Source organism: Physcomitrium patens, chromosome 15 (assembly GCF_059467195.1).
Source record: "Physcomitrium patens ecotype Gransden chromosome 15, ASM5946719v1, whole genome shotgun sequence".
Classification (NCBI taxonomy): Eukaryota; Viridiplantae; Streptophyta; class Bryopsida; order Funariales; family Funariaceae; genus Physcomitrium; species Physcomitrium patens.
Genome location: NC_143424.1, coordinates 11,128,570 through 11,200,658, shown reverse-complemented (window position 1 = coordinate 11,200,658; position 72,089 = coordinate 11,128,570). Strand labels below are relative to the sequence as shown.

Below are 72,089 nucleotides of genomic sequence, written 5' to 3'. Positions count from 1 at the left end.
TGAGTTTATTTGGACGTTCGGATTAGGAGATATAAGGTGTGGAAGTTCGAAAAAATCTCTACATAAGAATTTACAAGGATTTAGAAGATTTTATCATATTTTCTATGTTGTTGGTTACTTGAGGCTTGTGTATTTGGTGTAATTAATTAAAAAGGGAAAAAAATTATATACAAACTTAGGGCTTCTTTTATTTTCAAGCTTGATTGAATAATTAGTGACAGCTAGAAGCCCAGCGTTTTCTTGAGGCGAACTCTCTCTACCCCGACAATGGGCTTGGTGACGATTCAAAACACATATTGACATAAAATATTCAAGGTTCTTGTGATCCATATATACTGTGACTGTGCTAGAAGCACCTTCTAGTTTATGGCACCATTCTTGAAATGAATCCATGATTAGAAGAAGTTCTTTGTCGTGGATTTCGTAGTTGATCTCGGCTGCTAAAAATTTTTTAGAATGAAAAGCTATTGGATGAAGTTTATCATCTATTCCCATTTGTGGTAATACGGCATCCAAAGTAAAGTTGAATGCATCTGTTTCCATAAAAAATGGCTTAGAAAAATCAACACGATATAAGATTGGTGCAGAAACAAAGGCTGACTTCAAAGCTTCAATTGCTACTTTTGCTTCTTAATTCTATTGAAGTTTGTCTTTACAAGTCAAATGTTTAAGTGGAGCTACAACTTGAGAGAAGTCTTCGATGAAGATCCGACAATATTTGGCAAATTCCAAAAAGCATTGGACATCTCTTACCGTTTTTGGGATCTTCCAATCCATAATAGTTTGAACTTTCTTAGGATCCATCATAAGTCCATCATTTGAAATGATGTATCTTAAGAAGTTGATTTGAGTAGTGTAAAATACATACTTTTCTATCTTGGCATAGACTTCGGCATCTCTTAATTTTTGTAATACATGACAAATATGAAGTTCATGTTCTTCTATGTTCTTAGAATAGATTAAGATGTTGTCTAGGTAACAGACAATAAAATCATCTAAAAACTCCCGAAAGGCATCATTCATTAGATGTTGGAATACTGCTGGTACATTTGTAAGTCCAAAAGGCATGACGTTATATTCAAAATGTCCATACCTTGTTTGAAATGCAGTCTTCCATTTATCTCCTTCTTTGATGCATACCAGATTTTATGCTCTTCCTTAATCTATTTTTGTATAGATCTTAGCTTGATTCAATTGATTAAGGAGTCCAAATATCAAAGGTAGCAGGTACTTCTTTTTTATAGTGATTTTTTTGAGTCCTCGATAATCGATATACATCCGCAATGATCTATCTTTTTTCTTCACAAATAAAATTGGAGCTCGTGCTAGAGATTTGGAATGGCATATGAAGTTCTTGGCCAAATTTTCTTCAATATACTCCTTGAGTTCAGCAAATTCATTTTGAGATAAATTATACATTGGTCCAAATGGCAGTTGTGCTCCTTCTAAAAGATCAATTGAATAGTCATAGGAACGATGTTCTGAGAGAGTAGGTGCATTCTTCTTCTCAAATACATCTTAAAAATCTTGATATTTGCTTGAAATTCCATCTTGAAGTCTTTCCACCAGTAGAAACAAGTGTGACATAAATGACACAATGTAATCCTTCTTTCGTAGTATGCAAAAAAGTTCTTGCACCTACAAATATAGGTTTAATTATACTAGACTTATGACTTTTTGTTATGAATTTAGAATACTAATTGAAAATCTAATTAAGAAACTCAAGAAGAATCAGCAAGAATTAGATTAATCAGATGAGTATAAGAATAATACTAGAGAGGTGAACTAGAGCTCCAAAAGGTGTGTTGTCAAGACTGAGGATCCCCTTAACCTCGGCTCTTATATATACTACAAGCTAAGAAGCTTCTCAAATAGCTTCCACAAACTAAGAAGCTTCTCAAATAGCTTCCACAAACTAAGAAGCTTCTCAATCAGCTTCTATGAGTTAGTAAGCTTCTCAAAGAGCTTCCACAATCTAGGAAGCTTTTCAAGACGCTTCCACGAACTATAAAGCTTCTCGAGTAGCTTCCACGAGCTAGGAAGCTTCTTAAGCAGCTTCTATGAGCTTGAAAACTTTTCAAGTAGCTTCTATAAATTACAAAGCTTCTCTAGAACCTTCTAGAATCTTCTACAACTTCCTAGTGTATGTCCTTGACATGACCCCTCTCCTCTTTTAGCTTCGAGGTCTCCGAGAAGTACTCCTATTGCAAGTCAGTACCACCATAAGAAGTTGAAAATTTGTCACATAGTGTTTGCAATATACTCCAATTATTGTTTGCATGACAAGTAGTTCATTGGTCCTTGTAACTAACAATACTGTCCTACACCTTCGATTTCTCACCAAGCACGAACTTCCATGTCTTCATTGTGAAAATGCCCTGCAAACACTCCTTCAAGAAGATCACCATAGGTAGGTTCTACCTCAAATACAATCACTAGCATCCTATTACTAGGTATCATCCGTCCTCTTCATGGTACAAGCCGTTCTTCATCTCGGGATCGTCTTTGTGAGATACTCGGTTGAGAAGACATGACGGATATGGTATCTATCTCTTGGCTATCCATATAAGACTAAAAAAATAAGCATTAAACATGGAAGAATGGACTCAGGTTACAGATTTATAGTCTCTAACTATGTCTTTAAGAAATTCCTTCTCTCCCTTCTTTGTAAGGCTGAGGATTAAGAGGCTTCAAAGAGAAGGGACTTCACTGAGAAACTTTCATCGAAAGGGCTTAGATTTCTAAGGATAGAGTCAATGAAACTCCTATACCTTTTGCGATGCATTGTTAAGATTTTCTGCTGGTTTTCATATGTGCTCATTGATATCATAGCCGCTCTAATACACTAGTTACTCCAATTTCTCCCACTTATGCCACAAATCTAACACCTTTTCCACCTCATATTCTTTATGGTTCTCAATTTCAATACTAGGTGGCAAGCATTGCACTCTTCCAAGAAAAGACGACTCCTAATAAGGTTCCAACAAAGAAACGTGAAAGATTAGGTGTACCTTTATAGTAGCCGGTAACTGCAGATAGTACGCCACTAGATTGATTTGTTTCTGGATGATAAATGGTCTCAATCTCTGGTAGTCCAACTTATCACATGCCCTCTTGGTTTTGATATTCCATCAAAACAGCCATATTTTATCTCTAATTTTGAAAGTAGGTACCTGATTTAGAAATTTATCTATGGACGCCTTGTAAGTTTCTTGGGCAATTTATAATTGAAGCTTCAATGTAGTTTGAAGCTCCGATAGTTGTTTCACAAATCCTTCAACTATCAGTTGTTATTGGTTGACGGACTCAACAAATCAAGCTTCGGATGATATCCATAGTTGGAAAAGAATGGTGTTTGTTGAGTCGATGCATGAAGGATGTTGTTACATACAAACTCAGCTAACAATAGATATGTACTCTAATCATCTTACTGATAGTTGATGTTGCATCGTAAATATTACTCCAAAATTAGATTCATCCGTTCCATTTGGCCATCAATTTGAGGATAGAAAGCCAAAGAAAGCTTGATATCCACCTTCAATATCTCAAAGAGAGATCTCTAGAACTTTGATACGAATTAGGTTCTTCGATTTGACACAATATCATCTAGTAAACCATGATATTAATACACACTATCAAAGAAGAGCCTTGGTGTGTCTTTGTTTGACGATGTTTTTTTATAAGGGACAAAGTGTGCCATCTTTGTAAGCCGATCTACCTCAACAAAGATGTTGTCAAATGAATTTGATGGCGGCAGGTCCGTAATGAAGTCCATGGAAACTGAAGACCATGGCCGACGTGCAATAGGCAATGGCTGAAAAAGACCATAAGGATGATGTTGAGGGTTCTTGGATCTTGAACAAATGTCACAGGAAAGAACAAAATCCTTGACATCCTTTCACATTTGAGGCCACCAAAATACCGAGAAATAAGTTCCAAAGTCTTATTGAATCTAAAATATCCCGCATTTAGAAAGTAGTGTCGAGATTGGAGAACTTGGAGTCGTGCTAGTCCCTTTGGAATATACAAGCGCTCTTCAAAATATAAAAGATCTCCTTCCACCTTAAACTTGTCATTATTGACACATTGCATGATATCGAAGGCTATAGAATCTCCCATAGTCGCAGTATGTACCTGGTTGAGGAAGATAGCATCAATTGGCACCATAGCAGAGCTAAGCCTGAATTGTTCCGACTTCAATAATGTTGTACATTATTCATCAAACAACGCTTCTTCAGCCTTTGGCGCTAAATATGATCTCTTTAATAATACATCGGATAGTCTTTGTTGCTTCCCAAGTCAATAAGTAATAACAAAGTCAAACCTAGATAACAACATATTCCATCGAGCTTGACGATGATTCAGAACCCAAGTCGACATGAAGTACTTCAAATTCTTGTGATCCGTGTATATGATCACTGGATGTGTAGCTTTTTTGAGAAAGTGACGCCAGTCTTGAAAAGAATCTACTATTGCAAGAAGTTCTTCATCATAGATCTTATAGTTGATTTCGATAGTAGAATACTTTCGAGAGTAGAACGCAACCAGATAAAGCTTCTCGTCTGCACGTATCTACAAAAGTACAACTCCTATAGCAAAATCTGAAGCATCGGTCTCCAAATAGAAGGCCTTTACAAAGTCCGGATGTACCAAGATTGGAGCCATAGTAAATGTCGTCTTAAGATCTTAGAAAGCTTTTTCCACTAGAAGTTTCCATTCGAGCTTGTCTTTACGTGTTAATCGAGTGAGCGAAGTAGCAACTTGAGAATAATTCTTGATAAAGATCCGATAGAAGTTAGCAAAGTCAAGAAAGCATTGTACATCTCTAATCATCTTTGGAACTTCTCATGATACGATTGCTTCTACCTTCTTTCGGTCCATCTTCAAGGCTTCCGTAGTTGCAATGAATCCTAAAAATTCCATCTTAGTTTGATTAAACAAGTACTTCTACAACGTGGCGTAAAGTCCTCGCTTGCGGAGTTTTTCAAGGACCAGACAAACGTATTTCTTATGCTTTTCTACATTCTTGGAAAATATCAAAATATCATCTAGATAGATGACAATAAAATTTTCAAAGTGCTCTCAAAAGATGTCATTCATCATGTATTGAAAGACCGCTAGAGCATTGGTAAGACCGAAAGGCATGACATTATATTCAAAATAGCCATACCTTGTACGGAAAATTGCCTTCCATTCGTCTCTTTCCTTAATTTGCACAAGATTGTAAGCTCACCTTAGATCAATCTTTGTAAAGATCTTTGCATGCCTAAGTTACTCTAGAAGTCCTGATATCAAGGATAATGGGTAACGATTCTTCTTTGTCACCTTGTTGAGACCTCGATAATCCACGCACATCCGCAGTGAGCCATCTTTTCTCTTCACAAATAAGATTGGTGCCCCAATTGGCAACTTCGAATCACAAATGAAGTTCTTGGTTAGATTCTCGTCAATGTACTTCTACAACTCCACTAACTTTGTCTCCAAAAAATTGTAGATTGGGCCAAAAGGTGGTTGTGCTCCTTCCTACAAGTCTATGGTACAATCGTATGGTCGATGTTCCAGTAGTATGTCGACATTTTTTTTTGAAACGCGTCTTTAAAATCCTTATATTGCTCTGGTATATTTACTGTCAAAATCTTCTCTCTACTAGTTGGAATCGGATAAATGACAAATGGTGTGCCTTCCTTGGATGATGATACAATACTCTTCCTCCAATAAATAAGGATTTTTTGATTCAGAATCTTCTAATAGGCTTATTCTTAGAATTTTCTATAGAAAATATCATCCTTCGTAACCTCCAATCTATGGATGGATTATGCATTTCTAACCAAGAAAGATCAAGAATAATAGGGTTTGAAGGAATTCTAATAATATTGAAAATAATATAACTACTATGGTCTTTAAACGTCACCTCTATAGGTTCTAATTCATGGATGACACTACCAGACAATAAAGGTTGTCCATCTATTACTTCTACATGAATAGGTTTAGGTTTTTGTACTAGAGGAATCTTGTGACGCTTAGCAAATTCTTTGTCTAAAAAATAAGCAGATGCTCTTGAATCTAATAACATCTTGAGGCTCTTGAATCTAGCAAGGTAGAGGCTTTGTGATGTTTAGGTCCTAGAATAATATTTATCGTAAAACATGGAGAGGGTTCTGAGGAGAAGATAGGACCTTCATTAGACATTTTACAAGGTTCCAACTGCACAATCCCTATTATAGCTAGACAAATTCATTTTTTGACATACAATCTTCTTTGTTAGCGATACTTCTTATTTTATAGTTACGTCGCTTCTTTGGGCAATGTTGAGCAGTGTGCTTAGGTTCTCCATAATTTAAGCACAATCCATCCTGATGACGACTAGTCTTTTTTTGTCGAATAAGAGGTTTGAAACGTATTACATTAATTTACATATCCTCTACTTTTGAATGTATGTGTTAAAGAGATGTTGGTGTTGCCATAGAATTATAGTAATAATGAGGTCTACTTATACGGTTCTCAGATCAGAATTTAAAAAGATGATTGTCACACTTTATAGCAAAGTCAATTATTTGACTCAATGTTTGAGGATTAGATAAGTTGAGCCTTAATGTTTTTACGTCATATTATAATCCATAGAAAAATTGGTTAATAAGTACGGTATCATTCCACTTAATATCAATTATAAGTTGTCAAAATTATAAAACATACAACGTTACTAATCGATTACCTTGTTGCAAAATATAGATCTTATTAGATGCAATACGAATTACATCATGTTCTACATACATAGATCAAAACTTTACTAAAAAAGCTTCTAGATTATCTAATATTAGATCTCGACGTTCAAGAAAAGATAAAAACCATGATATTGCTAAACTTGAAAGAAGTATATCAATGAATCTAACTTCCCATCCTGAAGTTTGATAGCTTTGGAGTTGAAATTCAATCACAAGTTGTACTTGATTGATAAATCCTCTAAACTTTGATCTAGTGCCATCAAACTTCTCGGGTAGGATAATTCTTGGTTCTCCAACATTGGGCGTTCTACCATAGGAGAAGATACATGATTTGGTGCATTTGTAGCTCCAATCATTTCTATATCTTCACTTCTTGCCAATTTGGTTACTCTTTGTGGTGGTAAATTGAATTGATGCATCGCAAGCATTAACTCAGTCAATTGCTCTTACATTTGTACCATTGCACTCTTCATTTCAATACGTTCTGCCATGATAATACTTAGAAAAGAAAAGATGTCTAACATCACTCAAGACAAATAGAAGAGAGGACTTGAGAATAAAGAAAATATTAAGGATAATATTAGTTTAGAAGATGGTAATCCGCAACTTCTAATATGCTTATGTCTTATCAAGAAAAAAGGGTAATCCACTCTTAATCAAGATAAGACAAAGCTCTGATATTGTAAGTGTACTCTTGTTAATCTGTCAAGGACAAGAACATGATAAAAACAAATAAATAAGTGAGACTACTTTCAAAGAAAGATGAAAAAATAGAAATAACTTGATATGTATATTAAGAAAGAAACTACAATGGCTATTGCCAAAAGCCAAGAAAATTAGAGACCCTTGAAACTAGACTGGAAGCAAAAAAAGAGTTGACAAGATTGAAGAAGGCTTCACTCTTGTTTCTATATATACTATCTAACTAGGGACTACATGGCCATGTTCTATAGGACCTCCAATATTTGTTGACTTTGTAAGACACATGCTTTGACTTACAAGGCAAGTTTTTCTACGTGTGGGCTATATAGTTAGCTTGATCTTCAAGTTAACAATATGTGTGGCACATGGCCAACTTCTTGACCACGTTTCTAATCTAAAAAGTCAATTAAAGATACCTATAAAGTCAAAGTAGCATCTATGGAGCTTCTAAGAAGCTTTCATAGCAAATATTATAGAATTAACTTACTTTTATTTACTTTTACTTATTTTTAATTATTTATACATGTAATTACTAGCTTACATGCATATGTCCGAGATACATCTATGAGAATGTTAGGGACATAGTCCTTAGAACCTTCTAGAGATAAGTTTCTAAAACCTTCTAGAAGCAAGTCTCTGGAACCTTCTAGAAGCTTCTTAGTTGGTAGAAGTTGCTTTAGAAGCTTCTTAAATAGGAGTATATATTGGAATCGAGGCTGAAGAGTTCTTCAGTCTCGACAATACATCTCTTGGAGCTCTAGTTCACGTCTCTGGTGTTGTTCTTGTATTCATCTGATTAATCTAGTTCTTGCCAATTCTTCTTGAACTTCTTGTTAGATCTCGAGCCTGTATTTTTGTGTCCATGACAGTTTGTCGAGACTTCACCCATCTCAGATATCAGAGCTAGTTTCTTCTTGGTTAGAGTGCAGATTATCCCTCTGTTTGGAAGTGTACTAGTATTTTAGAAGTTGCGAATTACCCTCCTCTAAACTGATATTTCTTTTGTTACAATATTGGAGTCTTATTCTTCTTGGAGAGAGTGGATTATCTCTTTTCTTGAAGCTCTTAAGGCAATTTAGAGGTTGCGGAGTACCGTCCTCTAAACCAATATTGTCTTCTTGTAGAGTCATTTCTGTCCTTCTCTTAGAATGGCCGGAGGCCAAGACATTAGTATGACAGAAAGTTCGGAGTCCAAGTTGGATGCTATCATGAATGCCCTCGCTACGTTATCGCAAAGAATTGTAGAGATAGAGAGAGTCGTGGCAAGGCTTCATAATGATAAAGCATCTGGGATGGCACAATTTAGGTTGCACCAGCCTCAAACTTCTACACTTGGAGAAGCAACTTTGCCTCAAGTTCGACAAGCACCGTTGGTTCTACAACATAAGGAGCCCCGAGTTAGCCTTCCGGACAAGTTCGATGGTACACATTCCAAGTTTCGAGGATTTGTCAACCAAATTAGGTTGATAATAGTTTTACAGCCCGAACGCTATCCAATGGAGGAGTCACGTGTTGGGCTTGTTGGAACCTTACTTACAGGGCAAGCTCTATCATGGTTTGCTCCTTTGTTTCAAAAATGATCGTCCATACAAAACAACTTTGAAACCTTTTTGGAGGCGTTTGCGGAAGCAATTAGTGAACACGACAAGGTTTGATGGGCTACAACAAAGATCCGGTCACTACGACAAGAGATGCACTCTACATCAGTCTATGCATCGGACTTCAGGCAATTAGCATGCGACATCAATTGGGACAAAGAAGCGTTGATGAGAAAATTCTATTGGGATTTAGAGACGATATGAAAGATTAGTTGTTAACTCTTCCTGATCCACAAAAGCTCAATGAAGCTATTAGCCAAGCTGTGAAGTGCGATAACCGCCTATTCCAACACCACCAAGATCAACGTTCAAGACAACAAACAGTTTGCAATACCCCAACTATGTCGGCAAGCAACATGAATTCACATTCAGAGGTAGAAGACATGCAAATTGATGCAATACGTGTCAAATGCCTTACTCTAGAAGAAAAAAAGCGATGCATGGAGGAAGGTCTATGCTTGTATTGCGGTGAAGAAGGCCACAAAGTTGGAAATTGCCTCAAGAAGCAAAATCGACGTATTGTCAAGACTAGGGGTGCGTTTGTTCAGGAAAATGAGGATGTCTAGCCACAATAGGAACCGTGCAGCTGGACAATGAAATATCCCAACAACAACTAGGTTCCTTTCTTTCTGCTCAACCTGCCCTTTGTTTTACAATCCCTTTGCTTATTGGCCCTCAGAAACTGAGAACTTTAGCATTATTAGATTCAGGAGCATCTGCTTATTTCTTAGACGAAGAATTTGCGAAGCCTCATAAGATCCTTTTAGTACAAAAATCCAAACTTGTTCACGTTGAGGTCATAGATGGGCGACCTTTATTGTCTGGTAGTATCACCCATGAATCAGAACCTATAGAAGTGACGTTTAAGGACCATAGTAGTCATATTATTTTCAATATTATTAGAACCCCATCAAATCCTGTTATTCTTGGTCTTTCCTGGTTGAAAAAGCATAATCCATTGATAGATTGGAGGTTGCGGAAGATGACCTTTCTCACAAAACCATCCAAGAGCAAGCCTAGTAGAAAACCCCGAATAAAGAAATCCTTATTCATTCGAGCAAGAGCATTTATAAGATCGTCCAAGGAAGGCACACTGTTTGTCATTTATGCGGCTCCAATTATCAGAGAGAAGATCTCGACAACAAGTATACCTAAGCAATATAAGGATTTTAAAGACGTGTTTCAAAAGAAGAATGCCGACATGCTACCGGAACACCGACCATATGATTGTGCCATAGACTTGCAGGAAGGAGCACAACCGCCTTTTGGCCTAATCTACAATCTATCGCAGACAAAATTGGCAGAGTTGCGAAAGTACATCAACGAGAATCTAGCCAAGGACTTCATCCGTCATTCAAAATCGTCAACTCGAGCACCCATCTTATTTGTGAAGAAAAAAGATGGCTCGTTGCGGATATGCGTGGACTATCGAGGCCTCAACAAGGTAACAAAGAAGAATCGTTATCCATTACCTTTGATTTTTGGTCTCTTAGAACAACTTGGACGTGCAAGGATCTTTACGAAAATTGATCTAAGGGGAGCTTACAACCTCGTACTAATCAAGGAAGAAGATGAGTGGAAGACAGTGTTCCGTACAAGGTATGGCTATTTTGAGTATTATGTCATGCCCTTTGGTCTTATGAATGCTCCAGCAATCTTTCAACATATGATGAATGACATTTTCTGAGAGTACCTTGACGATTTTGTTGTCATCTATTTGGATGATATTTTGATATTCTCCAAAAACGAGGAAGAGCATGAAAAGCACCTTCGTTTGGTCTTGGAGAAACTACGCGAGCGAGGACTATATGCCAAGTAGGAGAAGTGTTTATTTCACCAAATAGAGATGGAATTTCTGGGATTCGTTGCGACTATGGAAGGCTTGAAGATGGACCCCAAGAAAGTGGAAGCAATCGTGTCCTGGGAGGTTCCGAAGATGGTTAGAGACGTACAATGCTTTCTTGGTTTTGCCAACTTCTATCGGATCTTCATCAAGAATTATTCTCAAGTTGCTACTCCTCTCGCTCGGTTGACATGCAAGGATAAGCTAGAATGGGGAACTCTAGCGAAGAAGGCGTTTCAAGACCTCAAGACGGTATTTATTACGGCTCTAATCTTGATACATCCAGACTTTACAAAGGCCTTTTATTTAGAAATTAATGCTTCGGATTTTGCTTTGAGAGCTATACTTTTACAAATGAGAGAAGACAAGAAGCTCCATCTGGTTGCATTCTATTCTCAAAAGTTCTCTGCTGCTGAAATCAATTATGAGATCCACAATAAGGAACTTCTTGTTATAATGGATTCTTTCCAAGAATGGCATCACTTTCTGGAAGGAGCTGCACACCCAGTGATCGTATACACAAATCACAAGAATTTGGAGTATTTCATGTCGGCTTGAGTTTTAAATCAACGTCAAGCTCGGTGGAGTATGTTGCTATCTAGGTTCGATTTTGTTATCACTTATCGACCTGGAAAGCAGCAAGGAGTATTTGATGCCTTATCGAGGAGATCGTATCTTGTACCAAAGGCTGGAGATGCAACGTTTGATCAACAATGTATGACATTGTTGAAGCCAAAGCAATTTCAGCTTTGTGCTACTATTGTACCAATTGATGCTGACTTCCTGAATCAAGTACGTGCTGTGACCATTGAAGATTCAGTAGCCATTGATATTAAGCAGTGTGCCAATGACGACAAGTTTAAGGTGGAGAGAGATCTTTTATACTTTGAGGAGCGGTTATATATCCCAAATGGACCAGCAGAACTTCGAGTTCTTCAATCTTGCCACAATTTTCCAGCTGCGGGACATTTTGGATTCAACAAGACCTTGGAACTTATTTCTCAAGATTTTTGGTGGCCCCAAATGTGGAAGGATGTGAAAGATTTTGTCCTCTCCTGCGACATCTGTTCAAGATCCAAGAATCCTCGGCATCGCCCTTATGGACTCCTACAGCCATTGCCGATTCCACGTCGACCATGGTCTTCAATTTCTTTGGACTTCATCACAGAGCTACCATCATTGAACTCATTTGACAGCATCTTTGTCATGGTAGATTGGCTTACAAAAATGGCGCACTTTGTCCCTTGTAAGAAGACATCGTTCAGTGAAGTCACAACAAGACTCTTTCTCGATAATAAATATTGATATCATGGACTACCAGATGATATCGTATCAGATCGAGGAACCCAGTTCGTATGAAAGTTTTGGAGATCTCTCTTTGAGATACTGAAGGTGGATATCAAGCTTTCTTTGGCTTTTCATCCTCAAACTGACGGCCAAACGGAACGAGTGAACTAAGTCTCGAAACAATATTTACGATGCAGCATCAATTATTAGCAAGACGATTGGACCGCATATTTGTCGCTAGTCGAGTTTACATATAACAACACCCTCCATGCGTCGACTCAATACACACCATTCTTTTCTAACTATGGGTATCATCCGAAGCTTGATTTATTGAGTCCGTCAACAAATAACAATCCAGCAGTTGAAAGATTTGCGAAACAACTATCAGAGCTTCAAAATACGTTGAAGCTTCAATTACAATCCGCTCAAAAATCCTACAAGGCGTTTGCAGATAGATTTCAAAATCAAGCACCTACTTTCAAAATTGGAGATAAAACATGGCTTCTTCGACGGAATATCAAGACTAAGCGACCATGTGATAAGTTGGACTATCGATGATTGGGACCATTTATCATCTAGAAGTAAATCAATCTAGTGGCGTACTATCTAGAATTACCGACTTCTATGAAGGTACATCCAATCTTTCATGTTTCTCTGTTGAAGCCTTATCAAAAGTCGTCTTTTTCTGAAAGAGTGCAATGTCCGCCACCTAGTATTGAGATCGAGAACCACGAGGAATATGAAGTTGAAAAGGTGCTGGATTCACGACAAAGGTGGGGTAAGTTGGAGTATCTTGTTCATTGATGCGGCTACGATATTAATGAGCAAACGTGGGATCCAGCTAAAAATCTCGCCAATGTGCCACAAAAGGTACAGGAGTTTCATCAACAACATCCTCATAAACCTAAGCCGGTTCAACGATGGCTTCCTTCTGAAGCTTGCTCACCCAAGAATATAAGAAAGGGGGAGAGTATGACTAAAATTCGTAGTTGATGTAGTTATTTTCTCTAAGATAAAATAGAATTTTTTCAGTAGCCATAGTTTGGTCTTCTGATATGGATAGCCAAGAGATAGATACTATGCCAGTCAGATTAACTCAATTGACTAACTCATGAAGGCAACCCCAAAATGAAGAACTGCCTACACCACGACGACGACGGAGGATACCGAGTAACGGATCACTGGTGATTGTATTTGAGTCCAAGCTTACTTACGATGGTCAGCCAGAAGGCATGTTTGCAGGACAATTTCACAATGAGGATACGGAAGTTCATGCCTGGTCAGAAGTTGAAGGAGTAGGCCACTACCGTTGGCTTCAAGGGCCGATGAACCACTTGCCTTGTGAACAACAGTTGGAGTTCATAGCAGACGTTATTTGACAGATCTTCATTTTCTTACGTTGGTACTGATTAACAACAACATTACTTCTCAGAGACCTCGAAGCTAAAGGAGGGGGTGATGTTAGGGACATAGTCCTTCGAACCTTCTAGAAACAAGTTTCTAGAACCTTCTAGAAGCAAGTCTCTGGAACCTTCTAGAAGCTTCTTAGTTGGTAGAAGTTGCTTGAGAAGCTTTCTAAATAGGAATATATATTGGAATCGAGGCTGAAGAGTTCTTCAGTCTCGACAATATATCTCTTAGAGCTCTAGTTCACCTCTTTGGTGTTGTTCTTGTATTCATCAGATTAATCTAGTTCTTGCCAATTCTTCTTGAACTTCTTGTTAGATCTCGAGCTTGTATTTTTGTGTCCGTGATAGAGAAATGTTAAGCAAGTTATAAGATAGTTGCTTCTATTGCAAGCAATCAAAATGTGTACTTTGGAAGTTAGAAGTTATATTTTTGAGGCATGTAGTGTGCTCTAAAGGCATGCATATGGAGTAAGATAAGGTGAAAGCAGTGGAGGATTGGCCAACCCCTAAGGATGCTTTTGAAGTTTGCTCATTTTTAGGCTTAGTTGGATACTATCGCCGTTTTGTTTGGAAATTTGCTTATATTGTTACCTCATTGACAAACCTATTAAAGAAAGGTGTCCCATTTGAATGGAAAATAGAGTAGTAAAATGTCTATGATAAGTTAAAGAAGGCACTTATTCATGCTCCAATATCGCAATCATATGATTCTAATTTCTTTTATATGCTTTATATTGATACTTCCGACTTTGCCATTAGAATAGTCTTTCAACAAGACTTTGGTAGGGGCTTTCAATGTATGGTGTATGAATCATGTAAGCTCAAAAAGAAAAAGTACAATTACTCTACATGCGATTGAAAGCAATTAGCAATTATACACGCCACAAAGATATGGCGACACTATGTATTGGAGAAGCCAGTGGTTGTTCAGACTGACCATCGACCCTTGCTACATGATTTATATTTGATAAATATAAGATCATGCCATCATCGTTGGAAAGAACAGTTGAAGCTTTTTGATATTCAACTTGAGTATAAGTAAGTGCGACAACATATTGTGCTAGACAGTTTATTACAAAGACTAGACTTGAAGGACAAATTAGAAGACAAGGCAAAAGTTGCTACCATTAGTAGTATTATTTGAAATTTAACCAAAGAAGCAAAATAAAAAGAAGCTATGCAACAAGATGCTTATTTCAAGATAGTTAGCTATCAACTGAAGGTAGATAATATACAATATCAAGATTACATTCTTAGTAATGGCTTGCTCTATTTCAAGAAGAAAATTTATGAACCTGACAATGCTAAACTCCAAACGCATGTATTTCAAGAAAGACATGACATCCCAATATCTGGACATTTAGAATGAGAGAAGACCTTAGAATGGATCTTAACAACATGATTTAGGACAAGTTTGGATCATGATGTTTGAGTCTTTGTATGCTTCTGCAAGTCATGTCAATATAACAAAGCACACAACACAACGCCTCTTAGATTATTGTAGCCAATTCCACTACTTATAGTACGTTGAGAGCATGTGACTATGGATGTCATTATGTGTTTGTTGTACATGCCTCATAATCATACTATAGTTGTTGTCTTTATGAATTGACTTTCAAAGAAACTTCACTTGGCTACAGTATGCTTGGATGTTTATGTGTCAAGGACAAGAACTCGATGAAAGCTAAAGAGTAAGTGAGACTTTTCTCAAAAAGAAATAGGACAAAATAGAAATATGTATATTAAGAAAGAAACTGGAATGGCTATTGCCAAAATACAAGAAAACTAGAGACCCTTGAAACTAGACTAGAAGCAAGAAAGGAGTTGACAAGAGTGAAGAGGGCTTCACTCTTGCCTCTATATATACTATCTAACTAGAAGCCACGTGGCGATGTTCTATAAGACCTCCAATATATGTTGACTTTCTAGGCCACATGCCTTTGCTTGCAAGGCAAGTTTTCTATGGATGGACCACGTAGTTAGCTTGTTCTTTAAGCTTCCAACATGCGTGGCACATGGCTAACTTGTTGACCAAGTTTCTAACCTAAAAGTCAACTATAGACTCCTATAAAGTCAAAGCAGCGTCTATGAAGCTTCTAAGAAGCTTCTCTAGAAGATATTACACAATTAACCTACTTTTTCATACTTTTATCTATTCATATAGGTAATTATATGTATGTCCGTGACATTACCTCCCCTTCTAGGGACGAGTTCCACGAGGAGCGGTGATTATATATTGAGAAAATCTAATATGCGGCGAATTATATTTGCTACATACTCTGATCTTTGTTCTCTTCGAAGATAGTTGATGGGTCCTCTTAGCCATCGATAGTGTCCCATTCCAGGGCGAGAAGACCACCCTGTTATTTGATCACTGTTGAGGCCTTCATAACTTCCTCAATCTTGTCTCTTTTATAAGAGAGGTTTTCATCTTGGTTTTGATGGATGTCGTTGATGAAAAACTTTGACTTTAGCTGATGCATTTGCTAGATTCCTGGATGGCCCCCATGTGCGCTCACTAATATCATATCCGCACCAATGAACAAGATATTCCAGCTTATTTCGGCGCCGCCTTGAGTCTAATATCTCTTCCACCTCAAATTCTTCATTATTATCTACTTCTATAGGAGGCGGTGGCATTTGTCTTCTTCCTTGTATATCCACTGTCTTATATGGTTCAAGAAGAGACACGTGGAATACAGGATGGATCTTCATTGACTCCGGTAGATGTAACCGATATGCAACTGGGTTGATCTGTTCAGAAACAGAAAAGGGGCCAAGCCTACGATAGTCCAATTTGTCACAAGGTCGAGTGGTCTTGATATTGCGACGAAGTAGCCATACCTTATTACCCACGTTGAGTTGTGGTTGCTCTTTACGATATACATCTGTATTTATCTTTTGTCGTTCTTAAGCTTTCTTCAACTGCGCCTTCATTATTGCATGTAACTCTGACAACCGATTTGCCATATCTTCTGCTGCAGGATTATCAACTTTTGAAAAATCAAAAGTATCAAGTCGTGGATGATAGCCATAATTGGCAAAGAAAGGTGTTTGTTGCGTGGAGGAATGTACCGTATTATTATAAGCAAACTCTGCCAATGGCAGAAGGTTTGTCCAATCATCTTGTTGGTAGTTGATGGTACACCTTAAATACTGTTCCAAGACTTGGTTTACGCGCTCTGTTTGTCCATCAGTTTGAGGATGGAAAGCTGAAGATAGCTTTATGTCCACTTTTAAAATCTTGAAAAGAGTCCTCCAAAATCTCGACACAAATTGAGTTCCCCTATCCGATATGATATCTTTAGGCAATCCATGATAGCGATAGATATTATCAATGAAAAGCTTAGCTGTTTCTTCACCTGTGATAGATTTTGTACATGGCATAAAATGTGCCATCTTGGTGAAACGATCTACTATCACAAATATAGAATCATAAGATCTTGAGTTTGGAAGATCTGTGATGAAATCCATAGAAACAGAAGACCATGGTTGTTCTGGTATAGGTAATGGCTGAAGAAGTCCGTAAGGTCGATGTCGAGGAATTTTTGATCTTGAACAAATATCACATGATTGTACAAAGTCTTTGACTGACTTCCACATTTGTGGCCACCAAAAATCTCTTGATATGAGTTCCAAAGTCTTATTATATCCAAAGTGTCCTGCTGCTGGAAAGTCATGACGTGCTTGAAGAACACGCAAACGTGCTTTTCCTTCTAGAACATATAGGCGTCCTTCAAAATATAATAGATTGTTCTTAAACTTGAACTTAGAAGAATCATGAGACTTGGAAGAATTATTCTCGATATCATGAACAAGAGGGTCTGAGGACATACTGGACTGGATTTGCTTGAGAAAAGTTGAATCAATAGTCAATGTTGATTTCACTGCTCGGAGATGAAATTGCTCCGGTTTCAAGAGGACCGTTCTTTGTTGCTAAAAAGCTGCATCTCCTTCTTTTGGTGCAAAATAAGAACGTCTAGACAGGGCATCGGACAAACCTTGTTGTTTTCCTAGCCGATAAGTGATAATGAAGTCGAATCTTGACAAAGACATACTCCAACGAGCTTGACGACGATTCAACACGCGTGCTGACATGAAATACTCGAGGTTCTTGTGATCTGTATACACAATGACTGGACTAGAAGCACCTTCTAGATAATGACGCCATTCTTGAAAAGAATCCACGATTGCAAGAAGTTCTTTATCGTGGATCTCATAATTGATCTCGGCTGCTGAGAATTTTCTTGAATGAAAAGCTATCAGATGAAGTTTGTCATCTGTTCCCATTTGTGATAAAACTGCACCCAAGGCAAAATCCGATGCGTCTGTTTCCATAAAAAATGCCTTGGAAAAGTCAACACGATATAAGACTGGTGCAGAGACAAACGATGTCTTCAAGGCTTCAAATGCTGCTTCCGCTTCTTGATTCCATTGGAATTTATCTTTACTAGTCAAGCGTGTAAGTGGAGCTGCAACTCGTGAGAAGTCTTTGATGAAGATCCGATAGTAATTGACAAATCCCAAGAAACATTGGACATCTCTTACAGTCTTTGGAATCTTCCAATCCATGATTGTTTGGACTTTCTTAGAATCCATCATAAGACCATCATTTGAAATGATGTATCCTAAAAAGTCAACTTGAGTAGTGTGAAATACACACTTTTCCATCTTGGCGTACAATCCTGCATCTCTGAGTTTTTTTAATACTTGACGAACATGTATTTCATGTTCTTCAACATTCTTAGAATAAATCAGGATATCGTCTAGGTAGCAGACGACAAAATTATCTAAGAATTCACGAAATACATCATTCATGAGATGTTGAAAAGCAGCTGGTGCATTCGTGAGTCCAAAAGGCATGACATTATATTCAAAATGCCCGTACCTGGTTCGAAACGCAGTCTTCTATTCATCTCCTTCTTTGATCCGTACTAGATTATATGCTCCTCTTAGATCTATTTTTGTATAGATCTTAGCTTGATTGAACTGGTCAAGGAGTCCTGATATCAAAGGTAATGGATACCTGTTCTTGATTGTGATCTTGTTGAGTCCTCGATAGTCAACACACATTCGTAAAGATCCATCTTTTTTCTTTACAAATAGAATTGGAGCTCCTGCTGGAGATTTTGAATGGCGTATGAAATTCTTCGCTAAATTTTCGTCAATATATGTCTTGAGTTCAGCCAACTCATCTTGCGATAAACTGTAAATTGGTCCAAATGGTGGCTGAGTTCCTTCCTTGAGATCGATTGAACAATCGTATGGGCGATGCTCAGGAAGAATATCTGCATTCTTTTTTTCAAAAACGTCTTGATAATCCTGATATTGACTTGGAATGCCACTTGAAGTCTTTACGCTTTCAGAAATAGGTGCAGCATAAATAGCAAAAGTTGATCCTTCTTTTGCTGCGTGTATAAATGCTTTTGCACCTATAGGTGCGAGTTTTACTATACTAGACTCATGGTTTTTTACTTGGTTAATAGAACTGTTACTAATGCTCTGAGGAAAATCAAGTTTACGAGAAATCCAATCTATTCGAGGATTATACTTTTCTAACCATGATAAGCCTAAAATTACTGGATTAGAGGGAGATCTAATTATATTAAAAATTACGCAACTACTATGACCATTTATTACTACATCTACAGGAAGTGTTTCGTGAGTTACATCTCCAGAAGACAACGGACGACCATCTATGACTTCTACGTGTACAGGTTTAGTTTTTTGTATTAATGATATTCTATGACATCTAGCAAATTCTTCATCTAAAAAACAAGATGAGGCTCCTGAATCTACCAAGGCAGAGGCTTTGTAATTATTAGGTCCTAAACGCACATCTATTATAAAACAAGGAGATGGTTCTGAGGAGAGGATAGGACCTTTATTAGAAGTTGTACAAGATTCCAGCCGCACGGTCCCTATTGTAGCTGGACGTACTCGTTTTCCGACATACTGTCTTCTTTGACAGCCGTACTCCTCATTTTGTAGTTACGTCGCTTCTTTGGACAATGTTGAGCAGTGTGCTTAGGTTCTCCACAATATAAGCACAATCCTTCTTGTCGACGACGAGACTTTTCTTGCTCAGTAAGAGGTTTGAAACGTACCGCATCAATTTGCATATCCTCTACTTTTGAAGGTATGTGTTGAGGAGACGTCGGTGTTGCCATTGAATTGTAGTAACGTTGAGGCCCACTTGTGCGACTCTCGGATCGAAATTCAAAAAGTCGATTGTCGCACTTCACAGCAAAGTCAATTGCTTGACTCAATGTTTGAGGATCAAGTAAATTAAGCATCAATTTCTTTACCTCATATTGTAATCCGTAGAAAAATTGACTCACAAGTGCGGCATCATCCCACTTGATATCAGTTGCAAGTTGTCGAAATTGCGAAGCATATAATGTTACTGATCGATTGCCTTGTCGCAAAATACGGATCTTGTTGGTTGCAACACGAATTGCATCATGTTCTCCAAACATGGATCGAAACTCCGCCAAAAAAGCCTTCAGATTATCCAATATTGGATCTCGTCGTTCAAGAAAAGATGAAAACCATGACAATGCTGAACCTGAAAGAAGTGTACCAATGAATCTTACTTGTGACCCTGGAGTTGGATAGCTCTGGGGTTGAAGTTCAATCACTAGTTGGACCTGATTGATGAATCCTCGAAACTTGGATCTGGTACCATCAAACTTCTCAAGCAAGGCAACTCTCGGTTCTCTAACACTCGAAGGGTGTTCCATTCTGGGAGAAGGGACATGGTTTGGTGCAGATGTTGAAGCAGCCCCAATCATCTCTATATCTTCACTTCCTACCATTCTTGTTGCTCCTTGTGGTGGTAAATTGAGTTGATGCATCGCAAGCATTAACTCCCTCAATTGTTCTTGCATCTGTGCCATTGCACTCTTCATTTCAACAAGCTCTGCCATAGTAGCACTTAGAAAAGAGAAGATGCCTAATAACGCTCAAAACAAATAGAAGAGAGGAATTGATAACAAAGAAAATACTAAGAACAATATCAGTTTAAAAGAGGGTAATCCGCAACTTCTAATGCGCTTATGTCTTATCAAGAAAAAGGGGTAATCCACTCTTAATCAAGAAAAGACAAAGCTCTGATATTGTAAGTGTACTCTTGTCAATCTGTCAAGGACAAGAACTCGATGAAAGCTAAAGAGTAAGTGAGACTTTTCTCAAAAAGAAATAGGACAAAATAGAAATATGTATATTAAGAAAGAAACTGGAATGGCTATTGCCAAAATACAAGAAAACTAGAGACCCTTGAAACTAGACTAGAAGCAAGAAAGGAGTTGACAAGAGTGAAGAGGGCTTCACTCTTGCCTCTATATATACTATCTAACTAGAAGCCACGTGGCGATGTTCTATAAGACCTCCAATATATGTTGACTTTCTAGGCCACATGCCTTTGCTTGCAAGGCAAGTTTTCTATGAATGGACCACGTAGTTAGCTTATTCTTTAAGCTTCCAACATGCGTGGCACATGGCTAACTTGTTGACCAAGTTTCTAACCTAAAAGTCAACTATAGACTCCTATAAAGTCAAAGCAGCGTCTATGAAGCTTCTAAGAAGCTTCTCTAGAAGATATTACACAATTAACCTACTTTTTCATACTTTTATCTATTCATATAGGTAATTATATGTATGTCCGTGACATTATGCTTCAACGCTTACATAAGTCTTCTTTGATACCATCTTTTGTCACTATGGATTATCTCATATCATCATTTTAAATTGGAAGCCATGCTTCACGAGAAGTTTTTGGCAAGTCTTCTTCAAGCTACTAAGTATATGATTTGTCATATCTACAATCTTCTTTCTCTAAACAAATAGTAAATAGAGCATACAAATCAGACCTTAGAGGATATGTTATAGGCATTTGTGGTGGTTCATCATAATGATTGGGATGAATACTTGACGCCCTTGGAATTTGCTTAGAATGATAGTATTCAAGCAAGTACCAATTATTCACCATTTTTCCTAAATACCAATTTCTATCCAATTACACTAGCAACTCTTGATCATTCCATCAACACCAACAATACAACAATAGAGGAATTTATACAACAATTTAGAACAGCCTTACAAGAGACACGACACCACTTCTTTACTGCATAAAATTGATAGAAATACTATATGGATAACCATCAGTAATATAAGACTATTTAGGAGGATGATCAAATGTTACTCTCCAGATCCAACTTGCCACTTGCTACATCAACCCAAATTTGTAAACTAGCACCTCGGTGGCTTAAATCTTTTCGCATTTCTACATTAATTTTTAATGATGCATATCGCCTCGAGCTTATGCCACATATTTGGATCCATCTAGACTTCTATGTTTTGCAACTAAAAGAATATCATACTGAGCCAAAGTGCTTTCCAGATCGATACCAATGACCACTATCATGAGTGGTAGTTGATGACCAACAAGAATATGAAGTGGATAGCATTTTGGAGCATTGTTACTTTTATCGAGGTAATAAACATCCACAACTTCAATACAAAGTTCTTTGAAAAGGTTATCCCATTTACGATGCAATGTAGGAACCTGCACAAAATCTCACTCATTGCCAAGAAGCAATTTGGAGATACTATCGGGAGCAAAATGAGGATGTTTTGTATTAATAGAAGGAGATTAATTATAATAGGATATAGATAAGATAATTATATAGATAGTTAAAACCATGGAGGTTTCTAAAATTGGGATAAGTAGACCGAGTAAAATCCATTATAGAATATTCTAAAAAAAGTTTATGACAGTTATTTAGATAGGGCCTATCATAAAACCTTCTAAAAAAAACTAAAGGTAATTATTTAGAAGGGATCTACCACCTAAGAACACTCTAAAAAGTCCACATTGATAGAACAAGGTATAAATAGGACTAGCTAAGGCCTTTTGAGGCATCTGATTAAGTATGGCTTTTGACCCTTTCTCTTATTAAAGTTTGGTTTTGCATCTTTTTGTTCAATTTTCTTCTATTATGTTTCTGTTTGCTCAATTTGTCTTTCATATCTTATTCTGTTTAGTTCCGTTCAGTTCTGTTTTGGTATATTTTGTCCTATTTTGTAATGAGGTTTTATGTTGCTATAGAATAGAAGGAACTTGGATTTTTGAAATAGTCTAGTCATGTTTCAACTATCATGGATTGCCTAAGGATATTATATTAGATAAGGAAACTCAATTTATATCAAGATTTTAGAAAACTCTTTTAAAGATTCTAAAGATAGATATAAAGCTTTTTTTGGCTTTTCATCTTCAAATTCATTGATAAACAGAGCATAGAAACCAAGGTTTAAAGAAGTATTCAAGATGTACCAACAACTACTAACAAGATGATTAAACAACTCTTTTGTTATTGGCAAATTTTGCTTATAATAATATAATATATTCTTCTATGTAATAAACAAAATAAACAAGATATCTTGTTTATTAGCATGGATATGATATTAATGAATGCACATGGGAGCCAACAAAAAATCTTGTAAATATAATAAAGAAAGTTGAGGCTTTTTATCAATGACATCCATCAAAACTATGATGAAGAATAGTAAGATCCATAAAAGATGATGACCACTTCTCATTAAACTTGTCTCTAAAACAAGAAGTAATATCACTGACATACATATTTATTCTAATAATTATCTATACAATTAGGTAGAAGTAGATAAAAGTATATTAATTTCATAGTATTTTCTAGAGAAGCTTTATAGAAGCTTCATAGATGTGATTTTGATTTTACACGTGTTTGTAATTGATTGGTAGATTAAAAAATTTGTAAACAAGTTAATCACGTGTCACACATATTGATAGATTGTAGAATAAGCTAATTATGTGGCACACATATAAAAAACTTGTTTTTCAAGTTAAGATGTGTGTCTTACAAAGTCAACACATATTGAAGGTCTTATAGAATATTTTCATATAGCTCCTAGTTAAATAGTATATATCGAAGCAATAGTATAGTTTTCTTCATTCTTGTCAATGTCTTTCTAATATTTAGTCTTATTTCAAGATTTTTTAGTCTTCTTATCTTTGCAATAGCTATTTTAGTTAAATATTATCTTTGAGTAATTATCTAGTCTTTTCAAGTAACATAAGGGTGTCTTAATCTTTCAATTCTTTAAGCTTCATATCCTTGACAAATATCTTCTAAAATCTTGAGTATTATTATTTATATATTTATTTTTATTATATTTTTTACATCTTTAGTATATAATTAATATTTTAATATATATATATATATATATATATATATATATATATACATACACATACAAGCAAAAAATATTAATTTTTAACCAAAAGGTATCTTAGATATTTCAAATATTGTAACAAAAAATAAAAACATAAAATTGAATAAACTTCTAATGTTTTATTTGATTTAAAGACTCTAATTTATTGAAATATATATTATAAATAAAATAAGAAAAATAATAATATTTAAATATATTCAAAATATATTTGAAGAACCTCTAAATATATATATGTACATATATATATATATATATATATATATATATATATATATAGTATTGTTAATACTATTACAATTTTTACTATTAGAGCCTTAATTTGCTACCTATTTAACATATTTTTTTTAGTTTTTTTAATTTCAATTTTAAAAAAATTAATCAAATGGTTTGAAATATGATAAATAAATAAAATTAATTGGTTCAAAAGATATTTGATAAAACGTGGCATGTAATGGATAGAAGTTGTGGTGGTGGTAGTAAAAACTATAGTAATATTAGCAATATATATATATACACAATAACTATACCATTTTTAGATTATCAATTTTGATTTTTATATAATAAATTTAAAAGATATTATAAAATTATCTATAATCAAATATCTATAATCAAATATATTTTGGTTGTAATATAAAGTATCAATGATACATCAATTACTCTTCATCTTTATATTCTTTTATATCTACTATATCAATTTATTGTGATTAGTTAAAAATCAAGACTTTTTATATTATTTAATATATTTATTAATAGTTAAATTGATTTTCTTTATTTAAATATCATATATATATATATGCATAGATTTATTATAACATTATATCTTTTAATTAATAATATTTGAAGTTATTTTATTATTTATTTAATTAAAAAATATTTAAAATATAGATCTAAGTCATGACTTTTTAAGTGAATTCTTATCATAAAATGTTATGAAGTGAAAAAACACTATTTATTAATATGACCTCATCAATGAATGTTAATGAGCAATTAAAAATATGCTATGGACTTAATTTGCTTCAATGACATTGTCAAAATATTTTAAATGGCATGAAACTTGGCAGAAGACATTTAAATTTGGTAGAATTTTGTTGTGATTTTTTCAGAACATCATTCTAATTTGGAAATTTGTATATATATATATATATATATATATTTCCATACATAATTCTAGAATATGTCATTTTAACACTATTTTGGGATTGTTTCAATAATGTTTTCTAAAACAATTTGGATCAGAACAAAACTGCTTAGGAATTGTCACTGTTTTACAAAGTTTCAACACGATATGATTCTGCAAGAATATGTTTCAAGTCTTGAAAGAATAGGTTATTACTCAAAACATTTCCCTCAAAATTACTTGGAACATTTGGACATTTCTCAGAAATCAAATTTTGAACACATACAGAGAGAGAGGGGGGGAGAGAGGGATTAATAAAGTTTTACAATATAAATATTCATATGACGTTGAACTAGAACGTTTGTGGACATAAGGATTCCTCTTCGAAGTTACCAAGATCCTAAAGGACATGTTCATGTATATATATATATATACATATACATGTCTGGGGAGCAAAGGTGTCAGAATGGACCCACCTTTGAAGCTATGCTAGAACTGTCAAACACTCAATCGCTATGCCTGGAGAGGAAACCCTTTCAGATACCGAGAGTACAAAGGAATGATGGAAGCCACCACAGGACCCACCTCCACAGTTTCGAGACAAGTGTTCCGACAAGCTCATCTCCTGTCCACGAGACAATTCTTCATAAATGGAGACCCTTTGGCTCCCTCCCTTCCTCTTCATTTACAGCAGTAGATCCAGAATCAAGGACCTAAAAACTGAATTCCAAACTGTGCTTAGAATCTATCAAGGAATTCACGAGTTGGCTCGTCGTCGGCATGGTCGTTCGGTGATTTACACCGTTGCTTAGCGTCCTCAGCCGCAATCTTGGCCGTGTCAGCACCACCAGGCCTGATTGCCAAACACATCAACATAGAGTTTAGAAGTAAAATCATTTGAATATATATATATATATATATATATATATATATATGATTTATATATATACACACACACACAATAAATATATATGTATACATACAGACATATGTTAACAATAGAAAGGGAAGAAAAAGGAAAGCCATCGACCATGAGATCTAAGTGAGTACAGTTGAAACACAATGTGCAACGCAAGGAGTTTGAAGGTTAGAGTGGATACTATGCCAAGGTACGGATAGTGCCTGCTACAGGTTGGGAGTTGTAATATTTCTTTACAGAATAATAGCAAATTGCTTGTTTTTTTTAATACAAGTTTTACAAATATCAGAATGGGGAAGACAAGCTAGAGCTCCTTACTCCTTGACCTCTGGAGGTGGACACGGCGCATTGATTCGTATCTTATGCCAGCAGTTATTCAGGACGCCTCTCAAATTCCAAATCTCATCAACCGATGCAGGCTGGACATTTCCAGAGGAATCCACCTGCAAAACCACGTGGGTCTAAGAAGCCCTTCTTACATAATAGTATCAACCTCAAAACTGTTTCCTTCGAAAAAACAAGATACAGGTTGATCAGGGAGTGATCAGGGAGTGATAAGGACTTTCAAATGAGAAAGGTAAGAGCTTGTTGATTATAAGCTGGAATTCTCTACCCTTGGATGATGTATTTTTAACCAACTCTTTAAAAAGTCATGTATGCTCTAGATTTATGATAAATTTTGCCACATGTATCTACGACGGAATAATATCATCGTCAAATATTGCATTATTTCACATGACCAATGGTCAACAATCACAACCGCATGTTCCGATATGAGCTACAACGTTGTAACCCGTTCGCCGCCACAAGCATGTGCTTCGCAATTATATCACTAGAAGTGAAAGAAAGTAGTGCGAAGCCACACACCGCTTTCACAACCACAATACATGGGGTCTCAAGTTTAACAAATCTTAGTTGCCACAAGGTCCACGCCCAATGAGGACGATGAAGATCATCCTTATAACCCCTCTGAGCTTCAATTGGTAGCTTGGGTAGCCGAACTGCCTCTAACCATTTCTTTCCATTATTGATTGAGATATCCACCCGCTCAATACCACGTCCACCCCCCGCCACAGCATAACCATAAAAGTCCACCTGCGGGAAATGTTCCAGCTCATCTAACTCAACATGTGGCACTATTTTGTTATGCTTCAAAGAAGAAGATGAGAGTAAAATCGTCGGAGTGCAAACTCATGGAAAACTTGCATTTGCAGTTAGTACTAAAGTCGTCATTCAAGAAATGTAAGGACCCAAGATTCTTTCTTGACGTGCCCGAAAAGATTGAGAGGTTAACAAACCTTCTTCCAACTTAGGGCTTATTAATATCTTTAGTAAGGCAATAAAACAATCAACACAAGGAGGAGCCAACAATACATGGCTAAACTAAAGGTGGCAAAAAAAGAGGAACGTGGACGGAGCGATAGACTATCATCCCTGCCCTTTACTCTTTAGAATCTAGAAACGCCCGTTGAACGAATTGAAAATTACGTCATAAAATGTGTTTAAAACTTGTGAGCACCATACTAGATGATAGTGGACCAAAGGAATCATTTCAACAATTGCCAAAATTTTAACGAAAAATCAAACTTCAGCAGGCAGCTTCTTTCAGAAGCAAAAGTCGTCACTGACCACATCCCCACTCTTCACTACAACCCCATCTCCAGGCTCACAAATGACACTCTGCACATGAATCAAGAGGAACAACCGTTCAGTAAAGGGGGCAATTCACATTAAATGTTACAAATATTTACCAACTCACAACCGCTTGATTGTACATCTACATGATTACAAGCCCCTGGCTTGCTGTTCTAGCCGGTCAAGAAAATATACTTGGATGGGAAAGTCCATTAATGCACGTTGTGAACTCCAGTTAACATTGTTCCAACGAATCCACGGTGGAAACATCTTGTAGTCTTTCTGCTGGAAAAAGAACTGTTTCAAAACAAACGGATAGATCAGCAGTCGGACTACCACAGTGGCAATATATGTTAAAAAACTTGATCGGCATAATGCCTCGTAAACAATATCAAGCTACTCTTCTGTAATTCTAGTCTGTCTACTGTCAATGAGACACAGCTAATTTTGCTTTCGCATACCTGGCACTCATATTTGGAGATGATGATTGTCTCAATCCATTTTACAGAGCGCGCTCCGATAACCCCTGGGACTACAGCCCGGATTGGATAGCCATGGTCCCGACTGAGCACCTGCAAGCATGCAACTACACATCATAAGAAGGGAAATTCTTCAGGATGCTTAGAAAAGAGGCTTTTGACCACAAAGACTGGAAAAATATTAAATCATGCAGATGTTTGCACCTTTCCATTCATCTCATAAACCAACAAAACATCTGCTTCCGGAGTCGTTGCATGCAGCATGGGTATCGAAGCCCTGTATGGTAATCCGTCTTCCTCCTGCACAGAACAAACAGTTACTGGTGTACGCTGACATAAAGCCCAATGCCCACACACTCTCCATCCACTACGACTTGCCACAAAACACCTTCTCAAGGGATTGAAGGTCTAACGCAATTAAACGTCTCACATTATAAATTTGCTGAGTACCTCACACATATCACAGCTCACAAACTCAACATGCTTTCCTTTTCGAGTGGTGAAATCTGAGTAGTACTCAACACCGGCAAGTTTAAGCACATCAGAAAGCCTAGCTCCTCCTCACGCAGCTGGTCACAATGAAGAAAAAATGAAAATAAGACCGCCCATGAAATACAAGGTTGCTATGTGAAAAATCAATACATTGCCACTCATTGCGTAAATAAAGAGTCTGCAAAGCAAAGACCGCATGATTCGATAAAGATTAAAATGGAAAGCATAGAATGTTCCTCATGAGACTTTGCTGGTGCATGACCTGGTGAATACTAATAAAATCAGAGATGAAGCCCTCGCCATAGAAGACAATCAGGATTAACTTGTATAGCTGAGAGGATACCAGTGCCAATAGCTCCAGGTCCCCAGCTAAGTCCCCTTATTTTCCGTTTATCACTCATCTCTCTCCTCCGATTACCTGCGCACTGTGTGTCCCTCGCATCAACAATTCATACTAGAAATCCGTGTTATATCGAACCTTTGACAACCTATCATATCAAACAAACTAAATGCTCTGACATATGCTCGCTATCTACCATAGCTTGCCGATGGAATCAATATAATTCCTTCCATATCCGCGTACAGGAACTGGAGGAGGCTGTGCTTAGCAGGGTTATTTTGCGCCTTCAATGATTCTGCTAGATGCAGTACCCTTGCAGGTTCTCGCTCACAACAAGGTAATTTGCAGGGAACGTACTCTCAAAGTAAACCCACTGTGATTTAAGTTCTTTATAAATCAGAGAAGCAAGTGTGCACAAAATTTTCAAACCATACTTGCAGTGTTGCCATCACTAGATACTTGGGCAGCGACCTGTAGAAAATAAAATAAGTAGCTGTATTACTACAAGTAACTAAAGTAATCCTGAACTGACTACAGAACACGTATAGGAGCACCTTGCAAGCCATCGTTTCAAATTTTTACTTTGTGACTCCACAAGACAGTACAAAAGATCATTTACACGAACAAGGTGGATTGTACTTACTTCAAGAACTCAAGCGAGAGTGAGAGGGAATTTGGCACGTATCCTGTCACAATCAAATTGTAACTACAAAGAAGATGGAGATTGTTGCCCTTGATTAAAAATCTCAAACAATGAAAGAGCTTGTCAGAACAGTATCTGAACACCTGGAAAGAAAAGGTTACAAACGCAAGATTTGCTGAGCTTTGTAACCATGTGTAAGTTACCATTTCCTACATAAGGATATGACACATCAGACACGACTAGCAGTTTACTCTAAAAAATATTCAAATTGTAGGAAGAAAGGATATATACAAGAGGGGAATCGGTACGTTGTGGGATCGGGGAAGATGGGAACAGGTCCATGATTTCGAGCATAAAATATGTCCTCGTTAGTCAAGTAGGAAGTAGTGAGCACGGAGAGGGGAGGCTCAGCATTGAAAGGTTGCTGAAACACGCACAAAACACACCAAGCACGGAATCACCCAGCGGGACCTTCTGGAATAGAAACAAACAACAAAAGAATGATTTGAATCTCAACCAACGAGCTCTAGATACCAAACCCACGATCATACAATTTTGATTCTTGAACATTAAGAACTCAAGCGAGAATGAGAGTGAGAGTGAGAGGGATGAAAACATCAAAAAGGGAGTTTAAAACTTCCAGAGTCTTCAAAATATTATTATCTAAAGGGTACCAAAAACAACTTTACACAATTTCCTGGTTTTCCTACTCTAGCAAGACCTTCATCAGCATTCACGGAAGGAACAAAGAACACAATGCTAACAGAATCGAGAAGCGCTCGCAAGTTTTCCTTACTACTGTGCATGTCAACATGGTATTCTTAAGAACCGCAACCGTTGACTCAAAGCCTCTCCTACTCAAAATATCCATGCACGTGCCATGAGTCCCATAATCTTACAAGATTATTCCTCAAACAGCTCGAACTCAATACCATTACACAATTTTATCAACAGAGTCCCGCTATCTATCTTGAGAAGCCACGCATGTGAGAAATCAAAAACAACATATTCAAATAATACAAGAGAAATAGAACCCCCATTAAACTACCCGCACTCCAGAAACAGCTGATTGAAGTAGCAAAATTCCACAAGCTCTCTTTGGCGAGTGGGGCCGTGAACGTAGAGCATAAATGTCAGGCTAATGCAAGAGATGTTTATTCAAAACGCAAAACTCTTCCCATCAGCTGTAACATCCAGACGTTGCAACGATCACAATACAACAATATCAAGCACGGCCAGCTCTGGCTCCCTGTTACCTAGGGATGCTAACGTTGACACAGCTCATAGGACCTTGACCCGCTGTAATCGAAATTCCAGTGCATATTCTATGAGAAACGTTAAACTTATTAAACACAACCTCCTCATCGAATGTGAAAGGTCTCCTTCAATCTCGACATTCTTCCTCTCATTGCCAATTAACGCACAAAGACCATCAGTTAGATTCTCCACCCAATTCATCAATGATTTTCACACTTGCATCACATTGCGCAACTTCGAAAAGCTTTCACCTATTTCGTGCAGCTAGGTATTTACCAATGAAACGAAACAACACGTCGATTTCTCAATCCTACCATCAGTTCATGCTCCCTTTGCCCCATCCAAACAGAAGAAAACTCACTACTAAGAGGGATTACCCAAGTAACCGAGACAAATCTCAAGGACTCAAATCAAAAAAATAAATAATAATAATAATAATAATAATAATAAATAAATAAATAATCATAGACTCACCATAGAAGCGACGATCAGTCCCTCCTTGCGACGCGGTTCGTCGTTGTAACAGAGAGAACCTTGCAATCGGAGTTCCTTGGGAGAAGAGTGGGGAGGTGATTCCATGGTGTCGCTCCTTCAGGGCTCAATCACGATCAGCCCTCCAAAACGAAGAACAACAAATAAACCGCCAAACATTCAAGCAAATCCAAATCAAAAAGTATAATACCGTCGCATCGGAGAGAGAGATCAGCAACGTGCTCTCACGCCATAGCCGTGAGTTTCGCTGCAACAAATTTGCCCTGCTCCAGAAATTAGGGTTTCATAGCGTTTCCACTGAAGTTTTGCTGGAATGTGATTTAGCAGGAGGTGGGTTATGACATCATGAGATACTACAGCCAATTCTTTATGTGCTTGATTGAAAATATAGCATTTCACGTCGACCCAATTCTTAACTAAGCGAGGGTTTACATCACAAGGTATTTAGAAGAGCATCAGTAGTGACATTTCTCATGAAACTTCGCAGGTTTGATATATTTTTGTGAATTTTGAACTCGCTCGTTGATTCAATTATCATTGTTGTTATTGTTACAATTGAATTAGTCAATTGCTAAAAAGGAATATGGGATAGACTGTAAATGAAGTAAAAATGTGATTAGAGTAATGACTAATAAGCAATCATCCATTGGGGAGAGGAGAGGTGATTGACAGCATTAACAAATTGTTTGTGATGTTGTTTGTTTGTTTGTTTATTTGTTTTAATACAATTACAATGCTTGTTTGTCTTACAATGATAACATAAAATGCAATAAGGTTTAAATTTCATTGTGTATTGTAACCTTTTTTTCCCAATGTAGTTTTTGCCTGCAACATTGTGAACATTCTAACTTATTTGATTTGTAAATATTGTTTTGGATATGTAACTTTCTATTTCAAGATTTGATAGAATTGAGAAATTCCTCTGTATCAATTCTATCAAATCTTGAAATAGAAAGTTTTTTCATTATGTAATAGTAGTCAAAACCCGTGCCATTGGCCACAAAAATAATATTGTAAACTATGTATTGTAAATTAACCTTTTGTTTGAAGCTTCATAAGACATGAAACTCCATGTTGCATGTCATTCCACATTTGTGGTGCTTGTGAGCTCCACACCTAGTGATCTTGTAGCACTACTCTTGGCAATTTGCAGCAACAGCATGCAGATTTTAATCTCAAATTGATCAAAAGTTGAATTATTGCTTCACTTATGATGAAAAACAATGAGATATGCAACCAATTAGAGCTGATTTTTTTGTCTTATCTAGTTTATACCTTAAACTGTTTTATGTAAGAGATTCTTTCATCCAAATTTACAAAAGTGCTCCTTCACAATTAGAAATTTATTCTCAATGGTGTGTAGATATAATCTAAAAAGTAAGTGCAAATGAAATGTTGTGCACCTAGTTTTTCTTTTATTCTTTTGACACAGCAGGAATATACCCTATGCAAGTTTGGGATTTTACAGTTGGGATTGTGCACCTAGTTAATTTTTTAAAGTGTGGAAATTTTTAATGTAATATGTTGTCATAGCCATCAAAGTGTGGAATCATCAATTTCAAGGAAGCTTGTTTAAGATTAATGTTGTGTGTCCACTCTGTAAATTTCACAATACCAATTTTGCTTTTTTCAAATCATGCATGTCAATTTATGGATGAATGTTTAAATTTAAAGCCTGCAATACTTTTGAAAGTAAACAAAGCAAAATAAAATGAATCCTAAAACTCACGTGAGAAAATTTACTGGAATTTCGAAGATACCAAACATACATATATATATATATATATATATATGTATATATGTATATATTAAGAAATGCAGAATTACATTATAAATATTAACACATGTGTAAACTACTAGTCAATAAGAGAATGCAAAATAAACAAAATAAACTCCTTGTGAAAAATCTTTATTTGCATTGTAAGAGAACCTCTCATGATGACTTTTTACTTTTATTTTTATCTAGGAACTTTTTGTGAATGCTTGTTATTGAAACTTTTTGTGAATGCTTGTTATTGAAACTTTCTGTTCATACTTCTATTAAATATTTGTGAAAAGTTATTGAAATTTTCTAAAATTGTTAAGAAAAGTCTCAGGAATGATTCAATGGTTTAAAAACATTTTGTAATCCTCTTGGGAGATCTAAAAAGACATCAAGTTCACTTGGACTTACATCCATGATGAATTTTTCAAACTTTTAATAGCAACAAATTTTATATTATTGTGACTCTCAGGATTTTGTAAATATCTTTGTAGCTTTTATTCTAACATCTGAAGTATCATTATAAAACACATTTAGAGAATATAAATAATAATATTTGTGTGATTATTTCACAGTGGCTGATCATGTAAAAATTACATTTTTTATTTAAAGGATAAATTTTGTTTCGATTAATCCAACAAAATAAATTCAATAGCTAATTTAATATTATGGTCAGATTTCTACATTGGAAACAACTCATTTCCATTATTTAACTCCCAAAACGCTTGTAACTGGCATGAATATAACCACATATATTTAAAAAAATTAAAATGACATTTCTGCACACATATAATTATTTAAAAAGAAAACATGCACACATGTTAAAAATTTAAAAAATAAATCAAGAAAAATAGAAAACAATTTAAACAAACAAACAAATAAATTTTAATAAATAAAAAATTAAATCAGCATATAATGTTGAGGCGTGGAAGCTGTTAATTTTTTTCACACAGTGAAATATCACTTCACGATTGTATTTCAACAAGAAATGAAATTCAGAGTTAACGTTATTTAATATTCAGACCTACACACATCCAGATATACACCTACACATACACACATACACACATACATACACATATACATACAAGACGATACAAGTATACGAATACCCAGCAATGTGAACCGCGAACGACAAGCCTAGAAACGCCAGCGACCACGTGGTCGAATGAGGGTCCACGACGAGCAGCGCGGCGAGAACAGTGGGGAACAGGTTGGGGAACCGGGTGGGAGGCACGGGAACTCCGCCTCTCTGGTAGCAAATGAAGACCCAGTTGTGCGTGGGCATTGGGGTTTGTGTGGAGAGAGCCCACGCCATAGCTGGGCTGCCCTGCTGCTACTACTCCTACTACTACTACTACTACGGTGGAACACAACACAACTCAACGCGGTGGACGAGGGAGGGGAGGGGAGGGGAGGGAAGGGTACAGACAGAGGGAAGGGTACAGACAGAGGGAAGGAGGGTTTAACGCGCACCATTTGACTGTTCCACGCGGTCTCGCTTCGGCCGCCAAGTGGGCTGGAGCGTCCGCACGTATACCTTCTTGGTTGTGTTGTTGGCGTAGGGGACGTTTTCCGAACACGTTTGGTGATGTGTAGGGATAATACGAGCAGGGAGCGTGAGAATAGAGACGGAGGGAAGTTGTGGGGATGCTGGTTTGCATTCCATCATGGAGGAATGTCGTCTTGAATATGGTGTTGAGAGAAGTTGGAGTTGAGAGTGAGTGAGAGACAGAGAGAGTGAGGTTTTGACGTAGGGGTAGTAGGTTTTGGCAGGGAGAATATGAGGCTAGGGGATGATCGGTATAGTCTAAAGCAACGGGAAGCAATGGTGTTTCAGGGTGCGAGAGTGGATCCTGGTGTGGAATGGGGGTGGGGAGGAGAGAGTGTGGGTCGTAGAAGCATGAAGATTAGGATAGCCGGAGCAGGAGCAGGAGCTGGAGCAGGAACAGACAAGGGGTTTTATTTGGAGGATAGATTTTTGATCAATCCAAAGTTGCTCTTTGTAGGACCTAAAATCGGAGAAGGTGCGCACGGGAAGGTGTATGAAGGGAAGTACTTGGATCAGAAAGTGGCGGTGAAGATTTTGCAGCCCACGAAAAATCCTGATGATCATGCGAAGCTGGTGGCGGGGTTTGTGCGTGAGGTTGCCATGTTGGCGAGGGTCGAGCACAGAAACTTGGTTAGGTTTGTGGGAGCATGTATGGAGCCTGTGATGGTTATTGTCACGGAGCTTATGGAAGGGCGATCACTGAAGAAGTATATGCTTACATTGCGGCCTAATTTGTTGGATTTGAGGTGCTCCGTGAAGTTTGCTCTTGACATTGCTCAGGCTATGGAATGCCTACATGGGAATGGGATCATTCACCGTGATCTGAAGCCAGATAACTTGCTGTTGACGGCAGATCACAAACTTCTTAAGTTAGTAGATTTTGGACTTGCCAGGGAGGAAACTCTCGCTGAGATGATGACTGCGGAGACGGGGACTTACAGGTGGATGGCGCCAGAGCTATACAGCACTGTCACTCTCCGGCATGGTGAGAAGAAACATTACAACCACAAAGTGGATGTGTACAGTTTTGCAATTGTGTTGTGGGAACTACTGGCGAACAGGATGCCGTTTGAAGGGATGTCCAACCTGCAGGCAGCATATGCGGCAGCCTTTAAGAATACAAGGCCAGCCATCCCGAAGGGTATTCATGAGGACCTTGTGTTCATCCTGCAGTCTTGCTGGGCTGAGGATCCTGAAACGCGGCCTAATTTCGCACAGGTGGTTAGAATGCTGACCGCCTTTTTAAGCACTCTTCACGAACCTGAGAAGAAGCTTTCCAGTGCGCCAAAGAAACCTTCGACCGTGGACAACAAATCTCTCACTGCAGAGAAGAAATCATCAAAGACGGGGAAGGGCGTTCCGAAAACAGACAAGGGATCTCCGAAGGTGCGTAAGGAATCGCCAAAGACGGGCTCTCCAAAGGTGGGTAAGGAGTCGCCGAAGACGGAAAAGAAATCACTGGAGAAAACGGCTCCGACACTTGTTATAGCCATCAAGGACGACAGCTCCCCAAAAAATCCTTCCGCCTCAAATCCATCGAAAGACGGCTCTTTCTCTGATTCCGCACCACCAGCTGACGAACCCAAGAGCATGTTTCATTGCTTCAGTTCATGTTCATTCTGGGGGTTATGTTGAAGCGATACTCTTATTCACATCCCCCACCTTCACATTTCCGCTATTTGTGACTTTTGATCCAACTCTCCGTCACCATGTCCCTCGTCGCTGTAAATGCGACTGAGCACGTCGAATACAGGAGCTGGGAGATACGAGGCGGCTGGGTTATTCGATGCCCTGAGTTATCTGTGTTCCATTTCCACCCTACTCAGACAAACGATTGTACAAATACTTCAAAGCCAGGATGCACTTGTTATGTGCTTCCCTTGTGCTTCATTGATTTCAAACATGCTTATCTATCCGGCCGCAAGTATGAGGATACGAGGTAAACTTGCCGCAAAGTGATGGCCATGTCCTCATGGCACTTGAGCATGCAGGCTTTTAGATTAGGTAGTAGCACTATTTCATGTATCAGTAGGTTTTCATAAATATCAGACCTTAACTTTTATCTGCGCTCCTTTTAACATCAGTTTTGTTCGTTCGTTCATTTGTTTGTTCTTTCATTTTTATTTGGGTTCCAGTTTTCCGCAAAATTCCGCAACTTTCTTCCCCAGCACGTTATTAATCGACTCTAATATTCACACTGGACATCTTCTTTCGTTGTTTCCGTGTATCTGTGTCTTGGTCTCTCTAAACATCTAACGATCCTTGCGTTCGCTTTTGTTCAATGGAGGTCGTGCTTGTTTGAAAATGACTGTCAACCTTTCGAATAACTTGGTTGTCTTTTCTATTGTCCTCTTCGGTGTGATAATCGACTCTTCCTAAAACAGGATTGTGCTGAGGAAATGATCTTATTGTTATTATTATTTTGGATTTTGTCTGAAGGTAGTGTGGACTCTTCTCCAGTACACGCGCTTGTACCAGGGAGCCTTCTCCCGGACGCGGACAAAATCACAACGAGGAAATCCATACGAGAAAGACGACAGGCACTACAAACAAAACAAAGATGAGCCACTTTTCGAGGAGCTACAATCCCAGCAGTGATTTTCGGAACACACTACCGCTGGGCATCATCGAGGTGGTAGAACAAACAAAGCAGGGATTGGGAGTGATGATCCTGCTGCTACGTCTGGTGATCGGCGTTTACATGCCTGCATATTTTATTCACTCATTTATGCGATCCTGGTGGATGTTGTATCTGTTGCAAATAAATGAATTTACCACAATATTCAATCAAATAAATGTTGAGTGCATAAATTTTAAAGCTGATACAAAATATAAGTCAAATTTGTCCTGTACAACACATTTACATTGCTTTGTACTTCACAAATCAATCTTCACTCCAAGAGAACCCCAAGAACATGTCTTGCATCGTCATAAAATTTGTCTTTCTATGACATCCATAAATACTCTTTGAATTGAAAGACTCATCATTCAAACATCGCTTTCATTTTTTATTTTTAGACTGTTATAAACTGTGATTTAAACATATTTTATTGAAATTTTCTTCTACACCATTTTTTTTTTTTTTTTTTTTTTTTTGAAGAGTATTCATTGAAGTTACTTTTCATTTTGGGAATTTGTTTTAAAGAGATTGAATTAAAATGTTAAATTTAAAATTCAGGGTAATTATGAATAAAAAAATATTTGATTACCAAATTTGAGTATGGACTTCATCTTGCATTTGAACGTACAAGGATCAAGTCACAGTTCCATTTTGAGATTTAATAGAGTTTCTTTTCGATTCAATTGCCATGGAGTTATAATAATGCGTCTAGTTTACCGACTTTCAAATATTTTAGATTTTCAAAACTCTGAGAGAGATTTGCAGGGTTTCAGAAACCATGAATACTTTAAAGTATATTGATTATGGAATATATGGTGGTTTTGTTAGGTAACTCTAAAGGAGTGGAAAGCTTCAAAGTTTACCTCAAAGACCTTTCGCAGCTCTTGGAATTCTCAACACTAGCTCAATTGTAGGAGTATTTGACAGACATCAAATTCAAAACCTCTGAATCCGCTAACTTCTCGGGTAAGCTACTCACTAACCAACAATCATACTTCAGTACACCGTTTCCGCTGTGTAAGTACCGCAGCGATTCAGTGAACTGTAGGAAGACATTGCGGTTGATATTTTGACAAGTTTGCGTCGTTAACAAGTTGCACTTTGGAACTCCGAGCTTAAATTCTTCGCTATTTTTACAATAGCTGAACATAGGCGAGTTGACACTTTCAGGAGAAACTCGAACTTAAAAGGGAATCCTTAAAAGTTGCACTCGATTCAGGGTCACTAATTTCTGGATGTGTATTTTAAGAATCCGCGAAGTTTGCAACCATGTCCATCCTTATATGGCAAATTGAACTAATTTTCTTTCTTCATTTAGGCTATCCACCGACTACAGCACAGTGTGGGCTTCCTTAGTGACAACAGGAAGAATGTGGATAAATGAGAACCAAGCAAACGCGCCAAAAATATCTTCAAAGAAGTTAGATGAAATCTTGACGTACGATTTTCTTAGTAATGAACTTGGCGAGGAACTCATAGCCATGAGCATATAATGCCTCAATTTCAGCTTTTTGTCCGAAAGTAAGCATTTCGAGTATCTCCTGCTTGTACTGCTTGTGGTTCTGTAACCAGTGCATGTTATATTTGTCAAGTCCACATTCATTCTTAACAGTACTCAAGATCGCGGCTCCCACCAACCAATCACACAGACACAATACAGAGCAACTGGCCGAAGTTATTTGCTTGCTACGCCGTACAGTGATGGCTTTGGTCGTGTCTCAACAGTCAACACAAAGGGAAATCCTTTGTTTTCCGTGAATTCAGCTGGTTGGTGACTTGAAGGGTTTCCTATGAAAATGTGGCATTCATTATGCTGCTTTTGAGCAACACAAAATGAAAAACAGATTCTTCTGTAATACAAGACCAAGTCTTTGTTCAAGTATTCATACCTGGAGCATCTTCGAAGCAAGCAAGCTCCTTGCCTGCGTCATATCTCTGTCTGTAAGGCTCGTAAAAGCAGTTGCTGGCACGTAGGTGAGAGCGTCTCGATTGCGCAACCCAAGCCACTTGACATCGCAAACTGCGGGCACTCACTGGCATTCAGAAACTGATGACCAATTTCGTTTTGAATTTGGCACTTTGCTGGACCATTCGAATGCCTTCGCATGTCAAAGAGTCGAGTATGTTACTGCTAGCAATATCGATGTACATAATATGAATCATTTCTTGTAGCGAATACCTTCAATCCTAGTGAAAGTCGTATCAGAACATGACCTTACCGTAACGTGGTGCCTCCAACCCCATTCTAATGCTCCCAAATCTGTATGTACAAATAATGGCCAGACCTGCTGGATTCCTGAGGCAATGTCCCCATTCAAGTGTGAGATGCCATGCGCAACAGCTTCAGCATGACCACAGAGAATAAAGTTCGTTACATGTGCCTGCGGAACCTCAAAAAGTGAAGACAAAGTGAATCTTTTCAGGTACAGTGGGACTCACCAGTCCACGAGAGCGAAAATAAGCATGCTCGGAAATTCTTGGTGCAGTCGATGCAATAATGCTCTGCACGGAATAACACTATTTGTTGGTATAAGATGACAAAGCAGTAGGCGATCGACAGACTTCTTGTACTCAAATATCCAATTCTCTTGTGATTCAATTGTACGTAAAACATGATGAACCATTAAATCTGATGGCATTGGTTCGTAGACCTGGATGCCAAGTCAGGAAAGCCTTTTGCTGTCATGATTATGCATGGAACTTTAAGGAAGAAGCGCTCTTCCACCAATCTTTGAAAAATGGCATCCTGCATTTAAAGAACTAGCGGTCAGATATCGTCCTGATAACAAGTGCGATGAATCGGATTAGATTACAAATTTGACAACATTTGACGCACCTTCTCGATCACAAGTATATATCTTGCATCCGAGTAAAAATGTTGTTTCATATTCATGTCCGCGCTGATAGGATATGAGCTTGATCCTAAGTTGCTACAATCGACCGTATCTCCACCATGCTCCTTCAAAAAAACTATGACTTAATGTCGTGCAGCAGTGGAGAAGGCAATTATATTGGAACTATGTTTTAACCGGAACCGATCGTACTTATCGATACGTAGTAATAGTAATCACGAGTCAATGTAAAGACATAATCTAGCATCCAACCTTGATCACAAGTCGACCAACCACGGCACCTTTACTTGAAGCCAGAATGCCAAGGCTCCGACGAGTACAAAGCAGAACTGCCACAGCATCTGCAACGAGGGACTTGTATCATTTCACTAATGTTTGATGCAAATTTTTGGTGTAGATTCTAAAGTAGCATTGAAAAAGTTGGGGATTACCTTGGATAGCACTGTTTACTTGATTCTGGCTTGTAATGTAAGAGCTCGATGTTGATAGAATATTGTAGAATATTTCCCTTTGAGTCGCTTGTTTTCCAATCCCAAGCAATTGATAGCAGATTTGCATCACCTTCCAAACTATATATCATGTGGCTCAAAGTGTATGACAGGTCAGTCAGTAAATCAGGTATAATTAACACACTTAAGACCGCGGCACATGAGCTGTGATTAAGAAAAAATTCAAATCTCCATGTTCCCTTCACAGCTCATTGATATACAATTTAAGCAAGTGGAGCACAAATTTTGGCGGATTGAGAAATTGCACTTGTTGTTTGAAGTATCAGCGCAGACAATGTGTGTGTTCTTTAGGAGCCGTGATCACCTAGAAAAAAGCTTTTCCCGCTGTTCCTTACAGTAAAGTCTTTCTCGTAAGTCGCATCCATCAAGTAAACCCCTTCCTCATCTGCTCCCGCATTACGCTCTGATCTGGAGATCTGCGCAGCAAGTGATGTACACAGTCGCAGCTCTAAGTACAGCGGTTTCAGGCGAATAAAAAAACGTCTGCACGCGCGGTGCTATAACAAAAACACTAAAAATCCGTTCAATTCTGTTGAGCGTCTTCAGCTCATATTGATGCGTCGACAAATAGCAACTCCATCTTTCATTTAATTGAACCATGTTATGCAATTCAAACTCAAGCCACAGTAGAAAAATGCGGCGCATAGAGAAGTGTCGACATCATAAGCGACTTTACCAGTGACAGGGGCTTTATCGCAACATCATTTTCTACCATCAAACTCTTGAGAAAAAGCTTCATCAAACACTCAATCCTGCTACGAACCTGCAAATAATTTCATCCTGTTGTTCAATTCCACAATTCTACAATTCATTGTCATACAATTACTATTTTTTATTCAATCAGCATGAAAGCACCAATCATCATGGCCTACCAAAGCTCATTTCAAACAGTAAATATACAATATATCAACACTTCGCGGAAAGAGATGAGAGCATGCAATTTCACTCATCAAACTCTGGTTTATTAGAAAATTGCGATTCATGAACTGTTAAGGGAATACGGATATTTGAATTTTTTCTTAAACATTAGCTTCGGGTCATTTTAAATTCGACCACGACTCGTCAGCTTTCTCAACCCTCGCTAAATTTGTGGAAACACTAATATTGCCTTGTGATTAAAGAAAACACCTCAGAAGGATCGGCATCATCAGCCAAGCACATTGATCGCCTCGCCTCCATCGCCATAGCCGCTTCAGTGCCTGGAACGTATCCAAAGGTCCATAAACCTCATAATTTGTAATGCCCCGCCTTCACCGAGAAACTTTTCATCAACTTTTACATCTACGGTCTTCCAGTTTTCATCCATCCATATATAGCATCCTCATGTTTCAACACGCCACTTCCATTTAAAGCTAGCGGCTCAAAATCCATTTGCACTTCATAGAACTACTGAAACATTATTAATATATACTCTTGTTATAGATTAAGTGTTTCTAATTTTTTTCATAATTCTAAATCTTTGAATGGTAATATAATATAATTTTAGTAAACTATTCATTTAATATTTTTTCTTTTATGACAAAGACACATTATAGAATTAGTTATTGCAACACATTACATAGATTCAAGATTGGGGTAGTATTGGTATTATTCACAAACTTTAGGTGTATTTTTTTTTATTTATTTTATAGTAAAAATATTTACTAATTTATAAACAATATTTCAAAAACTAAAATTTAGAACAAGTTATCATTCAACAATACTAGTTATCAAGGACATGAACTCCAAAGAAAGATAATCTCAATACACTCTTGTGTCACTCGAAAATACTTAGAAATCACTCAAAGGTGATAATATATTGAACTAGAATGGCTATTGCCAAAGACTAGAAAACATGACGACTCTTGAAACTAAATTGGAAATAAGAAAAGAGTTGACAAGAGTGAAGAAGGCTTCACTCTTGTCTCTATATATACTATCTAATTAGGGGCTACGTGGCAACGTTCTATAGGACCTCCAATATGTGTTGACTTTGTAGGACACTTGCCTTGACTTACAAGGTAAGTTTTTCTACGTATGAGCCACAAAGTTAGCTTGGTCTTCAAGCTAACAACATGTGTGGCACATGGCCAACTTTTTGACCACGATTCTAATCCAAAAAGTCAATTAAAGACATCTATGAAGTCAAAGCAGTGTCTATGAAGCTTCTAAGAAGCTTCCATATAAAATACTATAGAATTAACTTATTTTTACCTACTTTTATTTACTTCTACTTATATATATATGTAATTACTAGCTTACATGAGTATGTCCGTGACATTATCCCCCCCCCCCCCTTTTTTAGGGACGAGTTCCACGAGAAGTGGTCATCATATATTGAGGAAATCTATGATGCGACGAATTGTATTCGCCACATACTATGATCTTTGTTCTCTTCGAAGATGTTTGATAGGGCTTATCAACCATCAGTAGTGTCCCATACTAGGGCGGGAAGACCACCCGGTTATTTGATCATTGTTGAGGCCTTCATAACTTCCTTCAAATAAAACATTTGGAACATCATTAGGAGTTGTTCCTACCTCTAGTAAAATCACCAAACATCGGGAGTCTCTTCTAAGGTTGTGATACCAAATGCGTTGTATCTCGCCATCTATTCGAGGAAGAACATGTCATTCTTGAAGATCTTCATCTCGATTGCATTGTCTTGAAGGTTGTGACAATCGTAATGTCTCGTCTGGTAGGTCAGCAAATGAAGGCTCTTGAGTCAAATCCGCTGGTTGTTGGTTCTCCATTTCTTTAGTGTCACAACTACAAAGATGCTACAAACAAGGATTGAAAGTAGAATGTTAGCTTATCTAGATTTTGTTTCTTTTATAAAGAAGATTTTTATCTTGGTTTTGATAGATGTTGTCGATAAAAAGCCTCTACCACCTTTGCTACATTTACAAGATTCTTTACTGGCTCCTATGTGCGTTCACTAATATCATATCCATGCGAATGGATAAGGTATTCTAATTTATTTTGGTGCCATCTTGAATCTAAGACTTCTTCCACTTCAAATTCTTCATTATTGTCCACTTCTATAGGAGGAGGTAGAGCTTGTCTTCTTCTTCGTATGTCCATTGTCTTATATGGTTCAAGAAGAGATATGTGGAATACTGGATGGATTTTCATTGACTCCGGTAGATATAAACGATATGCAATTGGATTGATTTGTGCAGAAATAGAAAATGGTCCCAGCCTTCGATATTCCAACTTGTCACAAGGATAAGTGGTCTTGATATTGCGATGAAGTAACTATACCTTATCGCCCATGTGGATTGGTGGTTGTTCTTTTCGATAGTCATCCACATTTATTTTTTGTCGTTCTTGAGCTTCTTTTAATTGTACCTTCATTATTGCATGTAACTCTGACAACCGATTTGCTATATCTTCTGCTACAGGATTATCAACTTTTGGAAAATCAAATGTATCAAGTTGTCGATGATAACCATAATTGGCAAAGAAAGGTGTTTGTTGCATAGAAGAATGCACCGTATTATTATAAGCAATCTTTGCCAATGGTAGAAGAGTTGTCCAATCATCTTGTTGATAGTTGATGGTACATCTTAAGTATTGCTCCAAGACTTAGTTTACGCGCTTTGTTTATCTGTCAGTTTGAGGATGAAAAGCTAAAGATAGTTTTATATCCATTTATAAAATCTTAAAAAGGGTTCTCCAAAATCTTAATACAAACTTAGTTCCCATATCTGATATAATATCCTTTGGTAATCCATAATAGTGATAGATATTGTCAATAAAAAACTTAGCTGTTTCTTCACTTGTGATGGATTTTGTACATGGCACAAAATGTGCCATCTTGGTGAAGCGATCTACTATCACAAATATAGAGTCATAAGTACCTAAGCTTAGAAGATTTCAAATGAAGTCCATAGAAACAGAAGACCATGGTTGTTCTAGAATGGGTAATGGTTGAAGAACTCTAAAAGGTCGATCATGAGGAGTTTTTGATCTTGAGCAAACATCATATGATTGTACAAAATCTTTGACTGCCTTCCACATTTGAAGCCACTAAAAATCCCTAGATATCAGCTCCAAAGTCTTATTGTATCCAAAATATCCTTCTGTTGGAAAGTCGTGATGAGCTTGAAGAACACGTAAACGTGCTTCTCCTTCTGGAACATATAGGTGTCCTTCGAAATAGAGTAGGTTGTTTTTGAACTCGAATTTAGAGGGATCATGAGATTTAGAAGAAGTATTCTTAATATCGTGAACAAGAGGGTCTGAAGATATACTTAATTGGACTTGCTTGACAAAAGTTAAATCAATAGTTAATGTTGATTTTATTGCTCGAAGATGAAATTGCTCCGGCTTCAAGAGAATCATTCTTTGTTGCTCAAAAGCTACATCTTCTTCTTTTGGTGTAAGATAAGAACATCTAGACAAGGCATTGGATAAACCTTATTATTTTCCTGATCGATAAGTGATGATGAACTCGAATCTTGATAAAGACATGCTCGAACGAGCTTGATGATAATTTAATATGCGTGCTGACATGAAATACTCGAGGTTCTTATGACCCGTGTATACAATGATTAGACTTGAGGTGCCTTTTAGATAATGATGTCATTCTAGAAATGAATCCACAATTGCAAGAAGCTCTTTATTGTGGATTTCATAGTTAATCTCGGGTGCTGAAAATTTCTTGGAATGGAAAGCTACTGGATGGAATTTGTCATTTGCTTCCATTTGTGACAAAACGACATCCAAAGTAAAGTCTGATGCATCTGTTTCCATAAAAAAATATCTTGGAAAAGTCGACATGATACAAGATTGGTACGAAAGTAAATTCCTTCTTTAAAGCATCAAATGCTACTTCAGCTTCTTTACTCCAATCAAATTTGTCTTTACAAGTCAAACGCATAAATGGAGCTACAACTTGAGAAAAGTTCGTGTTTGAAGATTCGATAGTCAATATACTCCTTTAATGTAACCAACTCATTTTGTGATAAGTTATAGATTGGTCCAAATGGAGGTTGAGCTCTTTCTTGAAGATCAATTGAACAATCATAAGATCGATGTTTTAGAAGAATATCTGCATTCTTCTTCTCAAAAACATCTTGGAATTCTTGATATTGACTAGGAATACTACTTGACGTCTTTTCACTATCTAAAATAGGCGTGGCATATATAGCAAAAGATGACCCCTCTTTGGCAGTATGCATGAAAGCTCTTGCCGCTACTATTAAGGGCTTAGATGCATTAGACTTATGTATTTCTTCTTGATTAATAAAATTTCAAAATAAACTACCAGGAAAGTTAAGGTTAGGGAAAATCCAATCTATCTGAGGGTTGTACTTTTCTAACTAAGATAGTGTTAGGGACATATTCCTTAGAACTTTCTAGAGAGAAGTTTCTAGAACCTTCTAGAAAACAAGCCTCTGGAACCTTCTAGAAGAGAAGCCTCTGGAACCCTTTAGAAAGAAGTTTCTAGAAGCTTCTAGAAAGGAATCCCCTGGAACTTTCTAGAAGCTTCCTAGTTAATAGAAGTAGCTCAAGAAGATTCTAGAACCTTCTAGAAAGGAAGCCTCTGGAACCTTCTAGAAGCTTCCTAGTTAATAGAAGTAGCTCGAGAAGCTTCCTAAGTAGGAGTATATATAGGGATCAAGGCTGAAGAGTTCTTCAGTCTCAACAACACATCTCTTGGAGTTCTAGCTCACCTTTCTGGTATTGTTCTTGTACTCATCTGTTTAATTTAGTTTTGCCACTTCTTCTTGAACTTCTTGTTAGATTTCAACTCTGTATTTTGTGTCCGTGACAGTTTGTCGAGACTACACTAACTTGAGATATCAGAGCTAGTTCTTTCTTAGTAGAGTGTGGATTACCCTTCTATTTGAAGGTATACTAGCATTTTTTAGAGGTTGCGGATTACCCTCCTCTAAACTGATACTTCTTCTAATACTTTATTGGAGTCTTATTCTTCTTGGAGAGAGTGGATTACCCCTCTTCTTGAAATTCTTAAGGCATTTTATAGGTTGTGGATTACCCTCCTATAAACCAATATTGCCTCTTATAGGATCATTTTTGTCCTTCTTTTAGAATGGCCGGAGGTCAAGACATTAGTATGACAGAAAGTTCAGAGTCTAAGTTAGATGCTATTATGAATGCCCTCGCTACGTTATCACAAAGAACTGCAGAGATTAAAGGAGTGGTGGCAAGGCTTCATAATGATGGAGTATTTGGGATAGCACAATCTAAACTACACCAGCCTCAAATTTCGGTACTTAGAGAAACAACTTTACCTCAGGTTCGACAAGAACCACTAGTTCTACAACATAAGGAGCCTCGAGTTAGCCTTCCAGATAAGTTTGATGGAACATGTTCCAAGTTTCGAGGATTTGTCAATCAAATCAAGTTGATAACAGTTTTACAGCCCGAACGATATCCAACGGAGGAGTCACGTGTTGGGCTTGTTGGAACCTTACTTACGAAACAAGCTCTATCATGGTTTGCTCCTTTGTTTGAGAAACGATCATCCATATTAAACAACTTCGAAACCTTTTTGGAAGCATTTGCGGAAGCATTTGGTGAACACGATAAGGTTCGATGGGCTACAACAAAGATCTGGTCGCTACGACAAGGGATGCGTTCTACATCAGTCTATGCTTCGGATTTCAAGCAATTAGTATGCGACATCAATTGAGATGAAGAAGCGTTGATGAGTCAATTCTATTGGGGTTTAAGAGATGATGTGAAAGATTTGCTGTTAACTCTTCCTGATCCACGAACGCTCAATGAAGCCATTAGCCAAGCTGTGAAGTGCGATAATCGCCTATTCCAACGTCGCCAAGACCAACGCTCAAGACAACATACAATTCACCATGCTCCAACTATGTCGGCAAGCGGTGTGAATTCGCATTCAGAGGTGGAAGACATGCAAATTGATGCGGTACGTATCAAATCTCTTACTATAGAAGAAAAAAAGTGACGTATGGAGGAAAATTTATGCTTATATTGCGGTGGAGAAGGCCACAAAGTCGGAAACTGCCCCAAAAAGCAAAATCGAGGCATAGTCAAGACTAGGGGAGTATTTGTTCAGGAAAACGAGGATGCCCAGCCACAGTAGGAACCGTGCGGCTGGACAATGAAATATCCCAACAACAATCAGGTTCCTTTCTTTCTGCCCAACCTGCACTTTGTTTTACAATCCATCTGTTTATCGGCCCTCAAAAACTGAGAACCTTAGTACTACTAGACTCAGGAGCATCTGCTTGTTTTTTAGACGAAGAATTTGCAAAGCGTCATAAGATCCCTATAGTACAAAAATCAAAACCTGTTCATGTTGAGGTCATAGATGGGCGATCTTTATTGTCTGGTAGCATCACCCATGAATCAAAACCTATAGAAGTAACGTTTAAAGACCATAGTAGTCATAATATTTTTAATATTATTAGAATCCTATCAAATCCTATTATTCTTGGTCTTTCTTGGTTGGAAAAACATAATCCATTGATAGATTGGAGGTTGCGGAAGATGACTTTTTCCACAAAACCACCCAAGAAAAAACCTAGTAAAAAACCTCAAAAAAAGAAATCCTTATTCATTGGAGCAAGAACGTTTATAAGATCATCTAAAGAAGGCACTCCATTTGTCATTTATACGGCTCCAACTACCAAGGAAAAGATCTCAACAGCAAGTATACCGGAGCAATATAAAGATTTTGAAGACGTGTTTCAAATGAAGAACGCCGACATACTACTGGAACACCGACCATATGATTGTGCCATAGACTTATAAGAAGGAGCACAACCACCTTTTGGCCCAATCTACAATCTATCGCAAACAGAGTTGGCAGAGTTACGAAAGTACATCGACGAGAATCTAGTCAAGAACTTCATTCGTCATTCAAAATCATCAGCTGGAGCACCCATCTTATTTGTGAAGAAGAAAGATGGATCATTACGGATGTGTGTGGACTATCGAGGCCTCAACAAGGTAACAAAGAAAAATTGTTACCCATTACCCTTGATTTCTAGTCTCTTAGAACAACTTGGATGTGCGAAGATCTTTACAAAAATTGATCTAAGGGGAGCTTATAATCTCGTACGAATCAAGGAAGGAGATGAGTGGAAGACAGCATTCCGTACAAGGTATGGTCATTTCGAATATAATGTCATGCCTTTTGGTCTTACCAATGCTCCAACGGTTTTCCAACATATGATGAATGACATCTTTCGAGAACACCTCAACGATTTTGTTGTCATCTACTTGGACGATATTCTAATATTCTCTAAAAATGAGGAAGAGCATGAGAAGCATGTTCGTTTGGTCTTGGAGAAAATACGCAAGTGAGGACTATATGCCAAATTAAAAAAGTGTTTATTTCACCAGATGGAGATGGAATTTTTGGGGTTCATTGCGACTACAGAAGGTTTGAAGATGGACCCCAAGAAAGTAGAAGCAATCATGTCTTGGGAGGTTCCGAAGACGGTTAGAGACGTACGATGCTTTCTTGGTTTTGCTAACTCCTATCGGATCTTCATCAAGAATTATTCTCAAGTTGCTGCTCCTCTCACTCGATTAATATGCAAGGATAAGTTGGAATGGGGACCTTTGGCGGAGAAGGCGTTTCAAGATTTGAAGACAGCATTTACTACAGCTCCAATTTTGATACATCCAGACTTTACAAAGGCCTTCTATTTAGAAACTGATGCTTCAGATTTTGCTTTGAGAGATGTGCTTTCACAAATGAGTGAAGATAAGAAGCTCCATCCAGTTGCATTCTGTTCTCGGAAGTTCTCTGGTGCTGAAATCAATTATGAGATCCACGATAAGGAACTTCTTGCTATAGTGGATTCTTTCGAAGAATGGCATCACTTTTTGAAGGAGCTGCACATCTAGTAACCGTATATACGGATCACAAGAATTTGGAGTATTTCATGATGGCTCGAGTTTTAAATCGGCGTCAAGCTTGGTGGAATATGTCGCTATCTAGATTCGATTTTGTTATCACTTATCGACCTGGAAGGCAGCAAAGACTATCCGATGCTTTATCAAGGAGATCGTATCTTGCACCAAAGGCTGGAAAAGCAGCGTTTGATCAACAATGTACAACGTTATTGAAGCCAGAGAGATTTCAACTTTGTGCTACTATTGTATCATTTGATGCTGACTTCCTAAACTAGGTACGTGCTATGACCATTAAAGATTCAGTAGCCATTGATATCAAGCAACGTACCAATGACGACAACTTCAAGGTGGAGGGAGATCTTTTATACTTTGAAGAGCGATTGTACATTCCAAAAGGACTAGTACGACTCCGAGTTCTTCAATCTCGCCATGATTTTCCAGCTGCGGGACATTTTGGATTCAACAAGACCTTGGAGCTTATTTTCCGAGATTTTTGGTGGCCCCAAATGTGGAAGGATGTGAAAGATTTTGTCCTCTCTTGTGACATCTGTTCAAGATCTAAGAATCCTCGGCATCGCCCTTATGGACTTCTACAGCCATTGCCAATTTCACGTCGACCATGGTCTTCAATTTCTATGGACTTCATCACGGACTTGCCATCATCAAACTCATTTGACAGCATCTTTGTTGTGGTAGATCGGCTTACGAAGATGGCACACTTTGTTCCTTGTAAGAAGACATCGTCCAGTGAAGTCACAACAAGACTCTTTCTCGATAATATGTATCGATATCATGGACTACCAGATGATATCATATCAGATCGAGGTACCCAGTTCGTGTCAAAGTTTTGGAGATCTCTCTTTGGGATATTGAAGGTGGATATGAAGCTTTCTTCAGCTTTTCATCCTCAAACTGATGGCCAAACGGAACGGGTGAACCAAGTCTTGGAGCAGTACTTACGATGCAGCATCAACTATCAACAAGACGATTGGACTGCATATCTACCACTAGCCGAGTTTGCATATAATAACACCCTCCATGCGTCGACTCAACAAACACCATTCTTTTCCAACTATGGGTATCATCCGAAGCTTGATTTATTGAGTCCGTCAACAAATAACAATCCAGCAACTGAAGGATTTGCGAAGCAACTATTAGAGCTTCAAACTATGTTGAAGCTTCAATTACAATCTGCTCAAGAATCCTATAAGACATCTGGAGATAGATTTTGGAATCCAGCACCTACTTTCAAAGTTGGAGACAAAGCTTGGCTTCTTCGACGAAATATCAAGACCAAGCGACCATGTGATAAGTTGGACTATCGAAGATTGGGACCATTTATCATCCAAAAGCAAATTAATCCAGTGGCATACCGGCTGGAGTTACCGGCTTCTATGAAGGTACATCAAGTCTTTCATGTTTCTCTGTTGGAACCTTATCGAGAGTCATCTTTTCCTGGAAGAGTGCAATGTCCGCCACCTAGTATTGAAATCGAGAACCACGAAGAATACGAGGTTGAAAAGGTATTGGATTCACGGCGAAGGTGGGAAAAGTTAGGATATCTTGTTCATTGGTGCGGCTATGACATTAATGAGCGAACGTGGGAGCCAGCTGAAAATCTTGCGAATGCCCCACAAAAGGTACAGGAGTTTCATCAACGACATCCCGATAAACCTAAATCAATTCGATGATGGCTTCTTTTTGAAGCTTGTTCTCCCATCAATTAAAGAAAAGAGAAGAGCACCAGCAAAATTCATAGTTGATGTAGTTATTTTCTCCAAGATAGATCGTAGTTTGGTCTTTTGATATGGATAGCCAAGAGATAGATACTATGCCAGTCAGAGTATCGCAACCGAGTAGCTCACGAAGGCGACCCCGAGATGAAGAACTACATGTACCACGACGACGACGGAGGATACTGAGTAACCAATCACTGGTGATCGTATTTGAGATCGAGCCTGCTTATGATGGTCAACCAGAAGGCGTGTTTGCAGGACAATTTCACAATGAGGACACGGAAGTTCATGCTTGGTCAGAAGTCGAAGGCGTGGGCCACTACCGTTGGCTTCAAGGGTCGATGAACCACTTGCCTCGTGAACAACAGTTGGAGTTCATAGCAGAAGTTATGCGACAGATCTTCATTTTCTTGCGTTGATACTGATCAACAACATTACTTCTCAGAGACCTCGAAGCTAAAGGAGGGGGTGATGTTAGGGACATATTCCTTAGAACTTTCTAGAGAGAAGTTTCTAGAACCTTCTAGAAAACAAGCCCTTGGAACCTTCTAGAAGAGAAGCCTCTGGAACCTTTTAGAGAGAAGTTTCTAGAAGCTTCTAGAAAGAAATCCCGTGGAACTTTCTAGAAGCTTCCTAGTTAATAGAAGTAGCTCAAGAAGTTTCTAGAATCTTCTAGAAAGGAAGCCTCTGGAACCTTCTAGAAGCTTCCTAGTTAATAAAAGTAGCTCGAGAAGCTTCCTAAGTAGGAGTATATATAGGGATCGAGGCTGAAGAGTTCTTCAGTCTCGACAACACATCTCTTGGAGTTCTAGCTCACCTTTTTGGTGTTGTTCTTGTACTCATCTGTTTAATCTAGTTTTGCCACTTCTTCTTGAACTTCTTGTTAGATTTCAAGTCTGTATTTTGTGTCCGTGACAGATAGTCCTTAAATGATTGGATATAAAGGAGATCGTATCACATTAAATATTAGTACACTATTATGATCTTTAATTACTACATTTAAAGAAACAGTCTCATGGATAACATCACGAGAAGACAATGAATGACTATCTATGACTTCCACATGTACGGGTTTGTTTTTCTTGACTAACTATATTTCTTGTTTTTTGACAAAGTCTTCGTCTATGAATCAAGCTGAGGCTCCTGAATCTAATAATGCAAAGACTTTATGATTTTTGGGTCCTAAAAATACATCTATTATAAAATAAGGTGAAGTATCTCAGGAGAGAATAGGACCTTGACTAGGTGTTACACATGGTTCCAACCACACTGTCCCTGTTGTAGCTGGAAGAACTCGTTTTCTGACACATTGTCTTCTTTTGCAATCATACTTCTCATTTTGTGATTACGTTGCTTCCTTGGACAATGTTGAGCAGTGTGTTTAGCTTCTCCACAATATAGACATAAGTCCTCTTGACGTCATCGAGTCTTTTCCTGCTCTGTGAGGGGTTTAAAATATACCATATCAATTTGCATTGGCTCTGGCCTTGATGGAAAGGTTTCCAAAAAATTAGAAGGTGTTTCCATGACTTGACTTATTCTTCTCCAGCCATAGCTTTGTTCTTGATGTCTTTCAAATAAACGATTATCACATGCAATAGCTTGAGCAATGAATTATTCTAAAGAATTTATTTTTGGCATTATCAATAACAAATCTTTGACATTATTCTTTAATCTATAGCGAAATTGATTGATAAGGGCTTTATCATTCGAGTCCACATCACAAGCAAGACTTTGGAATTCAGCGGCATATGTGGTGGCTGAATGTGATCCTTGTTGTAGTGATACAAGCTTGGTCTCTACTACCTTTTTTTGATCACTTTCTCCAAATATAGCCATAAATACTTTCAAAAATGAGTTCAAATCATAAAGTAGTCATGAATCTTTTTCCATCAAAGGTGCAAATCAAGAGAGAGCACTTCCAGATAGAAGTGCGTCTATGAATCCAACTTGAATAAATCCATCAGGGTATTGGAATGGATGCAACCTTAAGTAGAGTTTAACTTATTGCAAAAACCCTCGAAATCTTGATCTTGTTCCGTCAACCTTTTTAGGCATACTAATCCTTGCCTCTCTCGAGCTTATAGAAGCAAAATTCTTGAAATTTGGTTACGAGGCTAATCGACTTGTTTCCTTCAACTGTACAACTTCTTGGCATAGACTCTTAACTTCTTCCATAATAGTAGGAATAGTGCTTCCATGGTTGGTGTTGGTGATGCGTGAAATTTCAGTCCTAAGAGTATTAACAAGCTCATGAAGATCTGCAATAGTTGCAAATCTATTTTCACTTCCACCAAGTGTAGCATCCATGATTTTTTTTTCCATAGACAACTCAAACGAATTCAAAAGTTAAATAAGAGGAGGATAATCTACAACCTCTAAAAATAAATTCCACAAAGAAGGATAATCCACTTTCTTTAAAGAAAAGTTCAATGTTAGAAAACAAGATTTTTTGTTTAAAAGTGGGTAGTCTACAACCTTCAAAATATAATAATAGAAGTGGAGTAATCCACTCACTTCTAGAATAAGACAGAAATAATATGTTAGCACTCTTGTCAAACTATCAAGGATATGAACTCCAAAGAAAGATAATCTCAATACACTCTTGTGTCACTCGAAAATACTTAGAAATCACTCTAAGGTGATAATATATTGAATTAGAATGGCTATTGCCAAAGACTAGAAAACATGATGATTCTTGAAACTAGACTGGAAATAAGAAAAGAATTGACAAGAGTGAAGCCTTCTTCACTCTTGTCTCTACATATACTATCTAATTAGGGGCTACGTGGCGACGTTCTATAGGACCTCCAATATGTGTTGACTTTATAGGAGACTTGCCTTAACTTACAAGGTAAGTTTTTCTACGTGTGGGCTACATTGTTAGCTTGGTCTTCAAGCAAACAACATGTGTGGCACATGGCCAACTTGTTGACTACGTTTCTAATCTAAAAAGTCAATTAAAGACACCTATGAAGTCAAAGCACTGTCTATGAAGCTTCTAGAAAGCTTCCATACAAAATACTATAGAATTAACTTACTTTTATCTACTTTTACTTACTTCTACTTATACATATATGTAATTACTAGCTTATATGAGTATGTCTGTGACACTAGTGCATGTCAATGAGTATTTCATAGAACTTACTTGCTTATATGTATAGGATATTTTTAATAACACCACAATTTTTATTATTGCCATTACAACTTATTCTTATTAAAATTTCAATTATTTTTTTAAAAATAAAAATATTTTTTTATATAATTTGAAAAAACAAATATATATTAAAAATATTAATAATTTTTTTGATTGGAATAAAAAACTAAAGAAACATGTCAACTGAGTAGCAAGTAGTAGCGTTAGTAGAAAAAACTATAATGACATAAGTAATACATTATATATATATATATATATATATATATCAAATATAAAATTTAGTTTATTTTTTATTTACTATTTGGTTAAATTTGAATCCATTGATTTTATTAATCATACATCATACTTGTAGTATATATTGTCAACATGTTCTTTTATATAAATAAGTGTAGAAATAACTAAATTACTAGTAATTTAGATTTTATTGATCATACATCATACTTGTAGTATATATTGTCAACATCTTCTTTTATATAAATAAGTGTAGAAATAACTAAATTACTAGTAATTTAGATTTTAAACATACTCTCTTTCTCTTTTATAATATATATATATATATATATATATATATATATATATATATATATATATATATATATATATATATATATATATATTATTATGAAAAATCTATGTCATTTGGTACCAAAAAAAATTCATAAAAGCTTCTTAGAGTGGTTGCTTCCAAACTATGGGATTTTAGAAAGTCCAACATTCTCCTCCATTCCATGCATTTTCTTCTTCAATGAGAAGATTTTTTTTTTTTTTTTTTTTTTTTCTCTTTAGCTTATACCTAAGTTGTTTTATGTAATAGATTGGTTCTTGCTTCTATTATTCTAATATTTTTTTTTTTTTTCTCTTTAGCTTATACCTAAGTTATTTTATGTAATAGATTGGTTCTTGCTTCTATTATTCTACTATTTTTTTTTGAAAAACTTTAATATTTCACATTCATCAAATATTTTTAGAAAGAAAATAAGAATTTATTAAATATTTTTAATAATTTATTTTTAAAACTCTCTTAAAAATTTAAATAAAGAATTATGGTAAAACTTTAAATATATTATGTGAAAATAGTAATTTACTTTATATCCAAAAGGCTATTATATAAATATTGTACAACTTGGATACTTGACTTACAAACTTTATAGTCTTTAGAAAGTTTCTATAAAGATTTTTTTTACTTTTATTAACTAGCATATATAGAAGCAAAATTAAAACCATTCTCAATCTTATCATTTTTTTTTTTTATTTTATTTTGGAATTATTATAACTTTTATATTAATAATTTGGATGACAATTAAGTTTATTATTATTATTTTTTGGAATTTCATGAAATGGCTCTACAATCATGTTTCATATGTTTGTCTTTTTAAACTTTATTTTAATTTCAATTAGCTTTCTATCCATGTCTTATAGTTTTTTATACATTCTTATAATTCCAACTTTGTCTAATTTTTTTAATAATTTATTTCCTAATGTATCCAATGTAAATTCCACATCTTATTTTAATATCTTTTCTTTATTGTTAGTCCATATTTACAATTATTTTTCTTTCAACATGCCATGAAGATATACATAAGAAAAAAGAAACAACATATATCTAAGAACATATTCTTTTTTTCAAATTTGAAGTTGTCAAAACTTATTCTTAATATATTCCAAATCTTGTGGTCACTGTTTATTTCATTTCTATTAAACTTTCTTCTCCTTTTCAACTTTGTAGAGCTTATTTTAAATATTTCAACTTCTTTTTTTTTTTCTCTTCAAAATGCACCTATAACTTTTAAACTTAGTGGTAGACTATTACAAGCTTTTACAATTTTTTATCAACTTCAACAAGTTCATTTGACAACTTATCTTGGTATCTATAAGAATAAGTAATAAAAAAAAAATTAAAAGTCGTTTCTTCATCAAGTTCTTTAATATTTACATTACATATTTATATGTCAAAATGCTCTATAGCATTTTAATATTAAATTTTCATAATTAATATGCTCCCATTGCTAGAAATTAAATCATCTATAGCCTAAACATTTTCAATTTGACTTTGAGTTTTTACATTATCAAAGACTAGGATGATTTTTATTTTATTTTTATAAAGAATAATTTTAACATTTTTTAAGCTTCCTTCAAATCCTTTAATATATATGGCATGAGATTTTATAACAATCACTACTACTTTTAACATAATTAACAAAATATGAGGCATCATATATGTGCTTCATATTATGAGATATAACCTTTCTAATTGTGGTGTTGCTTATTCTACCCATTCCAATAAGATACAATTCCTTCACATTACTTTTATATTGTTAAAATATTTGTAATAAATATTTTCTTCTAAAAAATATTTTTTCTTTAATTATACTAATTAATAATTCGAAATAAAATCATAAAAAAATAAAAAATAAAAAATAAAAATAAATTTTATAATTCATATATTACATTCCAATCTAGTTTTATAAATTTTTATTAATATTGAGTCATGTAACCATTACCATAACATGTAAATATATGTATAAAAATAAAATAAAATAAAATAAAATAAAATAAATCAATTATTTTTATCAAATTTTATTTTATTATTTAATACAAATTTAATAAATAGAAACTTATTATGTATTTGTTCTAATTTTTTATTTTAATTTTAAAAATTTCTTAATGCACAAAAATACTATCTTTTTTCTATAATAAGTTCAAGTAAAAACTTATTCTTTGCATTAATCAATCTTTCACAAATATTTGCAAAGTTTGGCTATTGCATAGAATTCAAGTTCCAATTTTCTTGAATTATTTCAATTAATTCATGATAATTTGAAGGCAAGCATGGTTTACTAGCTTTTTCTATTCTTTCTAATATTTCTTTTGTCTTCTAAAAATCATAAAATACATCTATTTAGGAAGAATCTTAAAACATACCATTGCAAATGAATAAACATTTGCTTCAAATAGATATATTGTCATTCTTTGAATTTGATTCTTCAATACCTTAGGAACCATGTATCTTGCAATAAAATAAACATTATTATTTTATGTAGCTTTTGATTCGCTTCCAACTTCAATCTTAGATATTCTAAAATTAATAACTTTCACAACTATATTTTCAACAATCATATTCATAATATTTTCTTCAATAATATTGAACAAGATGTTGCCAAGTATTAGATCATACCTTTTGCAATTTGAGACATGGCATTGAAATTAATTAATTATTATAAATCAAAGGTTATTAAATATATACTATAGAATAAAGTTGGTTCTGTAAATTTTAATTGCTTATTACAAGGTTATTTGTTCTTGGAGGATTAATTGACTATGTAAACACTAAACTTAATATCAAACTTTGTAATAAGTATATAAATAAAATAAAATTAAATAATTTAAAAATAAAATTACTAAAAATATATATAATAATATTATTTAAATCTAAGTTATAATAATATTTATTTTTAAATAATAAATTATTTATCTTTTTTTAAAAATAATTTATAATATATATTTTTTAATTATAAAAATAAAATATCTCTCTATATATATAAATTAGTTGTTTGATAAATAAAAAATATTGTTATATCTAATTACTAAGAAAAAAAATAGAATCATATAATAAACTACATTAATAAATAAAAAATTTAAAAAATAGATACTAAATGAATAGAGTAATTTATTTGAAAAATAATACTAGAATTCTATAAAATTAAATTTATAAAAAAACATACATCTTTTGAATTATATCATAGATGTCAACTTAATGTTTATTAGATTTAATTTTTAAAAAGTGCATGTATTTATAAATATGTAATAATAAATTAAAAATTACTTTGCTACATGATTTTAGATAATAATAGATAATATTGAACTAATAAAATTTATAATATTTAAATTATTGAAAAAACCACAATTAATTTAAAAATTACTTATTTAAAAATAAAATTCTGTATTTTTTTAAAATAATTAAAGAATTCTAATACATAGCATTAATTTTAATACAAGGTTAAATTTATAGTTAAAATCAGCCAACATTGAACTTTTTGCTTAAAAAATTAAAAATACATATTTTTAATGTTCTTCTTTTAAAGTTTTTTAAAGGTAATAATAAAATTAAATTGGAATAAGAGCACAATTATTTTATATAAAATGTAAAAATTATATATATAAAACTCCAAAAAAATCCAAAAAAACATCAAAATATTAATTTTATTAAAAATAATAAAGTATCAATAACAACACTAATCTATAAAAAAATAAAGTGATGTTTTTTAAGTTAAAAATATTAATAAAATAAAGTTATAGACAAGCAATAAAAAGAACAATATTGGAACAGTTAAAGAAGAAAAAAATAAACAATATGAATATAATACATCAAAATCAAAATCATATTAAAAGAAAATTGAAATCAAATAAAACTTATTTTACAACACCCTAATATCAATGCAAAGATAAAAAATAAATAAAAAAAAAAAAAACTAAAGAACAGTGAATAGATTAATTTAACTTTAAGAAAATACAATTGAAGGCATAGTTTAGCTAGGAATACAAGCATAACCAAGATCATAAACATACATGATTGCTAACATTTGTACATAATGTGTGTCATAGACCATCTTGTTGCTATTATTATTCTAAGAATTCTGCAAAGGGCTTTTGATATACTTTAACGTTTACTACTAAGAATTCTAAAAAAAATGATTCTAAACTTATATAATTATAAAAAAATCTTACTAAAAAAATGTGTCATAATAAGTGTTGTTGGAAATAAGAAATTTTTTTTATTTTATTCTGGCTTCTAATATTGTTAAAGATTAACATCACAAACCACATAAATATCATACACATGAACATGCACTCCTTTGGTATATCTATTAATTCTAAAATAAGTGAAAGGAGATAACATTCTTGTCATTAGAAGGGATCAGGCCATTCTGATCATGGAATTAGGCTCCTCTGTAGATTAACGGTACTCTCGCTGACTAGTTTCACTGCTTTGAAACCATCAAGTTTCAGGCAAGTTACATGCATTCACCATCCTGAAACTTGACGGTTTCAAAGCAAACATGCATGGATGGTACATTAAAACGAGAGAGAGAGCGGGAGAGGAATGTAACTGCTTGTTACCATCACCGTGGTTGCCAGCCCATGGTGACTACCCCTCACATTGTATACCAATTACTACGAGAAAAAAACAACTAGGTGTCCCTGCTATAGAGACTGAGATACGCATCCGTAAAGTTGCAATCTTGCGACGCATTATAATGTGGAACTGATGTTATACATACACCTGCGTCGCAAGCCATTGCTTCTGCTTCCTCCTTGGAGACTTGAGTCTGGTCTCATTGTGCATATAGTGACAGGATCGTTTTGGAAGTCTATCCAATGAGACTGAGCTGGGTTAGCATGGCGTGACATACTCTTGCACATTCTGAGGCAAACTCAGCTCACTCAAGAATGCACCGACAAGAAGCAGCAAAATTGAAACCCGAACCCTGGTATTCGTGGCACTCGGAAGGGAAGACGAGCTCAATGGACGATCTCCACAACCCTGCCGTAATTTAGTAGCCTGAAAATCATGTTTAACAAAGACAATGTCTGCAGCGGCTTGCAACCAGTATTTCTTACAAATCAACTGTAGGAATCATCCCTTCGTGCTTTTTGTGAATGGGGTAGAGCTTTCGCAACTCAGTAGAGAACTTGAACCGGGAGTACAAGCCAAGCCAATTCCTTTGGAAGGTAGTGCGGTGCTGCATGAGCATATGATTTGAAAGCATCGGGTAGCTACATTGCATATTAGTTGCAGAAACACTTCTACTCTTCGCACCACGCCGAAAGATTGCTGGGTCATCCTATGAGTTTGGTAATTATCGAATTGAAAATATTGATTGTATTACATTGTTTGTGTACAAATTGTTGCTGGCTCCCTAGCATTCTCAATTGCAGACCAACCTTAAAAACTCTTGCCATCAAGAATGGTGAGCTTTACAAGAATTCAATAACCGCCAATGCTTAACCCAGAAACAGCCGAGTTCGATGGATCTCCAGGGTTTCTGTTGACGGAGCACTCATGCATGCTGTCGTGCTTGTGCACTTCCTGCAAGCGTTTTGATTCAGCGACATCTGAACTGAATTTCTGAACTGAAACATCTGGGTAAATGTGGTATATAATCAGTATACAGTAGCAATATAAAAGTAACACCCATTATGTCACTATCTGTGACGGAGCTGTTGCCTCTCAAGGTTCGACTCCAAAAGTTTGGATCGCATAACCACGTCGATGTTCCTGGGCCACTTCATATGCCCTTTCATCCCTCGAATAATGTGTGTATTGCTTGCTTTATCAGGCGACTGCAACTGTTGTGGCTTTTGATGAGGAGAAGAATCAGACATGAGATGATTCACGTGCTCATTCAGGAGACGCTTGGACGAGTGATGCTGGTCGAGAGCGTCGTCATCTCGCCGCAATGCAAAGCAATTAGCTTGGACATCATCGAAGGCCCCTTCTCCCCAAACCACTTCTACGTGGTGTCCATTGGGCCTGCTCAGTGCCTCTATATCCTGTCCACAGAAACGCCGAAGAGTTAAGAGTTCGTGCGGTTATCGATCCTAATGCCGGTCGTTACAAAATTCGCACAACGCACACGTACTGATTTCAGAGTTAAGGTGTGAGGAGAAGAAAGACAAGATCAGGTACCTCAACGGTAAGCGAGTACTCGTCGACGCTGTCTTGAGGATCTGGAGCGTGAACAATGCCATCGTTGCCAAGTCGAAGGTCATCCTCATAGTAACCGTTCCAGGGGAACTCCTCACAAGCAACCTCGTGTGTATCTTCTTTCTCAGAGTCATGAGACTCGCTTACAAAGTCAGACTCCCCTTCGTTTGTGCCCTCGGCATGCCATTTGTGCGAGTTCCGCCTGCGAACATGAACATTTGCGGATGAGAAGATTCTCGCATCATAGTTCGCTTCAACCATGTCGCCCTCGCTGTCCTCCCACCTGTTGGCGGTATCCTGCGAGTCTAGGAGATTTCCTCTGTATCTATCTTCCAATGCTTCATCACTAGTCAATTGATCCTCAGCGCTCAGATTCACCGTGTACACATCATTGTCGGATGAGGGTTCCTGGTTGAGTGCGATTGAGGGAAAAGATGCGATTAGTCTACTCGGATGCATAGCAGTGATGACATTGCGTAAGACCTGAGCTTCCTTCAAGGCAGGGTTTCGACCATTTCCCTTTTGACATCTCAAGAAAGCTTCCAGCTCTCCCCGCATGAAGTCTAGAGCTGCGCCTTTTTCCTCAAGCGCCACTTTGGCTTCGATGAGCTTCATCTGTACACGTTCTTCCCGCCAGACCTCGGCTAATTGCAGCATGCGTCGCTCTTCCTCAAGCTCGTCCCGAACTCTCTCAGACTGCCGTATGAATTCTTCCTTTTCAAGTTTGCCTTGCCCAATTTCGCGAGCCAACTCATCGCAGACATCTTCCATTAGCTGCCTTGTTCTGCGTTCGTTCTCAAGCTGTTCAAGCGCTTTACCAGCAGCCATCTTGACCTCCACCAGTTCTTTTGTCATCCTCAGATTCGAAATTTCAAGCCTGTGTCTCACCTTTCGCTCGTCCTCCAACTCATCCTTCACAGCTTGCACACCAATGGCTATCTTCTCTTGCATCTTTTCCTGCTCCTTGACTTTCCAGCTTGCTTTCACATCTATCATCTTCTTCATGATGCTTTCTACCTCCCTCCGAGCCGCTTTCTGCGTCTTCTCCAGATCATGTACCCGAGCACGAGCTTGCTCTAATTCTGCCCGTAGCGTACTTGTCAAACTTAAGCTAGAGTTGTGCTGCTCTTCTAGAATGCGTATGCGGCTCAAGACTTTCAGGAGCTCACTTGAGGTAGTCGTCGAATCATCCACAGCCTTTCTGTTACATTTCCTATGACTGGAGCAGTTCGAGTAAGCCGGAGAAAACTGGTGACTCTGACCTTCGATCTGAAGTGATAAATGAGGAAAACATAAGTTTAACAAGCCACAATGCTGTAAAGAGGTACTGACGGTCATTCATATTAAGTCACCAGCCATGTGGTCGAGCCAAAAGACATTACTAAACGACATAGCATCTACGATTCAAGATTCAGCAAATAAAAAAGTGGTCACCATGCCCCAAGCAAAGAAAAAGACATTGACCCACCTGTATGGGTGCATATGTCACATGATAATCAGGTTTCTCACCCTTCTCGGAGTGATGAACATGCATACTCATGGCAGCCAAATGCTTCCCGAAATCCTCACCGCGTTTATCATTCTCTGCCCCTGTCTGTTCCCATCCAACCAAATTCAACCACATAGTTTTACTCCATATTCCGGCTAGCCATACTGAAGAAATACAGCTACCAGGAGTCTACATACGAATCCATATACAGTGATCTACAAGTCTGAAGAATAAGGGCAGACTAACCTTCACGTATTGCTGGTAGGCAAACTTGCAACTGCGAGGAGAGAAGTAAGAATCTGCCTGCGAACGAGGACTTGAATTGTCGGAGATCCCTTTCAGCCAATGCTGGCTGCAGAGACAGGCAGGAAGAGGATGATCTTGGAGCTCCCACAAGGAGGCCGCGAGTTTTCGAGCTGAAACAGGGGTTGCTCTCCGAATTGCAGCTCGCGCTGTACCCGCAGCTGCAATGCCATCGTAAAGCTGGTTGTCAAACACCTTCCAACTAGGCACGGGCGTGGTGGGGCTAGCTCTGCGTCCTACGAGTATGCCTCTCTTCACTCGCAGGCCTTGGGGATGCCACCCAGGTTCGAACATTTTCTTGTTGGCTCGGTGCATCCAGACCGCCCACCTCCTTCTCTGTACCCGCTCCAGCTTGTCTCAATGAATGTGATCCTAAAACTTTCTTCTCCAAGCAACATGAGACAATCCCATATACGAGATCCTTGCTGCAATCTGCAGAGTTTCTACTCACATCTTAAGCTCAGTACCCTCCACCCCAGAAGTGGAAATTCAAATGCAGCTTCCGCAAAGATTCAAGCAGCATTCACACGTGAAACAATATTTCGTTTTCACGCCGCGGAATTACAGAGATTCCCGCCCGCAGCCGCATTCTCAAAAAGGACGTCCACGTTCTGAGAGTGATCCAGTTCTAGGAGGTCTGTTAGAAATTTAAGGCACTTTGCTAATTCCATACCTAGGCGAAATTTTGTCCTACCTCCCACTGGTTGACCAAATAAGCTCGCAGTTTCAAACAAGAATATCGGTTATGATTTTTTAAATCCTGACGGACCTCGCACGCATCCTGCAAGTACTGCCAGTGGCGATGGCACTGGGTGTGAGTCCACCAAACTCATCAAGGCCCCCGTCTTTCACGCGAATCCTATACACAAGTACTTGAGCTCCATCGTGGTACCCAGCACCAGATGGTAGAAAGTGGAGCTCCACCTCGTCTATCAACTTCTATTGAACCCTGTCGAAATTTCGTAGACAGAATGCAAAGCTGCTCCCCGGAGCTTAGAATGAGATACAGCTTGTGATCTACTCAATCTTGCAACGTACAATCAAGGTGCTGTTAGACGCAGGTGAACTACAAAAGAGACATAAACTCATACGAGACATTAACCATTCCTTCAGACACAGAATACGACGGGTAGCATCGACGACAGAATCAAACAATTCCTCCTCAACAATTGCCCGATCCGCAAAGCGGCTCAGACCGTCTTCACATCGAATGCATCCCCACCCTTATCGAGAAAATTTCCACCCTCAATCTCCCGCAGCACTCTCAACACCACACACCCAACAAAAATCTCAGTACAATCTCAACCTAGCCAAAACCAACACTACACCTCAAAGCAGCCTCACTAAACCCCGAGGCACGTCTCAACAAACACGATCACGCCCATACCCTCGCGACAACCTCAATTTGCCCCGAACAGATTACCCACATCCCCCCTTCGCTACTAATTCACTTTTGCAGATTACAAATTGCATCTCGTGAATCGACCGTCTCGACAATGCTTTGGCCCTTTCTACAACCAAACCTTGAGCACAACAACCACATTACACAAACTAGCCCATCTTCCAGCAGCAAATGGATTGACAGAAGGAACGAGCGAAGCCAGGAGAGTGAACCTAATCCCCCGATGGACCCAAGATGGAGCCAGTGAAGTCCAACACAGAAATAACGCCGCTTGTGTCTGCGCTCCTTGTGGTCCCATCTGGGCACCCAGCTGGCTCCCTGCAATTCGCGAAGCCTCCATGCTTTCATTCCGACGCCTACAAGAGTGCAGTCGTCATCGCCAGAATACGGTGCGAAATGAACTTTATTCATCCATACATTAATTGAAAATTATGGGATATACCCTGGAAATTGGATGTCGGCTACGCGGTAGATAGATGAGATTGCAGCGAGGACTTGGTCCGAAGATGGAAGGCTCCAAACCGGAGGAACAAGACGACGGGCTTTGTTACGGGGCCAGCCCGGCCCGGGGCCGAATGAAATACCTCTCGTTTGACCCAGTAGCATCGGAAGGCTCGATTTCCACCCGAAGTCAGCTATAGCGGGAGGGACCCGAATCGCTTTCTACATGATTTGCAATGTGTGCTGCGGAAGAACTGTTCTTCTTCCGGTGGCTGCGTGGTGATGCATGCGCCTGGCCCACATCGTATTCGTAGAAACGGTATCGAGCTCTGCTTGGGCAGTTTGCGTGGAGTATGATTGAAGCGCTAAGCATCTACTACTACACAGATGGGATTTTGTGGTTGCTCGGACCGGGTCTAGACACGGCGATTGACGTTTTGGGTATTTTGTTAACTGTTTGAAACTGGTTGTCATTGATAAAGGTGGTCGCAGACAGGCGCCGTTATCGACATGGGAGCCGAAATTCTCTAGTGGACGTTGTCCTCGAAGCAGGAAACAAATAGAGTCGGCGTGCGTTTTGGCTTTTGGATCTGGATTCATCGCAACAGTGCTTGGTCCATCCGAGAAGACATCATCCATATGGATGAATTGTGGATGGAGATAACTTTCTCGGTAGTATGGAAATTCAATTGCGGTGTCTCCATGACAACACTATGCAAAACTAAAAGATTTTTTTTGTTAAAATCCTATAGTAAATCTTTGTAATATTAAATCATAATTTCTAAATATTGTGCATACATGTAGGTCTTTATATTGTTTATTTTATCTCTAGTATAAATACATGTAATTCTAAAACAAATCTTCAAAATCTAATGAAAAAGAAATTACTTCAAATTAGTTGTATTGTATTTTTAGTGTGAATAAATCAAACTTTAACATTAGATTTTTCAAAATAATAATGTAAAAAGGATTTTTTTTTTTTTTTTTTTTTAAAGCCTCATAGTTTCTAAACTAAATATATATTCAAATTCTTCATTAAATCATTAGAAATGTAAAGAATAAAAATAAGAAGATATGTTAATTCAAAACTTTAAGAAAAATATTTCAAAAACTCTTTAAAATACTGATGTATCTCTAAATTTAGATACTACATTCTAAACAAATTCTAATATGAAGTATGTATTTTATTTTTAAAGTTTAAACAAGTCTGCGAGCAAAAAATAGTAGTATGAAAGGTATTATTGTGATATTTTTACTTCTAAAGACAAAATTCCAAATTATATAATAAATTCTACATTCTAAATTTCTAAATTCAAATTTTAAATCCCAAAACTTGTGTCTAAAAGTTTTCAATCTTTTCTCTTTTGATTTTGATTTTTATAGTTTTTATAAAGAATCTTTTTTACCTTTAAATAAATAATAAATTTATTTAATTATATTATATATTCTTATATTAATAATATTTTATATAATTAGATATTTTATATTATTTTTACATCTTATATTATTATTTTAGTAGTTATTATTTTTTTTAATAATGGTTAATCAATTGTAAACTTGAAGCATTTATCATATATATATACACATTATAGATTACCATTTTTCTATTTTTTTTCTTGTTAGAAGATTATTTTTGTTGGATTAATTGAATCGTATAAAAGTATTTGTTAGATTTGAGTAAGCTATAATAACTATTATTTTATTGATACAAGTTTTTTATTTTATAATTATAATAATTAAAATATATTATTAATGTAATTATATTAATTTTTTATTTAATTTTAAATTCTTAAATAATTATCTATGAATAATAAAAAAAATTAAAAATATTAAATTATTAGTCAATTAAAAATCTAATCCTAAATGTAGAGTTAAATTCTCTAAATTTTACAAATAAAGAATTTTAGACTAATTTAAGTTCAACACAAGAATTATAAATATAAAAAATAAATATGGAAAGAGATAGGTCACTTCAAAACTTAAATAAAAAGTTAAAATATTCTAAAAAACTCTTGTATCTCTAAATCCTACTATCTAAATTTTAAACCTAAATTTATAAATATAATATTAAATCTTAAAATCTTAAACTCTAAATTTTAAACATATGAATTTGTAAAGTCAACTCAAAATTCAAAATAGTCAAATTTTCAATATCTATTAATCTTCATTCTTAAAAATAAGAAAATTGGTCTAATAAAATAAAAAAATAATATTAATAAAAAAAAAACATCCATATAATCATAAATATATTTTTTAAAAAATATCTCATATTTAAAATATTATAAATTTTTAGATTTTATTTTTTATTTTTTATTTTTTAAACAAAAAATCTTCTAAACTATTTTTTTATAAGTAGTGTAATTATACACAATTGTAAACTAAATATTCTTAATTTATTATAAAAAAATACTTTAAAATAATTATTTTATATCTTAAAATATAAACAAGAGAAAATATAGAATTAACTTCTTAATAATATAATAATTTATATAATATTATATTATATATAATTTTCTATAAGATTTTTTAATTTGGTAATTCTCTCAACTTGCACTATTCTCATATAAAAAAAATATCTTATTGTTGGTAGAGGTGGCTCTTCATTTAATTATTTGTTAAATTATTGTCTCACAAGTCTCATCTCTTATTATTGCTCTTGGGTTTATTTAGACATGAACAATTATCTTGTAATAATGAAGATGTGGACTTTGAGATAAAGAATGAAGAAGATGTTAATGGTTTGAGTTCTTCTATCTTGCTTCACTTCTACTCTAACTTTGATCTTGCTTCAACTTCTCTGTCTAAAATGAAGAAAATTTTATGTTGTGCACAAAAGATTGTATTTTAGAATATATTTCTTTTTGTTGGATTATGAAATAAAAATGAATAATTTTAGTAGTACTCAGCATAATAATTTTTGGATGAAATTTGACGTCATTTAGTACATTACTTTTGTAGTTTAGGTACTATTTCTTTGATAATATTTATAAGAATTTATAAGTAAAGGCTATAGCTTGTATAATAAAAATATGCTACAATATATTTGGTTTTGGGTGTGATTTTTGAATTTGTAGCCTTTTTCACCGATGTTTTATTATTACTATTAATTATAAGTTGTTTTGATACTTCAATTTCTAGATTGATACCTAGTATTTTAAGCCAAGAAGATTTACATGATATATTGGACATGGCCATGTACTTTGCTATTGTTGATGAAAGTATGACACTAGATTGCTTCTTCAACACTTATATAATTGGATCATTGTCCAAAATAAATACAAATCCAATTATTAATGAAGTCTATTCAATATTCTATAATTAATTATTATTGACAAATCTTCTTATATAAGATGAACTATCTTTTGTATAAAAGTTCTTATAGTTCTAAGTTTCTTTTGAATATCTAAGAATTCTCTAGGCAATCTATAATAGTATTTCTTAAGGATGTATCATATATCTATTTATTTGACTCCTAGCATATTGAATATTTGATCTCATGTGACATAAGTAAATGAATTTTTCAACTAAAAACTTATAAGGGGTTGAATCAATTACATGTATTCTCACATCTATTGCTAGTCTCAGCCTTTTGATTATGGATATTGAAATATAAGAATACAACTCAAGTCAAAATTACTTTAGAATTTCAAATGCATAGACTTTTTGTGTAAAACAAATACCCTCTAAGACTTAAACAAACTTATCTTTTAAATATAAAGTGATTTTACCATCATTCATCTCTGATATTTTGAATCTATATTCTTATTGGTATTTAAACTATTTAGTCTATTATAAGTAATTACTTGTGAACTAAAAGTCATCTATATACAATACCAAAAATAATAATTTATTTTAATACTATATAGTAAATAAGTTATAGTATCTTTTGTTCTTTTCAAAGCCTTTTCCAATTAAATATAAATCAATTTTCAATTGCCAAACTTTAAAAGCTTGTTGTAATTTATACAACGATTTCTTTAGCTTGCATATTATTTTTTTTTTCTTTTGCTATAAATCCTTGAGATTGTAGTATATATACTTCTTTATATAGATTTTTTTGTAAGAACATTATCTTAATGTCCATACATAGTAATTTTTAAGCTTTTTAGAGTGCTACAAGAATTAGTAATTTAATAGTTGCCCATATCAAGGATAAGAACTCAAAGAAGATACATAAACAAGTAAGAAATGAATCAAAGAAAGATGATAAAAAAGAAATAAGAAAATAAATATATTCAATAAAAAACTAAAATGGCTATTGCCAAAAATTAAAAAGTGAGAGACTCTTGAAACTAAATTAAAAGAAAATAAAGAATTGACAAGAGTGAAGAAGGCTTTACTTTTACTTTTATATATACTATCTATGTAATAGTTATATGACAATGTTCTATAAGACTTCTAATATGTGTCCAACTTGTAAGACATATATCTAATTTATAAGATAAGTTTCATATATATAGTGACCTTGTTCCATAAGATATTAATAAGTTGTCATATTACATGTATTCTTGCTTGAAAATGCACCAAGCATTTAACTATCAAAAGTAAGTAGAAATACAATAGCAATCCTACCAAGTCTAATAGAATCTTAAATAAACTTGAAATAAATCTTAATTATCCTAATCAAACTTTGATCATTCCAAAATAAATTTAAAAAAAAATATAAAAGAAAAAAAAAGTTTCAAACTAATTTCAAAGAAAAATAACAAGAAATCTTAAAGAAATATAAAAATAAATCTTTAAAGAAATTATTATAATCCTAAAGAAATATTAAAAATAGATTTTAAAAAAAATATATAAAGAATCTTTAAAAAATATTAAAAATAAAATTTTAATTAAATCTTAATTAAATCTTAGATCAAATGCTAATTAAAATTCTAATTGAATCTTAATAAAATCCTAAATCCTAAAAAAACCTTAAACAAATTCTAATCAATTTTTAGACAAGTTTTAAACCAAATTCCAAGTAAAATCTTAATTCTAAATAAATCTTAGACCAAATCTTAAGCCTTAATTAAATTATAGACAAATCCTAAATCAAATTATGTAGCAAAATAGAATCTCAACAACTAATGATTAAACTAAATTAAAGACATAATATGATGTGAACCACAATTTTAATTCTTCTTGGTATATATTGAAAGATGCACAGGTTTGGAGAAGGTGGATGTTGTCTTGTGGTTTGGCTATCATAAGAAAATAATATATATGTATATATATATATATATATATATATATATATAATTTACTGTAAAATATAATGAAAGTCATGTTATTAGATTTTTATTGGTACAAAATGTGATTAGATTACTACTTTGAAATGATTAGTTTAAAAGGACTATTATTGAAATAGATATTATATTGATACTATTTTTATATGTTTAGACCTACCTTTATTAGACCTTGGTGAATCTTAAAATCTTATTTTGTTTCTTTTATTTGGTATTTAGAACATATATTATATAAATCTTATAAAAAAAAAGATTGGAGAGAGATTTTGGTAGCAAAAAGAGTAATTAAAGCATCCATATGGATTAATGGAGATAGATGATGAAAATTTCTATTGCTATTGGCCAAAAGGCATGCCTAATGGACTTCAAAGAGGCTATCCAAGGTCTTATTAGAGATTAAGGTTATGTTTTTGAAGCCATTTGAACTTGAAAGGTTAAGATCAAGAATTTTAGATTTTGAATTATGGTTTTGATACAAATTTTGAATGATTTGGAATTTTTATGAAAGAGATATAAGTGCTCAAAATTAAGGTATTGGTTTTATACCTATTGTCACTTTTTTGGACATAATGCACGTGTACATGAAGCAATGAAGGTTTGGCGACTAAGGTTGGAGAGAACACTTTTTTGGCTACATATTTTATATATTTTTGATAAATTCAAGGCTAAGATAAATGAAATATATGAAGTTGAAGTTAACACTTATAATCTAAAGATAGTAAGCAACCAAATTTACTAGTGGTTGTGTTTTGAATTATATCATGAGTAATTTGATAAGATTTTAGCTAAATATTTCTAAAAATATATATTATCATGTTATTAAATTTTATATAAAATTTTTATAGTATTTGAATCTTGGATTTTTTAAGATATGGAGAAAATAAAGCTCAAGTGCTTATAAATTAGGATTTAAAGCACTTGCTAGGATTTTTAAGATGCCAAAAAATGTGTAGTAGATTTATAGTTCCTTTTTCTTGTAATAAAGCTTAAGGATAAATTTTATATTATTTAGAGATTTAAAAAAAATTGAATGGGTAGATCAAAAGATATAAATTTCTAAAATTCGAGAAAAAATATTCTATACAGGAGAAAAATATTTTGAAAGAATTTTGCTATAATTTGGGCATTTTATACAAGTTAAAGGGGTTTTTGGGAGCCAAGACATTATAAACATATTAAAAGTGGAGATATAGAGCAATGAAAAAATTATGGTATAAAGATGGATTTTTGTAAAGAGATTATGGATTTATTTTGAGCTTATGAAAAATTAAGCTTATTGACAAATGATTTAAGTATGACTTGGTATAACAAAGGATGTTAAGGCATTTCTAGATACTTTAGACAGCCTTATGTATAAAGCTTCTTAAATATAAAAATATTTTATTAATAGAATATCTTTTGATATTATTATATTTATTTGGTATCTATAATAAGAATACATTATTTATTGGAACTTATCTAGTAAGTAAAACTAAATTCTCTATAGCTAGATTCTCAATGTATTTTCAAATAGAAGATCACACCATAAGACAACGTAGAATTTGAACTTCTTTCATAGGCATAGGAATAATGCTTCAAATATTAACATTGGTGATGCTTGAAATTTCCACCCTAAAAATATTGATAACCTCATGAAGATCTTTGATAGTTGCAAATCTATTTGTACTTCTATCAAGTGTGGCTTCTATGATTTTTTCTTCTATTTCAAATAACTTAATAAATGAAAAAATCAAATAGAGGAGAGTGATCCACAATCCTTTATATCAAATGAAAATTTCTACAAAGAGGCTTGATTCGCTTTCTTTAAGGAAAAAATTAAGATTTAAAAAATAAAGAATGTTAGTTCAAAAGTAAAAAGTCTGTAATCTTTGAAATACAATAAAAGAAATGGAATAATCCATTTACTTCTAAAAATAAGATAAAAATAATAAATTAGAATTTTTTTCAATCTATTAAGGATAAAAATTCAAAGAAGATACATAAACAAGTAAGAAATGAATAAAAAAGAAATGAAAAAATAGATATAAGAAAATAAATATATTTAATAAAAAATTAAAATAGCTATTACTAAAGATTATAAAGCTAGAAACTATTAAAAATAGATTTAATCTAGATCTTAATTTTATATATATTATCTATCTTAGATATATCTGACAATATTCTATAGCACTTTTAAATATAAGTTCAATTTTCAAGATACATGTCTAACTTATAAGACAAGTTTCTTGTACGTAATTACCTTGTTTCACAAGCTACTAATACATGTAACATG

At 35.6% G+C, this 72,089-nt stretch overlaps 3 protein-coding genes and 1 pseudogene across 8 annotated transcripts; 1 reads left to right on the top strand and 3 right to left on the bottom strand.

The window, feature by feature from the left end:
* Window positions 1–25,270: 25,270 nt before the first annotated feature.
* On the bottom strand, window positions 25,271–32,593 carry LOC112292155 (sulfite oxidase-like; annotated as a pseudogene). Its single transcript, XR_016506493.1, has 15 exons — window positions 32,245–32,593; window positions 31,398–32,032; window positions 31,190–31,304; window positions 29,715–29,882; window positions 29,459–29,667; window positions 29,250–29,286; window positions 28,819–28,900; window positions 28,434–28,552; window positions 28,188–28,283; window positions 27,966–28,076; window positions 27,700–27,801; window positions 27,499–27,549; window positions 26,737–26,964; window positions 26,188–26,312; window positions 25,271–25,803 (listed from the first exon to the last, which is right to left on the bottom strand). The product of XR_016506493.1 is annotated as a sulfite oxidase-like (transcript).
* A 1,689-nt stretch (window positions 32,594–34,282) lies between these two features.
* Window positions 34,283–37,317, top strand: LOC112291981 (serine/threonine-protein kinase STY13). Of its 3 annotated transcripts, none has more exons than XM_090256432.1 (2): window positions 34,283–36,460; window positions 36,982–37,317. In XM_090256432.1, the coding sequence occupies exon 1, from the start codon at window positions 34,753–34,755 to the stop codon at window positions 36,154–36,156; it is 1,404 nt and encodes a 467-aa protein (XP_090112558.1). In that variant the 5' UTR covers window positions 34,283–34,752; the 3' UTR covers window positions 36,157–36,460; window positions 36,982–37,317. The 3 variants fall into 3 exon arrangements, with proteins under 3 accessions (XP_090112558.1, XP_090112557.1, XP_090112556.1); XM_090256431.1 differs by having other exon boundaries at window positions 36,965–37,317; XM_090256430.1 differs by having other exon boundaries at window positions 36,961–37,317.
* A 1,038-nt stretch (window positions 37,318–38,355) lies between these two features.
* LOC112292334 (meiotic recombination protein SPO11-2) lies at window positions 38,356–41,728 on the bottom strand. Of its 3 annotated transcripts, none has more exons than XM_024540684.3 (11): window positions 41,631–41,718; window positions 41,179–41,265; window positions 40,807–40,918; window positions 40,425–40,562; window positions 40,246–40,334; window positions 39,978–40,100; window positions 39,793–39,887; window positions 39,581–39,643; window positions 39,361–39,437; window positions 39,031–39,161; window positions 38,356–38,703 (listed from the first exon to the last, which is right to left on the bottom strand). In XM_024540684.3, the coding sequence occupies exons 1-11, from the start codon at window positions 41,685–41,687 to the stop codon at window positions 38,563–38,565; spliced, it is 1,113 nt and encodes a 370-aa protein (XP_024396452.1). In that variant the 5' UTR covers window positions 41,688–41,718; the 3' UTR covers window positions 38,356–38,562. The 3 variants fall into 3 exon arrangements, with proteins under 3 accessions (XP_024396452.1, XP_024396454.1, XP_090112559.1); XM_090256433.1 differs by having other exon boundaries at window positions 38,588–38,703; window positions 39,356–39,437; XM_024540686.3 differs by lacking the exon at window positions 41,179–41,265 and having other exon boundaries at window positions 41,631–41,728.
* Window positions 41,729–60,103: 18,375 nt separating this feature from the next.
* LOC112292755 (uncharacterized) lies at window positions 60,104–64,365 on the bottom strand. The gene is made up of 4 exons (XM_024541558.3): window positions 62,687–64,365; window positions 62,420–62,545; window positions 60,934–62,220; window positions 60,104–60,797 (listed from the first exon to the last, which is right to left on the bottom strand). The coding sequence occupies exons 1-4, from the start codon at window positions 63,056–63,058 to the stop codon at window positions 60,450–60,452; spliced, it is 2,133 nt and encodes a 710-aa protein (XP_024397326.1). The 5' UTR covers window positions 63,059–64,365; the 3' UTR covers window positions 60,104–60,449.
* Window positions 64,366–72,089: the final 7,724 nt, after the last annotated feature.

Excerpts from the sequence above, each read along its gene's own strand:
- LOC112291981 (XM_090256432.1), top strand. The coding sequence starts at position 34,753 with ATGAGGCTAGGGGATGATCGGTATAGTCTAAAGCAACGGGAAGCAATG.
- LOC112292755 (XM_024541558.3), bottom strand. The coding sequence starts at position 63,058 with ATGCACCGAGCCAACAAGAAAATGTTCGAACCTGGGTGGCATCCCCAA. Across the intron at positions 62,546-62,686 it reads CCTACCAGCAATACGTGAAG|ACAGGGGCAGAGAATGATAA; the intron begins GTTAGTCTGCCC and ends GGATGGGAACAG. Across the intron at positions 62,221-62,419 it reads TGACATATGCACCCATACAG|ATCGAAGGTCAGAGTCACCA; the intron begins GTGGGTCAATGT and ends TTATCACTTCAG.
- LOC112292334 (XM_024540684.3), bottom strand. The coding sequence starts at position 41,687 with ATGGCGATGGAGGCGAGGCGATCAATGTGCTTGGCTGATGATGCCGAT. Across the intron at positions 40,335-40,424 it reads AGTAAACAGTGCTATCCAAG|ATGCTGTGGCAGTTCTGCTT; the intron begins GTAATCCCCAAC and ends CCCTCGTTGCAG. Across the intron at positions 39,162-39,360 it reads GTTGGAGGCACCACGTTACG|TTTGCGATGTCAAGTGGCTT; the intron begins GTAAGGTCATGT and ends GAGTGCCCGCAG.